The sequence below is a fragment of the Pleurodeles waltl genome, chromosome 1_2 (assembly GCF_031143425.1).
Source record: "Pleurodeles waltl isolate 20211129_DDA chromosome 1_2, aPleWal1.hap1.20221129, whole genome shotgun sequence".
In the NCBI taxonomy this organism is placed as follows: Eukaryota; Metazoa; Chordata; class Amphibia; order Caudata; family Salamandridae; genus Pleurodeles; species Pleurodeles waltl.
In genome coordinates this window covers 103,507,875-103,579,963 of record NC_090437.1, presented here as the reverse complement: position 1 = coordinate 103,579,963, position 72,089 = coordinate 103,507,875, and positions in this window count along the sequence as shown.

The window sequence follows — 72,089 nt, the reverse complement described above, 5'->3', positions numbered from 1 at the left end:
GTGGGTCCGCCCTCAACAACCTAAGTTTGTTGTTTACTTCCCTGACTAGACCTGGGGTACTGTAGAGCTTTCTACTTTCTACTATGAACAGGTTTGAGAAAAAAAATAGCTAGCTGTGGGAACCTTTTTATTGTATATTGTTTGTTTCTGTCTAAAAATGACTAATGAACCACAACTGTTTTAGGCACATGTATGGCCAAATTGTAGTTGAACCAGTGTGCATTGAAGAAGCCCCCAAACCCACCAAAATCACTTCAAGGAGATTTGAGAGACAATGCCTACCTCCATTAGGTGCCTATTCTTTCCTTTGTCCCATATCAGGACTACTCCAGATATTTGATTTACAACTTACTGGCCAATGTGTGTTTCATTTCCTGAATCGAAGTGGATCAGCAATGTGCCACTATGCTTGATTGGAACAGGTAAGTAATGCTATACATGCCTCAACCATTGATATGAGTGATACTTGTTTCAATGTTGAGAATAGAGATGATTGGTTTGACTCATCATGTCTAGTGGTGGCACATAGTGAGAGCGGGTGTTTATATTGTTTCACTATATTACGCTGGCTTGTGTTTGTGTCATGATCAATTCACAATGTTGGTGGCATATTATAAAAAATAATAATTGGTGATATTTTTTTCCTGAAGGTGATTTTTTTCCCCTTTCACACTTACCGAAATTTGTTTGCCAGCAGTTTCACACTGCTTTGTTTTCTGATGCTCTGCTTTCTTTTTCACATTTGTCAAAGAAGACCCGAACAGTTCATTTAGGTAACAAACAAAATTCTATTCCAGAAAATAAAGAATACTCAATGTTTCTCTTGTTGTTAAACAGTTACAGGTCGCTCTATCTCAATTGAGTTGTGACTGAGACTGTGACTCTTGGGAGTAGTTGGTATGGAGTAGGACAAAATCATTTTTAATCAGAGTCTGGACTGGAGAATGGAGGAAGGAATCAGAGCGTGATTTGACAACTTAAACAACTGCCGGAAGAAGAAAAATATCAACTTCATGGAAATCAACAGGGGTGATATGAGGAGGAGTCTAAGAGGCCTACTCCAATCTTTGGACTGGTGGTAAGAGGTGTGTCAATTACTTGATTTGGGAACTGCAATGCTGCTGTGTGTGTCTGCTCGCTGGCTCATACCTGAAACTATGTAGTTGTTTGGGGGGCCTGTTGTAAGAAACTGGAGGAGACAGTCATGTGATGGATGATAATGTCACATTATGCAGTGCTCTAGGCTAAATGTTATGATGAGCATGACAGTTGCGAGTTAGATCATCCCGATACATGCTGACACCTGTCTGTGAATGATTGTAAAGGTCTTTGCTCTGCCACTACTGAGTCATCTTGGTACACTACTCCTCAAAAAGCTTACCTTCCATTCCATACTTCTTTATTCTACAATATCATGATGATAATCATTTCTGTTTTACAATCTACAGGCCTTCTCGTCTTCTGCAACATAACACTCATGCTTACCTTATTGGACCGCTTCAGGCAGACACCCAAGAAGATTGATGGGACAATCCAAGAAGATTGAAGATGCACCACACAAGTTGGCAATACAGACTAGTATCGTTTTCAATATTCTTTTTTTAGAACTGTGTGTGTTACCTTCAGAATAATTATTATATTTACTATTTTGCAAATGTAGCTGACTGAATTTTTTTTGATATATACAACTTGGGTCTCACTGGGGCTGGCAGAATGTTAAGTTATTTGTGTGAAACATATTCATGTTTTTCTATTCTTCCCACAACAGGTTGCTGATCATTTCCCAGGTGAATATTGGTTTGTGTTGTGTTTATCTTTTTGTCACACCTTTCCCAAAATCCCTTTCATATCCATTCATCAAATCCCTAGCCCTCTTCCCCGCGCTGTGTGGTTGATTGAGGTGCTACTTAATAATTTACACCATTGATTACTTTCACGCTTGGTGGGGCAGATGTGGTAGGAGCAATCTCAACTCAGTGTGCAGGATCTTCATTTTAGTTCACCTAGGTGGAGTGGGACCTCACTTCCGATGCTTCCACTGTTAGTGCGCTAGCATGCTACTACTACACCACCCTGGTACCTTGAGAAACCGTGCATCCCTCGCTTCATCCATTCAGGTAAGATAATTATGGAACATTGTTGTACCTTTAGTTTAGGCAATATAATTGCAATGGCAAATCTTTCCACCCCATTCCTATAGGTAAAATTTTGAAGGATGCACTGCAGAGACTAGAAGAATACTGGGTGAACCTAACTGCATAAATAATTGTTATACACTGTCAGCAGATTTGTAAAACAGGCTGCACTAAAAGGAATACACTATCAGTAGATTTTGAAAACATGCTGCATAAAGGCAGCAGTGTGAAGTAAAACACCCCAAATAAAGATTTTGGCCATAAAGAACTTTATATAACTATTTATTTAACCCCTTCCCTAACAAATATAATTAATAAAATACCCACCCCTTCCACCCACAACTTGCCCACCCCTATCCCCAAACAACCTTCCCTTTCCCCAAACAATGTTCAAAGCAGAAAAAATATGTCCAGTAGTCCAATGTTCAAAAAAATAAAAATAATAATCCAGCAAAAACCCATTCCCACCCTCTCCACCCACAACAAGTCCCACCCACCAAAATAAAATGTTTAAAAAGGGGCAGAGGAGCCCCTCCACAAGTGCCTGATGGGCCTCTAGTTTCGCCAGCCTTCGCAGGAGGTGGCATTGGAAGACGGTCTCCGAGGAGGCGCAGCAGGGATAATTTGGCGGGTAGCTGCCCTGGCACTGCGGCACAGGTGTTGCTGGGCTGGAGGCACTGGGGTCTGGCTGGGGCTCTGAGTACCAGCAGCAGCGGCTGCTGCTGCCTCCTCCTCTTTCTCGAGGACCACCAGCCACTGGTATTCGGCTAGTATGGCCTCCACCTTCGTCTGCTCCAGCCGGGCTGCTATTTCCTGCCGTGATGGTGGAGAAGCAGTAATATCTATATCAAGAAAGAAAAAAGAGAAATTGTAAACAATGCTCTAAGCAAAGCACTTATTTAAAATCATGTAGTATAGTGGTACAGTAGCAGTACATTTGGTGGTCACCACAGGCCATTCAATTTTAAGGTGATAACTGTCACAGCCATAATATGCTCTATGGAGTACAAGTATTCTTCTCTCTACTGTTTGCTAAATTAATGGTGGCATTGCTAGCTCAGCTGGTGCCATAGTCATACTCGTTACTGTCTGCAGCTGGGGCAACTGTACTAACAAATTATTTATTCCAATGGTCCAGTCCTTCTTTGTACCTGAACTACAGGGCTGATGAATATTAAGAATGAAACATGCCACATAATATAATGAATCATGCAGACATCCTGTCTGCCATAAGTAGGAGGTGGGAGAAGTGATGCACTGCAGAACAGGGAAAGGATTAAGGAATGGGATTTAGATTTTATGTGGTCCATTCACATCCTCACAGACTATCCCATTCAGGAAAACCAAGGGACTTACTTGTGGACCACTTTACTCACTATCCTCATGCCCTTCCTCCACCACATATTGTAAAACCTACTTTTTTGCACAAAAAAACATTTGCAAGGAAAGGAATCTTCTTAACATACTCAACTGCAGTTAAGGTAGAGTGGATTAGGAAGGGTATATAGAGTACACACTTTACAGATCAATCAATTCCTCATCATCATCATCATGTGCCTAAGGTCTGGCTAGTAGTGTGACTCACTGTGGTTGCCAAATGTTGAAAGGGAAAAATTAGAACAGAAGTAAATCCATTATGGAAGCCATAATCAATTATAATTATTGCCTGGCTTGAAAAATGTGTTGCAACCAAAGATTGAATTTTTCAAATTATTCAGTCTGGGACAGAACTTAAGAAAAACTAACAGAGTGAAGTACTAGGAAGTGACTGACACAGTGAGCACTGTGAGGAAAGGGTAACACACTTTTTTAGCATTGCCATGCATTGAAAAGCGTTTGACACATTAATTTAACTTAAGCTAACAGACGCACATTGCACAGCCAACATTGCAGTGCTGATTCTGCCGAATTGAACCATGCAGCTGTTAGGTCATCATGGGTGGCACCGGTGAAAGGCCATAGCGAGTGAGGGAGGCAATGGTTAATGGATGCTTGGATACATATTACCTCCCTCACTTGAAAAATATTGTGAGTCAAGGGAATAGTTTGAATTAACTTCCAAACCTTTGCATCAAACCTTTGATAAAAAACATTACAAGCAAATAAAGTAGGTGAGAAGAATGCCCCTATCTAGAACAGCTCGCTTGTTTCTTCATTCCAAGCATTTATTTATTAATCACCATTGCAAATGTCTTCTTCTAGCACTCTTATTCTTCTTCACCCTTGGCTTTGATACACATCATTTCAGCTAAGCTTTACATTCTCTCAACCAGTCCTTTGCCATTTTCCAAATTCCAAACATGGCTCTCTACAAACCTTTCACCAACATACATTTACCCAATAACCACCCATTATCCTTTCACCCATTCACCTATCCAAGAGATCTAACCCATCCGAGGAGTCTGTTCATCCATCCAAGCATGGAATCCTTTAACCCATAGCCTTTTACCCACCTGAGCTGGCATCGTTCACCTGTATACCCTTTCATACAACCTTCACCCACACATGCATCCTATCATCATCCTCATCACCCACCTATATGATTATCATTATGCGCCCTTTCATCCACACGCCCATCCTTTCACTCATATTATATATTACCCATCCATTCAACTTCCATCCTTTTTTCAATTTTCCAAAACACATCTGAGTTCAAGTTCATTTTATAAACCTTAGTCTGCTGAGTTGCAGATAGAAGAGCCCAATACTTATTTAACTCCTGCTACATCTGCAAATGCAAGGTGTTGACAAGTGAATCAACAACACTACTACACCCTTGAAGTAATTATATATAGTAATTGTCAATAAGTAAGCATTAGGACTTACCACCACCCACCCCTGCTGCTGCAGAGACTCCCCCCTGATCCGCTCCCACAGCCGCGTCGGCGCTGCTGGGCCCGGCACTGGTGGTCAGTGGGGCTTGAAAAACAAATTATACAATTTAGACGCCACACACGCCTCCCCCTATTGTTTTTTTCTAATAATAAAATACAACTGAAAATACATCACTATATTTCAGGTACGGATTCTCTTTTATCAAAATATCAGGTGGGCATTTTGTTGTTTGGAAATTTGTTAAAAGTAGGGGTGTGCGTGGAGCTCCACTCCGCTGGCAGAGCGAAATGAGTTTTTTGAACTCCATGCTCCGGTTGGAGTGCGGAATTGTCCAACAAACCTTGCTAGCCCTGCCAGCGAAGCAGAGCTCACCCAGTGCGCGCTGCAGCCCAGTATGGGCTTCACAGCCTAAGTGTGGACAGTCTGCGCTTGCGCTGTGCAGCCCATAACTGGTATGCAGCGTGCACCGGAGCAGAGGAGGGAGGCAGCCACGCTGAGATGAGGACTCGTCGGAGAGGAGGACCCCCCAGGAAGACCCAGGTAAGTCCTCTTCTCTTTTTCTGTTGTTATGTGTGCACACTGGTGCACAAACAAGGACTGAAACGTCAGATTTTGCCGTCTATGGCCCTGGCCTGAATTCAGTGAAAGCTGCTGGTTCAGGCATTTTGTGCACAGGCCTGACACGTATGCATTGCACATGGAGCAGGCCGGTGCACAACAGGCCTGACAGCTTTCGCTGCCTACAGCCCTGGCCCAAATTCAGGCCAGGGCCCTAAGCAGTGAAAGAAAGCTGCAGTTTCAGGTCTCTTGTGCACCGGCCTGCCCCGTGTTCACTGCACATAGGACAGGCAGGTGTACAAGAGGTCCGAAATGGCAGCTTTCACTGCCTACGGCCCTCCTGAATGCGCCCATCTTAGAAGGTCTAATCAGGGTCGGGCATGGCTGACCAGGCAGGACCCTGCTTAGCGCTTCCGAGATGGGGGCATTCAGGAGGACTCCGAGGGGCACAGAACTCCAGCTTCGCCAAATTACATGGAGTTTCAATTCAACTCCGTGGAATTCCATGAAGCTGGACTCCGTTTACTCCATCCAGGCCTAGTTAAAAGCCAGGTATTCAACCCATCCATTCAACTTCCATCCTTTTTTCAATTTTCCAAAACACATCTGAGTTCAAGTTCATTTTATAAACCTTAGTCTGCTGAGTTGCAGATAGAAGAGCCCAATACTTATTTAACTCCTGCTACATCTGCAAATGCAAGGTGTTGACAAGTGAGTCAACAACACTACTACACCCTTGAAGTAATTATATATAGTAATTGTCAATAAGTAAGCATTAGGACTTACCACCACCCACCACTGCTGCTGCAGAGACTCCCCCCTGATCCGCTCCCACAGCCGCGTCGGCGCTGCTGGGCCCGGCACTGGTGGTCAGTGGGGCTTGAAAAACAAATTATACAATTTAGACGCCACACACGCCTCCCCCTATTGTTTTTTTCTAATAATAAAATACAACTGAAAATACATCACTATATTTCAGGTACGGATTCTCTTTTATCAAAATATCAGGTGGGCATTTTGTTGTTTGGAAATTTGTTAAAAGTAGGGGTGTGCGTGGAGCTCCGCTCCGCTGGCAGAGCGAAATGAGTTTTTTGAACTCCATGCTCCGGTTGGAGTGCGGAATTGTCCAACAAACCTTGCTAGCCCTGCCAGCGAAGCAGAGCTCACCCAGTGCGCGCTGCAGCCCAGTATGGGCTGCACAGCCTAAGTGTGGACAGTCTGCGCTTGCGCTGTGCAGCCCATAACTGGTATGCAGCGTGCACCGGAGCAGAGGAGGGAGGCAGCCACGCTGAGATGAGGACTCGTCGGAGAGGAGGACCCCCCAGGAAGACCCAGGTAAGTCCTCTTCTCTTTTTCTGTTGTTATGTGTGCACACTGGTGCACAAACAAGGACTGAAACGTCAGCTTTTGCCGTCTATGGCCCTGGCCTGAATTCAGTGAAAGCTGCTGGTTCAGGCATTTTGTGCACAGGCCTGACACGTATGCATTGCACATGGAGCAGGCCGGTGCACAACAGGCCTGACAGCTTTCGCTGCCTACAGCCCTGGCCCAAATTCAGGCCAGGGCCCTAAGCAGTGAAAGAAAGCTGCAGTTTCAGGTCTCTTGTGCACCGGCCTGCCCCGTGTGCACTGCACATAGGACAGGCATTTGTACAAGAGGTCCGAAATGGCAGCTTTCACTGCCTACGGCCCTCCTGAATGCGCCCATCTTAGAAGGTCTAATCAGGGTCGGGCATGGCTGACCAGGCAGGACCCTGCTTAGCGCTTCCGAGATGGGGGCATTCAGGAGGACTCCGAGGGGCACAGAACTCCAGCTTCGCCAAATTACATGGAGTTTCAATTCAACTCCGTGGAATTCCATGAAGCTGGACTCCGTTTACTCCATCCAGGCCTAGTTAAAAGCCAGGTATTCAACCCATCCATTCAACTTCCATCCTTTTTTCAATTTTCCAAAACACATCTGAGTTCAAGTTCATTTTATAAACCTTAGTCTGCTGAGTTGCAGATAGAAGAGCCCAATACTTATTTAACTCCTGCTACATCTGCAAATGCAAGGTGTTGACAAGTGAGTCAACAACACTACTACACCCTTGAAGTAATTATATATAGTAATTGTCAATAAGTAAGCATTAGGACTTACCACCACCCACCACTGCTGCTGCAGAGACTCCCCCCTGATCCGCTCCCACAGCCGCGTCGGCGCTGCTGGGCCCGGCACTGGTGGTCAGTGGGGCTTGAAAAACAAATTATACAATTTAGACGCCACACACGCCTCCCCCTATTGTTTTTTTCTAATAATAAAATACAACTGAAAATACATCACTATATTTCAGGTACGGATTCTCTTTTATCAAAATATCAGGTTGGCATTTTGTTGTTTGGAAATTTGTTAAAAGTAGGGGTGTGCGTGGAGCTCCGCTCCGCTGGCAGAGCGAAATGAGTTTTTTGAACTCCATGCTCCGGTTGGAGTGCGGAATTGTCCAACAAACCTTGCTAGCCCTGCCAGCGAAGCAGAGCTCACCCAGTGCGCGCTGCAGCCCAGTATGGGCTGCACAGCCTAAGTGTGGACAGTCTGCGCTTGCGCTGTGCAGCCCATAACTGGTATGCAGCGTGCACCGGAGCAGAGGAGGGAGGCAGCCACGCTGAGATGAGGACTCGTCGGAGAGGAGGACCCCCCAGGAAGACCCAGGTAAGTCCTCTTCTCTTTTTCTGTTGTTATGTGTGCACACTGGTGCACAAACAAGGACTGAAACGTCAGCTTTTGCCGTCTATGGCCCTGGCCTGAATTCAGTGAAAGCTGCTGGTTCAGGCATTTTGTGCACAGGCCTGACACGTATGCATTGCACATGGAGCAGGCCGGTGCACAACAGGCCTGACAGCTTTCGCTGCCTACAGCCCTGGCCCAAATTCAGGCCAGGGCCCTAAGCAGTGAAAGAAAGCTGCAGTTTCAGGTCTCTTGTGCACCGGCCTGCCCCGTGTGCACTGCACATAGGACAGGCATTTGTACAAGAGGTCCGAAATGGCAGCTTTCACTGCCTACGGCCCTCCTGAATGCGCCCATCTTAGAAGGTCTAATCAGGGTCGGGCATGGCTGACCAGGCAGGACCCTGCTTAGCGCTTCCGAGATGGGGGCATTCAGGAGGACTCCGAGGGGCACAGAACTCCAGCTTCGCCAAATTACATGGAGTTTCAATTCAACTCCGTGGAATTCCATGAAGCTGGACTCCGTTTACTCCATCCAGGCCTAGTTAAAAGCCAGGTATTCAAGTAACAACATTTTTTAATGGAGGTGTTGAACTAGCTATTGATGAATCTGAGTTTTTTGAGAGAAATAAAAAGGTGCAAGAAGTGGTCAATGAAGGACATATGGTCTTGGTTGGCTAATACAATGGGGCCATCCTCCTCATACTTCCAACTGCCAGTATACTAATGATACATACACAACATTGGAGGGTACAAACAATTACATGACCATGTTCAAAACACCCTTTTTAGTTATTTTTATGATTGCGCTGGAGCAAGAAAAAGAATGCCTTCTCACGAAACGTGTAGAATACCTTACATGTGCATGTAATCTTCAGTGCATGTGTTTTCTGAGCCTTGCCACCACGCTACAAGATAAGATACATAAGTGGAGAGAGAAAGCTCACTGACAAAGCAGAAGAAAAGAAACTACAGACAGACTATCACAGATAGAGAGTTCGAAGTAAAGAAAATCGGAGTATGGAAAATAAGTAAATAGGATAATGTAGGGATAAGAAGATTTAGTGAAAGAGATAAATCGTAGTGAAGTTGGAAAAAAATAGGAGACAGGCACAGCAAGAAGGTTGAAAATAACTCTAAGTGTGGAGTGGTAAAGGTTAGGGAAATAAATATTAATATTAACAACAACAGGAGGACTTACTGGTGCCAGCAGACCCATCTGCCTCTGCACTTGTGGAGTGGCCACCTTCAGCTGCCTTGCCCACCTCAACAACAACCCTCCTCCTGCCCCTGGATGCTGGATGATGTGAGAGAAAAATGTAGAAAAGATCAGTAAAACTATTAATAAATAATCTCTCCAAGAATATTACTTTTTTTTTTAAAGGAAAAGGCAAACACAGTAACATTTCTACATCAGAGGTTTAGGGGGCCTGTGTAATAATAATATTAGTATCAAGGGCCATCCACCTATTTCAAATGTCTTAACCCTATTCCTAATTACCTAAACTACATATTGGAATTACTAATAACTTGCAATTAATGATTTCTACAGTTCTGATCTCATTCTCAATCTCTCAATGCATTAGATTGGATGCATACAAAACTGCTACACATCACTGGGAAATTGCTTGCCAATTGGCACTGTACGAGTTACAAAAAAGAAAAGCACAGAGAAGTGAGAGAACATGCAAAATAACTAATACTAATATATTAACGATGACAGGACACAGGAGGAGTCTCTGCATTACTTCTTAATCAGCCCAAGTAAGTGCCAAAAATAAGTGCAATTAGGTAGCGCTGAGCACCTGTCTAGATGATAATCACACAATATTATATTTGTAACATAACATTAACTTACTTGCGTGTAACTGAGCAGCATACTTGCTATTTGGGAAGAAACTATTAGCAAGAGTACAACTAATAATTGATTTTTACTCACGAGCCCCACAACCTCGACACCAAGCAGGTTGAGTAGGTCTGTCTCCCGATCAAGGGTGTTGGCCCACCAGTGCCTCAGCTGTTGCTGGTAGTGCTGGACCCCAGAGCTGCGGCGCACAGTCCGGTGTACCCTCTCCCAGTGCTGCTGGAAGTCCCGGAGGCCGTACCGAGAACCATGTCTGCCTCCTGCTGCCAGGGTGGACGGAGGTGGCGCTGCACATGGAACACCAAGGCAGCCACCTCCACCTCAGAAAATAGGGTGTGGGGCTGCACCCCTTGACATTTCTGCCTTAACACAAGGAAGGCGGCTGACAAATAGGGGTCTGGCGCTGCCCTGCTGTGCCATGGCACTGGGGACTTGGAGGTGGGGGAGGAGATAAGGAAGGAAAAAATAAGGAAAAAAAGTAAAGAAAAAAAGAAAAAGTTAAAGAGTTGTATATACCAAAGAAATTAGGAGAAAAGTTAAAATACAAAAAGAGAAAGAGAAAATTTAATATCATAAAAAGAAACCAGGCAAAAATAGGTTTTAAAAGTGGGGGATGGGAAAGATACAGAGAGGATATAAACTAGGCCCCAACACCAGAACAAGCACAAAAAAAACAAGATGGCCACGCCCATGCGAACCGAATGGTGCAGTTTGCGTGAGAATTCCAACACGAGGTACAACTTTGTGTTGCCAGTAAGGCTAAACGTGAAGCCAACAGACACGGCAAGAAACTCTGCCCACTAGCGGAACTCCGCTTAGCACAACTGAGTTTTTTCTGGACTCAGCATAGCTCTGTGTACTGCTGCGACGCGAACTCCACCTACGCCTAATCATGACACCATGTTAATGCTTCTTATCTCAATTATTCTCTGGGACATATAAGGTGTGTCTATGGTACTGGTCTTAGTTATGTGTGTGATTATCTTTTCCGGCCATCCACAAGGCCATGTCTTCCTGGCTTATGCCCTGTCTAACTCTGTTTAAGAATGATTCTTGTTTGCAAAGTCCTATAGCATGTTTTGGGACTATGAAATTCAGTGGTATCTGTTCCTGAGAGTCCTGAATTGTGTAACCCCACCTAGATGGCATATCTGCCTTGTTCTGTTCTGTGTCTGGTCCATAAGTGATGATGAAATTGTATTCTCTGAAAAGCAATAACCACCTTATTTTTCTGGTGGTCAATGCTTTAAAAGACCTAAGAGTTTTGAGATTCTGATGATCAGTGTATATGGTAATGAGGTGTTGAGTGCCTAGTAAATATTGCTGCTACTCTTGGAAACATACGTGGATTGCCAATAATTGTTGTTCAGCAACTGTATAGCTCTGCTTGGCAGGCAATAATTTTTTAGAAAAAATAGGAGTCGGTGCATGTGCCCAGTTGTGCATTCATGTTGCTGTAGAATACCCCCAACTACTACCTGAGAAGCATCTGCCTCCAAAAAGTAAGGGTACGTGGGATATGGATGTCTTAGTGTGGGGCTGTCTTAAATCTTTCCTTAAGTAGATTGAAGGCATCATTGTCTTTCAGGGACCACACAAAGGGTACCTTCTTTCTTAAAAGTTTAGTAATGGGAATTACAATGTCAGAAAAATTGATGAAAAAGTTTCTGCAAAAGTTTGAAAAACCAATGAAACTTTGCACCTCCTTAACTGAGGTTGGTGCTGGCCAGTCTAATATTGCCTGAACCTTCTTTCTAGCCATGCTTACCCCTTCTGGAGAGAAGATGTAGACCAGGAATTCAACAGATTGAGTATGAAATGTATATTTTTTCCAATTTAGCAAACAGTTCTTGTTCTCTGAGTCTTTGTAGTACTTCCCTGCCATGACCTATGTGCTCTGTCATGTTTTGTGAATAAATGAGAATGTTGACCATGTATACGTCCACGTAAACGTCCAGTAGATCTTGCAGAACTTTGTGTACAAGGTACTAGAATGCTGTGGGGCATTACAAAACCAAAATTATATAACTGTGTATTTGAATAGTCCAAACTTGGTTCAGAAAACCATTTTCCACTTGTCACCCTCTTTTACGTAAATAAGATGGTATGGACTATGCAGGGCCAATTTAGTGTACAGAGTGGACTTCCACACCTGGTTAAGCAAGACCGAGATTAGAGCCAATGGATATCTATTCTTCACGCTCACTTTATTTAATGCTCTATAGTAGATGCATGGCCGCAACTTGCCATTCTTCTTTGGGATGAAGAAGAGCAAAGATGATACAGGGGAGGTGGAGTGACGAATGAACCTCAGGGCTAAAAGCTCATCTAGGTATTTCTTTAGGTGTTTTGTCTAGGGTTCAAAGGGCGTAGACACAACTACATGGGAGTGCTGAGCTCTGCATTAGGTCAATATGGCAATCATATTCCCTCTGGGGAGGTAATTGCGTAGCCTTTTGCTCATCAAAGAAGTATTGAAAATCCTGATATTATACAAAGAGTTGTGTCATAGATTCTTGTTGAGTACATGTTGTAAAGCTTCATAAGGGACTGATACGCAAATCAAATGTGCCAATCAGGTGTGGGGCAATTTTACTTTGTTTTACGGAGCAAGCATAAGCACTTTAACTGTGGTCAATGGTGATAAAGTACACAGAGTCCTAAAGCCAACACAAACTAATTTCAGCAAACAGAGGGGAGCAGGCAAAGGGCTTGGAGATCACTCTAAGGCTGACAGGTCTAATCAGCTGTTAAGCTTTATATAAATTCCATCCTCCTACCTATAGCTTACTATGCTAACTCAGGACTATAAGAAAACCTTTTTTGGGTTTCAAATGTGATTCACACTCTTATAGCTGTTTTAAACAAGGACAGTAGTGTTCAGTATAATAACAGACTATGCTATTCTCATCCATGTTGGGAGGAAGGATAAGCCCCAGTAACTGAGGGCTGAATATTCATCTCATTAATCTTCAGCAAAAGTAGGTGAAACAATGTTTCATGGCCTGTCTCATCTTGGCCTCCAATATTAAGTCCTCTCTGGTTCTTAACACTCTGTTTCTGACTTATATAAAATTATTTTCTACTTTTAATCTTTTAGAATGAACAATTAGCAGAAAATGGCCTAGCACTTTTTGACTTATTTTTTTTCTGTGAACCTGTGTCCTATGAATATGATAATAAATGAGAAATTAAGTCATTATTTTTCATGAAACCTTCTTCACAACGCCACAATAATCACTTTAGAACAGAGAATGCAATTCATATTAAATACTGTGAATATATTTGGGCTGGCTTGATTATCATGTTGCAAGAAAAAGTGAAATTACACATTAATTCTATATCTGCCATTCAATTGTAAATGATTAACCGAGGTAACCTAAAAAGGGGTATGCGTAGAAAAGAAAATGCATCATAATTATAATAATTGAAGAAATGTGGCTGAGCAATGAAGAAAAATATGTATTTTTCTTCATGTTTAACTAGTTCGGCCACTATTCTATACGTCTGTTTCAGTTTAGTATGGGTGGAGATGTAATTGGGTAGAAGAGGGACAACAATACTGGGGACTCACATACTGGTCAGAAGCCCAGTTGAGCATTAGACATTTTGGCTGAGACAGTAAATACCCCTGTGGTAGGTGGTTACATGAGGTGGACCTGGGATGCAAAGTCTAAAATTCCAGCGTATAGTTAAAATCAGTATCCTAACACAGATGCTGTTTCTGGATTGTTGTTCTGCCATAAGTGCACAGGCACATTCTTGAGGTCAGACAAAAGGACCACTTTTATTGCCTCCTTGCAGCAGGCATTCGAGGTAGCGGAGCAGAACCTTACACCTCCTGCCGTGGAACACACACTAGGTTAGGTTTGAAGGGGCAAAGGGAGAACTGTGAGAGACAAAGGCCATGGGTAGAGATCTCCCTGTGCTCGTCAACCTGCATCTGTTGGTGGGCCTTCTTCTTTAACACCACGTCTTGAAGGCCCCCTAGAGAGCACCTGATGAGCAACAATCAGCTCCCCTACGGCATCCTGAATAGCAGAAGTTTGGAATGCAAATATTTAATGTAAGATAAATAAATAACGTTCAGTTTGGTTACATTGGTTGGTTTGGAATTGATAGTTTGTTTTTAAATTTTGTCATGATATACTTGTTTAAAATTGTGTTTACATGTTTATTATTTTTATACAGTTTTTAACTAAAAAAACACAATTTTTGTAATAATGTATATAGAAATATTTTAATACATATTTACATTTTTATACCATAATTTATTTTTGAAACTCTTTTAACATATATTTACATTTTTTGTGTATTTTGTAAATTATTTGTTAGAAAACTAACAGATTGTTTGCATAAGAAATGTTAATGATGCAGAGGAAGGGGGAGTGGCCACGCAAGGTTGCCTACAGGATGAGTTCCTGAGCAGCTCCATGGCCACCCTGCTAAATCCATCATAATCCTGCAGCTGTGGTGCCTGAATTGACTGACATATTGTGGGACTGCTTACCACTCAGCCACCTTCTGGTTTTTGGCACGGTCTGGGGTGAGACGATTGGGCCAGAGGGAATGGGTCAGATGGCGATAGTTGTGTGGCGTGCCCGGCCTGTGGGTCCACAGCAGTGAGAATTGGCCCAAATGTTAGGAGTTGGTAGCTGGTGAGGGATGTATCCTGCACGGCTGCCTCAATGCAGACAGAGCAGCGGGCCGTTTGTTGGAGGAGACAGGCCTGCGAACTCCCTTCGCCCCCCTCTCTGCTGGGAGGCTATGAGGGCCTATCTAGCCATGCCGCGACTGCACCTGTAGCTTGGCAACACTCTGCTCTCTGGATCTGGCCCAGAATCCCTTAAGGCTATGAGGTGGGCACTGGCTGGGTGCTGACTAGGGAAGCAGATTGCCCTGATTTAGACATACCGGTGCTACACACCATGGGGCCCCTGTAGCTGGTGAAGGGGTCTCCGATGACAGAGTAACAGCGTTGGGTGTACCTCCATCGTGGGGAGTGCATCCAGAAGGAGGGCCACATTGGACGGTGAAGTGCCAAGGATCAATGGAGGTGGCTCTGCACCAGGAGGGGCCCCCAGGTATGGCCAGGGAGGGGGACCCTCAGTGGCTGAGAGATGGTGTGGTGTCCACCTGCATCATGGTGAAGGAGCACACTGAAGGATCCTTCTGAGAAGAACATACATTGGTGAAGTGGGGGAGAATTCAATGCAGCAAAAGAATCACCTGATGTCCCCCTCCCTTTGTCCTATTAGCCTTCTGCGAATTTCCCACAGATCTCTTGTCTCCGGACACCTAGTGAAATGTGCTGTTTGGGGTAGCTGCTGTTGCTCTGCACCTTTGTCTGGGGAGCGTCCCAGCCAGACCCTGCACTATGAAACTTTCTCTGGGGCCTAGTGTGAAGGAGGTGTCCCCCTGTCATGGTGCGTGGTGTCCAGTTGGTGCAGCAGTGGACCGGTGAAGTAGGGCAGCCACTCTTCCATGGTGAGGAATAAGCAGACTGTTGCTCCACAAGAGAGCACAGTGGAGCAGTACACCATGCAGCTGGCCTCTGCACAGTGCCCAACCTACCAGGGGGTACTCGAGGAGACGTCACTTTGAACTCACTACGGGGGAGCCATGTAAGGCGGAGCTCATGGCAGCTGTCCAGGGATCCTGCGTGGCGCCGGATGGCAAGATCGAGGCGGTGGTCTTGGAGGTGAACCTCCTCTGTGCCGTCCAACGGAAGGTGTCAGACAAGGTTCAGATGGCAGAGGGGTCTATTTGGGAACTTTAATCAGAGGTTACAGCCCTAAAAAAAGCTGACCACTGTTATTGCTAAAACTGCGACTCTGGAGGTTCAGGCAGAGGATGCAGAAGGGAGGTCACGTCATAATAACATACGCCGGCTTAGCAGGTGAAAGGACCTCAGACAAAGACATTTGTGGAAAGCTGGATCCAGGAGACCCTGCGGGCCATAGGCCTCTCACAATTCTTTGCTATTGAGCGGGCACACCGCTCATTGGTGGCCCCTCCCCTGCCAGGGCACCCCTAGGGTCCATCATAGCTCATATCCCTAATCATAGGGACAAGGACTGTGTTCTTCACACAGCCGGAGAATCTGAAAATGCCTGTTTTGAGAATCACAAGATATCTATTTATCCTGACTGTACTCACCAGGTACAAGGCAATCGGAAACGTTTTTTGGAGGTTAAGAGAAAATTGCATTCAATGGGAATTTGGTACATGCTGTTATACCCTTCCCACCTCTGAGTACTCTCTGGAGGCAAGTCACATTTTTTGACTCCTGCAGGAGGTATGGCATTGGCTGGAGATGTGGGACAAAGTCCCCTGAGATAGAGTGGACACATGGAGATCATCTGCCTTCTCGGGACTGGCGGTGCGTAGTCCAAACTGGAGGTCCCAGGTAGGATCAGTGGAGGGTGGCATTCAGAGCTTGGACACCCAAGACTCTGGGTGCGTTGTGGTGTAGCAGGATGGTACCATGTGCGCAAGCATCCCCGGAGGTGCTGGATGGGTCAGAGGCTACTGCATTGGCCCCAGTCTTGACCACAATTACAAATTAACTTGTTAAATGATGTGGGGGGCCTCCAGCGATTGATACTAGAGCTATATGTGTATGATTTTTTCTTTCCTTAGCCTCTATGTATTTTCTTTTTACAGAGGGGGAAATTGTTCCTTCTATGGGGAGGTACAGTTGTATGCTGCAAATGTTCATTGGTACTGTTGGAGAAGTGAATTGTGTGCACTCCAGCGTCTTCTATGATGCAGCGGGTGGCGTGAGTCTTCCCCATGGTAGTGGTAGGAGTTAGTTATGGAAGGTAGGGTTAGGCTGCTCCTAACAGCTTCCGGATACATGGATAGACAGTATTTTTGGTTGTTGGTATGTTGGTTGTCTGGAGTTGAGGGTCAGTTACTGTTCTTCTTTTTCCTGTTTGTTTGAGAATGATGTTTGTTCATATGCATGGGTAGGTGCGAATATAGCTGGCTCCTTAAAAGAATTAATACACCGACTGACTTACCCTGTAAGGTGGTGGGCTCAGGTTTGGACAGCGGTTGCAGATACCTAAGGCTGAGGAGTTACATATTCTCACCTGGAATGTCCGAGGTCTGTAGAATTACACAAAACGTTATAGAGTCCATTCGTACCTCAGGCGCCACAGAGTCCAAATAGCCTGTTTACAAGACATACACGTTTTAGGTGCAGAAGCGCAAAAGCTAGCAAAAAAATGGAGAGGGCAGCTGTTTTCTGCATCCTGCTCCTCGTATTCCAGAGCAGTGCCGATATGGTCATGTCTATAGTGAAGTAGATATAGAGGGCCGCTATGTCTTCCTGTAGGGCACGCTGGATGGTAGGGCCATAACTGTTAGAAGACAGTCTAGGATCCCCTATTGTGTGGGCAGATAACCTTAATTGTTTCCTAGATGAGTACTGGGATCGGAACCCACGAAAGCAGGATACTGAGCTCTGAATGACTGAATCCTTGACCTTAGTCATGCAAACCCGGGGATGCTGGATAGCTGGTGCACATAACAACCACAGATGCATGGGTATATTTGTCATTCATTAACACATTCTACATAGAGCCACCTCATCAGACTTCTTGTTACAGGACTAGACCCCGGGTGCTGTGGAGAGTTGAACATTTGGGTAGATACATGTCTGATCATACTTCGGTGTCGCTTTCCCTGGGCTTGGGGGGAGCGCAAATGCCGCTCAACTCTGGTACATGCCTCTGGACCTGCTAATGTTTGTGGCCTGTCAAGAAATGCTTGGAGAGGTGCTCTTGACATACATGAATGGCAACTGGGGATCAACCAGGTCATGGGTGACAGAGTGGGAGGCCCTTAAAGCAATTCTGCTGGGCAACTGCATCAGGTTGACATGTGGGGTCTACACAAGAAGGAAGTGGGATCAGGTGCCACTAGGGGTGAGGTGGTATGGATTCAATGAGAATTATAAGGACTATGGCCCACATTAGAACATTGGCGGTAAGTGACGCCTACTGCCGCGGCCGCCAAAAGACCGTTGCCACAGCTAACAGCCGTCCGCCATAGTACGACCACAGCCGGATTTCCGCCACAAGAAGGCCGGAAATCCGGCTGTGGCCATACTGGCGGACGCTGTTAAGGTCGCGCTTCTACCACCAGCAGCGCCACACCAGTAGACCACTGCCAGCCATATTATGACATATAATACGGCCTCGCAGTGTTATGCTGGCGGGTGCTGCTGGCAGTAGCAGCGCCCCATCCCGTCCCCTGCCGGAAGGCCCCCTGGATGCAGGTAAGTCGGGTTTCTGACAGGGGAGTGGGGTGGGGGGGTGTTGGGGTGTGTGCATGAATGTGTGAGTATGTGCATGAATGCGAATGAGTGTGTAGTGTTGTTTGCGTGTGTGTGTGCATGTGTGAGAATGAGTGAATGAATGGAAATGTGAATGCGTTTCTGCGTGTCAGTATGAATGTGTGTACGGATGTGTGCGTGAATGAATGGATGCATGCGTGTATGAATGCATGTATGCCCGTGTGAGTGAGTGTGTGAATGCTTGGTGTGTGCCTGAGAGTGTGTGTGTGGGGGGGAGGATTGGAAGGGAGGAGCATGGATGGAGGGTGTGGGGTTTGTCTGGGGAGTGCTGGGGGGTGGGTGGGCCTCCTATCAGTGAAAGGGAAGGAATTCCCTGTCACTGGTAGGGCCTACCACCATGGTTTTCGTGGCGTTATGAACGCCATGAAAACCATAGCGGTAGGCAGGGTCATAATGCCGTAGGTGGGCCCGGCATCTGCTACCGCTACGGCGGACGGTGTGGTATATTGGCAAGTTGGCTTCAGCCAACCTGCCAATTACATAATATGGCGGTATGTACCACCAGCCTGTTGGTGGTACTACCGCCACATTTACACCGGCCACCGGGGTCATAACAACCCCCTATGTGTGCCTGTGGATAGACATACCCTCATCTCATATTGATAGAGACTACACAGGGAAGGGGATAAGTCTGGTTGACTGCTCGCCTGGATACTACAGTGAAAGCAGGAGATTCCACCCATTCTACTGATCTGATATCGCAGGTACAGGTGCTGACGTAGTGACGGCCCTGGTGTTGCACTTCTGTGCTGTACCTGGGGAGAGCGAGGAGGGCTGTCCTGATAGGATGGAGAGGATTTTCGCAGTGGTGGCACTGCCTCGCTTTTCACAGATTGATGCATGAAACCTTGATGTAGACCTCACTGTGGAGAAGATGCAGACAGCGCTCTGGGTTCTGAATAGAGGTGACGGCTTCCCCGCCGAATTTCATCAGGCATACTCTGATGTCCTAGAGGAAAAATTGATGCAGGTTTTTCCAGAAATGTGAAGCCTTGGCACCCTGACCTGAACTATGAGCGAGAACATCATCAGCCTTCTTTTGACACCGGGAGAAGACCCTGAGGCCCCCTACTCCTACAGACCCATCTTTATGATCAATACTGATGTTAAAATCCTCTGCAAAGGTGTAGTGTATCCTATTTAGTTTTATAGGTAATCAGGAGATAGCTTAGCCTTCTGGCTTGCAGGCCTGTGCCCCCGTCACCCAGTGACTTTTAACCTACGTATCCTGCTCTGTTTTAATTACTTCTTCTAAGATGGCTGTTATATTTATAGTTAGGCAGATGCTTTAATTTCACGATATCAGTGTCACTCTGTGAAGGTGTCACTATCAGCGTCAAAGACAAATGAGATATGTAGGCATTCACATCATGTACTTTCCCACTTCCGTGTGACAGTAACATAATATACCTTTTTAGGGAATTGTTTATATAATTGCCGCCCCAACCATGGCTTTTTATCTATTGTTTGGGAGCATACCTGCATCAGGGTTGCTACAGAATCTGTATAAATACATTTCACGTAGACAGGGTTATCAGAGGAATTCCTACCAGATCCCAATCAACGTTCTCTATGCTACACGTCGCCTTGATGCAGACCCAGCCTTCGTGTCCCCACAGAGTCTGATCTAGAGACCTTATTCCAACGTAACAAGGGTTGGAGGGCTCTACTCATGGACATGGTACTGGCAGATTAGGTTTATCACACCTATCTCTCTTTAGTTTAGAGATTAGGTTTATCATAAAAGGGAATTAGGGAACATTGCCTGGGTGTGACTGAGACTTGTTGCTCATGTGCGAAAAGGGTAATCTCCGTTTAACCACGACTCCCCTGAGATGTCACACTCTTGAGTCAATATGTAAATGCTGCCACAAATTATCTTTTACTATTTGGATTGTTGGTGAGGTACTGTCCGTAAACCAGGAGGGTTGGGCTGACAGTTGCAACTTGTTGTAGGACTGGCCTAGTCACCTGCATACAAAAGTGCTGTCATCCCTAAGCCAGCAGTCTTGGCTAGAGCAAGAGTGCAACTATGATATGGTGCCACCAACAAACGTGTTTTGGCACTAATTTACGGATGCCTTGAGTATCTCTGTCTCACACACAGCAGGTACCCTAAGTACCATTATACAAAGATGTCCGTGGTCTTGGGGATGATCCTCCTCAGTTGAACAGGGAGCACCTAACAACGCTGTAGGTTGCTCAAGCGCGAACTCTTAAAATGACTTTCTGCCCGTTTGGTGTTCCATATCTCTGTTCCCATTTCACAATATGGCTAATGCCATAAACATTCCTGAAAATGTCAGACATGCATTAACACTCCGCCTGATAGGGAGCGGCTTAGGTGATGAGAGCAGAGATGTTACATTTATTGTAGAAGCACATGAAGCTTACCATACAGAAACATTCTATTCTTGGGTCACCTTTCCTGAGGAAGACCCTAGCACATTCACATTCCACACATACGTACCACAATGATACCAAGCATACCAGTATCTTCAAATACCGATTACATCAGAACTGGTTTAATGGGTCCTACCACACGTAGTACAACCCTTGAGATTATGGGGGTTATTCTAACTTTGGAGGAGTGTTAATCCGTCCCAAAAGTGACGGTAAAGTGACGGATATACCACCAGCCGTATTACGAGTTCCATAGGATATAATGGACTCGTAATACGGCTGGTGGTAAATCCGTCACTTTTCCGTCACTTTTGGGACGGATTAACACCTCCTCCAAAGTTAGAATAACCCCCTATGTCCCTTAGGTAATGAAGGACCAACATGGCCAATGTTTGTCACATATACACCACACCACAGAGTACAAAACATGCTGGCAGCTGATATGTGCAATCTTTACATTGAGCTAGTAACACTATACAGACAACTTGTTCAGTTCGTAATGCGAACACTGAACACAACACCAGTGCATCCAGCACCATCAGCATCCGCTGTATATCAATTGGCCACTACTGGTATTAATCCACAAACAGTTCATTCTATTGTGAGCAAAGTGCCCACGGAATGAGAGAAAATCCTGTTCTGGATAGCCAAGAAAACTAATCAGCTGGAAGCTGTGTTTCCCTATATGGGGCCACAGGAAAAACATAGAATTCTCACAAAGTGCTTGGCCTTCAGAAAGATTCCCTCAGTGGATGACTGCACCACATGGGGTACAGTCTTCGCTGTGATTTATACTACCACACATGGTACCACAACACTTGCCAATTTACCAGAAGTGTTAAAACAAATTCAGAATGAGCACGGGGCTGCTCTATCCCTAGACATGGGGATGAAACTGATGCGTAACTTTCAACGCAGTCTCCTCAATAATACTCAGTAACATTAAAGGGAAAACGGTAGCGACCTGTTTGCTGCTTTTAATTTATCCAGGGAACAATAGATAATTGCGAAAAGGGAAGCAAGTTTCACTATGCTTCATATACAGAATTTAGAAAAGTTGCCTTTTACAGTTGCAGAAAGTCCATCGAAAGTATGACTAGTGCATGGCATTATAAATCTGCCCATTTCCACCTTTTGCTTTTCAAAATGCTTGAAACATCTTGCTATGGGCAGATACAAGCAGCTAAGCAATAGTTATATTAAAGAAGAGTGGGAGTTGCCCTTTGAATATAAATGTCTGAACGGCGAAACAGAAGTCTTTCTCAGCGAAAGCAAACGTGAGACTACTGTTAGTCATTCGATGATTTGTAAACAGGTGTCCCTTCATGGCCTTTGCAATGCGCGGGTCGCAAACTTGCACTGTTTTCAGAAAGGCAATCCTGCCCCTTTGATTCGTCCAGCATTTCATGTACTTTCAAATGGAAGTTATGTGGTCCTGAACAAACAAAGCTGTTGCAGTATGAGACCAGGAACTGCCTACAAAAGTTCGGTTTCCAAGATTGTAACGTGTTGCAGACATGTTTTATTCCCACCCACTAAAGAGATAAGATAGCAGAAATGTGGCCTCACATTGATACTACTAATGTAAATTGAGACAAGCTGAGCACACTAAAGGTGCTACTGTTCCAGAAATAAGTTGCATTGACATTGGCTAGAGAGACGTATGCTCTCCAGATAGCAAGATCATCAGCTGAGATACAATCCCTTTAAAATACCAGCTTCCCCAAGCACTTTGGAGAGCTGGTATCTAGAATATTCAATGCTTCAAACACTACAGGGATTTTGTACTTCTTTAAGGCTATCGGGTCTGGATTCATGTCCATCTTCCAGACTGTCTTAGGAGTCATTCCCTTGTTGTGTAGCCATTTTAGTTATAGCTTCATACACATTATTTTAGCAAAATAGGCCTGCCGCTGTGCACTTTAACCTAGATTTATGTTATTCAGCTTCTTTTATTGTTTTAACAATAGCCACGTTTGCGGTCTTGTTTTATTTTTCTCTATCTAGCTGTTCTTTGCCTAAGATAGGTTGCCCGTAAATGTGGTAACGCTTTGTCTCTAGTGTTCATAGAAACATACACTTCCTTACGTAGGGACATACGTATGGTGTGCCTTGCTATTCTGCCAGTGCCTCCTGTGGACCAAGAACTGCTGATGTTCCCCATAAGACTGAGGCTGATTCGCGAGGCCACTTCTGACCGCCCTTGGTGGACTATCTGGCTCTTTTAGGCACTTTGGATGGTGCTGCCCTTGCGGGTGATCCTGAGGCACCTGCGCACTACTGCTCCGGGGATCTGTCTGCCAATACTGTCATCCATCTGACAATGTGGTTTCCTTCCGAATGTCCTCCCTTTCGATGGCTTTGAAGACATTCTTCAAGATCACGGCTACTGTTAAATAAATTTGACCATTAGCCTATTCTAAAGTTTCAAAGCTTGCCAGCGTTACCTTTAACTTTGGCCTGATGTGCTTGTCATGGTTGACATTTTTTTCTTTTGTATGTTTGAGCTATTTTAACAAGTTTTTGTTAGATTTTAGTTATATTTTAATGTGATTTTAGCTTGTTTTAGTCCAGAGCATTTTAGCTTGGGTTCATTCACCTTCTCTGGCGTCATCATTATGACGTCATACTTGTTCCGGCAATGGGGAGGGTGTAGTGGATCCTACTTTGTTTTATTGGGAATCGGGAGATAGCTTAGCCTTCTGGCTTGCAGGCCTGTGCCCCCATCACCTAGTAATGTTTAACCTACTTAGCCTGCTCTGTTATAGCACATTTATGTAATTATTTCTTCTAAGATGGCTGCTATGTTTATTGTTAGGAAGATGTTTTGATTTCACGTTGTCAGTGCCATTCTGTGAAGGCATCACAATCAGCGTCAAAGACAACTGAGATACGTAGGAATTCACCTCATGTACTTTCCCACTTATGTGTGATAGTAACATAATGTACCTTTTCAGGGAATTGGTAATATAATTGCTGCCCTAACCATGTCTTCTTATCTATTGTTTGGCAACATACATGTGTCAGGGGTCCTACAAGATCTGTATAAATACATCTCATGCAGACAGGGTTATCAGAGGGATTCCTACCAGATGCCATCAATGCTATCTATGCTACACGTCGCCTTGATGCAGACCCAGCCTTCATGACCCCACGGAGTTTGATCTAGAGACCTCATTCGAAGGTAAAGAGGATTGAGGGGCACTTCTCATGGACATGATACTGGCAGATTATGTTTATCGCACCTATCTCTCTTTAGGTTAGAGGTTAGGTTTATCATGCTGAGGTATTAGGGCCTATTTCACATCTCATGTTATTGTAAGATTGTGGGGGTCTTTATATTCATGTCTCTTGTTTTTACAATTCTGTTACTTGTACTGATCATTATCCTCCTAATCACAGGCCAGGCAATTTACAGTAGATTGCAGTCTTGTTAATAAAACCTATTGAAAACTTTACTGCATCTCCTTCATTGCCTGTGTGTGACTGAGACTTGTTGCTCATGTGAGAAAAGGGTAATCTCCGCTTACCACAACTCCCCTGAGATGTCGCACACTTAAGTCCATGCATAAATGCTGCCACAAATGTCCTTTTACTATTGGGTTTTTAGTGAGGTACTGCTATTGAGCTGGGAGGGCTGGGCTGACAGTTGCAACTTTTTGTAAGATTGGCCTAGTGTTAGACTTTTCATCCTTGGCATGGTCTCCCTTAACTTTTTGCCTTTGTTTCCCAGGTTGTTGATGTGTGCTGGACTCTGATTGTGCCATTGTTGTTACTCTGGGCACTTTACCACTGCTAACCAGTGCTAAAGTGCAAGTGCTCCTTTACAAAATGTGTATGCATTTGGCTTATTCATGATTGGCATATTTCATGTATTAGTAAGTCCCTAGTACAGTGCACTAGAGGTACCTAGGGCCTGTAAATCAAATGCTACTAGTGGGCCTGCAGCACTGGTTGTGCCACCCACATAAATAGCTCTGTAATCATGTCTCAGACCTGCCATGCAGTGTCTGTGTGTGCAGTTTTAACTGTAAATTCGACTTGGCAAGTGTACCCACTTGCCAGGCCTAAACCTTCCCTTTTCTTATATGTCAGACACCCCTAAGGTAGGCCCTAGGTAGGTAGCCCCAAGGGCAGGGTGCAGTGTATGGTTAAGGTATGAAATCTAGTAATGTGTTTTATATGTCCTGACAATGAAATATGGTTAAATTCGTTTTTCACTGTTGCAAGGCCTGTCCCTCTCATAGGTTAACATGGGGCTACCTTTAAATCTGATTTAAGTGTAGGTTCCCTTTGGAAGCGGATGGACATGTGGAGTTTGGGGTCTCTAAGCTCACAATTTAAAAATACATCTTTGAGTAAAGTTGGTTTTAAGATTGTGGTTTGGAAAATGCCACTTTTAAAAAGTGAGCATTTTCTTGCCTATACCATTTCTGTGGCTCTGCCTGTTTGTGGATTCCCTGTCTGGGTCAGTTTGACAGTTGGGCTGGTTGCACCTCACACTAGACAGTGATACAAAGGGAGCTGGGGTGTAGTCTGCATTTCCTGATGAGCCATCTGTGCTAGGAGGGAGGGGCGTAGTGGTCACTCACACCTGAAAGGGCTGTGCCTGCCCTCACACAATGCAGTCTCCAACCCCCTGGTGAGTGTCTGGGGCCTGGCCTGGGCAAGGCAGGATTTCACATTCAAAAGAGACCTACTTTAAAGGAGAAAATGGGTATAAGAAGGGCAACCAAAACCACAGACTTTAGAACACTTCTGGAAACCAAGAGGAACCTCTGCCTGGAGAAGAGCTGCAGAGCTGAGGAAGAAGAGCTGCCCTGCCTGTGACTGTGCTTTGTGGAGCTATCCTTCAGTTGCTGCTTCTGCCAGAGTAAGAGAGCAAAGACTGGACTTTGTGCCTTCCTGCTTGTGAAGATCTCCAAGGGCTTGATTTAGGGCTTGTCTCCCGTTGTTTGAAGTCTCAGGAACAGCAAAGACTTCTATCTGCCAGCACCTGGAGTCTCTGGAGAGACTCCTACTCTGCCAAGTAGTGCCCATCTCGTTCCTCGGGCCCTGAAAGGAGAAACTGGCAGCCTAAGAAGAAGAAATCCACTCAAAGAATGCCGTGCGGGGAAAAAATCAACAAGACAAGAACAGATCTGCGGCTGAAAAATCGAGGCGCCGCCGGCTTCGCAGGTGAAAATCAACACTCGCCTGCAACGCGACCGAAGAATCGACGCATGGAGCTGGAGAAACGATGTGCAGCACCGCTGACGGAGGCTGGGAGATCGCAACCTGCGCTGCGTGGTTTTTGGATCATCGTGCAGCTGGATTTTCAATGCAAACACTGCTGGGAGTGTAAAATCAACGCAAGGCCTGCCCGGACCTGAGAGTGCTGACTGGATTGATGCATCGCTCTCCTGGGGAGAGAAGAAGCAATGCGCCCTAACCCGACAAAAGGAGAAACAACACAAGGTCTCGCTCGTTAGTGAAATTGACGCATCGCAAGCCCTTTTTGACGCACACTCTCCTGTGCGGGGTTATTTTTGACACACCCTAGGTACATTTTCAAGCTAACAATGTTAGTGTGTGTTTAAAACTACATAAAGACTCTTTTTGCTTTTTAATTGATAAGTTGACTTGTGTATTTTGGATTTTTGTTGTTTTGGTCTTGTTTTGTTTAGATAAATATTTTCTATTTTTCTAAACCTGTGTGGTGTCATTTCATAGTGTTTTCATTAAGTTACTGTGTGTGTTGGTACAAATATTTTACCCCTACCACTCTGAAGTTAAGCCTACTGCTCGTGCCAAGCTACCAAGGGGGTAAGTGAGGGTTAGCTGGGGGTGATTCTCTTTTACCCTGACTAGAGTGAGGGTGTTTGCTTGGACAGGGGGTAACCTGACTGCCAACCAAAGACCCTATTTCTAACACCTAGTCACCAGGAAACAAAAGTGCTGTCATCCCTAAACCAGCAGTCTTGCCTAGATCAAGAGTCCAACTATGACAAAATATTGGCAACAGGGCTGCAGGGAGATGTCCATACCCTGGTCCATGAAGATCAGTGTGGTTTCATGCCCTCGAGCAGCACTGCCTTAAACCTGCGGATTTGACCCATGACTTACATGAGACAGCAGGGTGGGACCAGGACCTTGCCCCGTATTGTTAAATATTGAGAAGGCATTTGACACAGTGCGGTGGAGCTACTTCATGAGAGTGCTCCAGAAGATGGGATGGGCCCAGTCTTCAGGGAGTTGGTGCACCTGTTACACACAAGGCCCATCACCCACATCAAGTGGGGAGGATAGATTTCTGAGGCTTGGTCAATCGAGCGGGGGTGCCCTCTCCCACCGTTGTCATTTGCCTTTGCAGTCGAACCTATGGCCATTTTATTGCACAGAGATTTGAAGGCATGGTGCATACGAGTGAGTGAAGCAACCCATGTCATTTTTTGTATGCCAATGATGCACTAGTGTATGTCCACTCTTTTGCTGAGGCAGTACCTGTGCTAATGCAGCACCTAGAGTAGTTTGGACTTATGTCGGGCTTATGGGTAAATGATGAGGCAAACACTGCTGTTTCCTTTAGGGGGACTGGCCCGGGTGCCACAGGACCAATTGCCAGACCTGGGGATCCGATCGGAATAGGAGTGTTTCTGGTACCTGGGCATCATGGTTATTTGGACTTATGTCGGGCTTATGGGTAAATGATAAGGCAAACACTGCTGTTTCCTTTAGTGGGACTGGCCGGGGTGCCACAGGACCAATTGCCAGACCTGGGGATCCGATCGGAATAGGAGTGTTTCTGGTACCTGGGCATCATGGTTACCAGGATGCCGATGGATCATCAGCACATTAATGCTGACCGGGTAGTAGGGGGTCTCACTAAATCGGTTGCTTTCAGGAATACATATGTCTACTAGGAGGGGTGCAGCTACCCAGAGGACACAAGATCTCTTATAAGTTCCTACAATTGGCATTATTCCTCACAAACAATAGATTGACAATAGGATAAATGGGGCCACAGTCTCCTAGTGAGGTCTGATGAGTGAAGGTTTTATTGGAATGGGGAATCACTGGGAAACAACAGATGAGGCTCTTGCCTACTGATGATAAGGTCATGGAGGATTTAGTGGTCTGGGGGAGATGCTGGAATCTTTTAATGAGTACAGTGATAGTGATGCAGACTCAGACTCGCAGGACTCGGAGTAGCGAGGAGAAACAACCCCGCTCTATGTAAAAGAGTTGATACTGCTGAGTGAGAATTGTTTGGATTCATGGTATCTACAATTTGCTTACTGTCTCAACAGCTGTGATGATGCGTCATACCTGAAAGACTGGCAATTGCACCCCTTTGTTTTTGATTTATGATACTGGCATCTATTACCATGCACTCTATGTTGTGTTACTGAATTAAAATGCATCAATAAAGGTTTTTTTTTAAAAAGGACTCAGGTGAAGCATACCATAAAAAGCACTATTGTTCCATACTGGTCCACTTCAATACCATCATTCCATTTGGAGCAATCCCGTTTGTAAGATTCCAAAAAGATAACCAGGATAGAGACTTCTCCTCATTTATTGAATTGTAGACTTTATTGAGATATATATATATATTATTTTTTTTTCACAAAAAGCAAAAAAAACTAAAGGTTACAGAGACGTAATAGTTAGGAAACAGAATTAAAAAAACATTGAAATTCACTTAAAAAAAACAAAGGTTAAAGGGACGTTATAGTTAAGCTCACATTTTAAACATACAAAACCATAGAAATGTACCTGTTATAGTTAGAGTTATCTCAAGTAACTATAACATGTGCCCTAAGGTAACTATGATTTGCACCCTCGCCATGCACAGTTTTTTCATAAAAAAATTCTACTTCAAATATTGCACTGATATTATCAACGATGTTATCAAAGATGTCATGATTGCCGTAACTCTAACTATAGCTGCTGAATTTCACTGGTTTTGTGCGAGTAAATTCAGAACCTAACTATAATGTCCCTGTAACCTTGTTTTTTAATGGAATTAATAAGGTTTTTAAATTCTATTTTTTAGCTATAATGTCCCTGTAATCTTTGTGTGTTTCAGTGAATGTCTATGTTTTTTATTTTGTGTAAAGTAATTTTCATCAATATACATTAATCCAACCACCTTTGGCCAGGCCCTGTGGCCCTGTGGCCAAGCCTCTATAGTCAACCAACCTGCGCTGTGCAAGGCCTTTGGGCGTGCGAGGCAGCTGATGGCCATAGAGCCTGTCTCTCTGGGTGTGAGATGGTGTCTCTGGGTGTGAGAGCGGCTGTGAGAGTGTCTGTCCGGGTGTGCGTGCGAAAGGGTCTATGTAGGTGTGAGAGAGGGTGTGAGACTGTCTGATTGTGCTCTACTAGATGAAAGGTGCAGTTTTTCAATATGGAATCACAGACTAAACACACTTGCTTTGCCTTTGCCAAGCCCAGGAGTTAGGATCATTTCCTTTCCGAAAGTGGCGCTTCAACTGGGGCACCTGGTATGGTTGTATTTGTAAGTGCTTCCTGTTGAGGTTTAATTTCTGTGAGATGAGCATCATGACCAGAACGGAAGCTTATCCAACTGAAGCACTTTCTACTGGTTAGTTAGTGAGTGCTACCTTGTTGGTTAAATTGCCAGTGTGGGGGGAGGGTGGGGGGCCCTCCTCTGACTGATTTCGGCCCCAGTGACCCCATCCCACAAAGTTCACAACAATTAAATGGGAGTGCCGTGCGCCCCCCTTCCCTGGCCCTCTTGGCCCTTGGGACCTCATCCCCCGGGGGTCAGTCTTATAATATTTTTGGGGGGGCACGGGCCCACACAATCACCCTCCCCCCGCCGATCTTGACCCGGGGACCTCGGTAACATAGCAGGAGCCAGCCCTGAGGCTGGTGGTCCCCAGGGCAATGTATTGCTCCATAAGGTGGGCTGTGTTCCCCCCCTCCAATTTTTGAATTTACCTTGGGGAGGTGGTGGTCCCTGGGGCCATGGGTTAGCGATAGACTCTCTTCATTATTTCAATTCAGCCCCAGGGATGTGGCATCCCCAGGGCTGCGGAGGGCTGCGCGGACCCCACTTAATTTAAATTAATAGCCCCAGTGAAGTGGCAGTCCCTGGGGCTGTGGAGAGCCCCATTCCCCCTCGTTACTTATAGTTAATTTTCCCTGGGAGGAGGTGGGGGAGGCTAAGTGACCCCGCATACTATTGAATAAAAGACCCAGGAATGTGGCGGTCCCCAGGACATAAATAAGCCCAGGAGTGGAGCCCGTGCGCCTGCGATGTGTTCCTCCCTGGGCCTATATTAAAACAAGTGTGGGAGACTGTACTTGATTTTTTAAAAAAATTTGCCACAAATTTGCGGTCTCGTCAAATGTTTCTAAAAGTGCTTTTGTTGCCCTGGCAGGGTCCCTCTAGGACCCCAGCACCAGAGCTAAGGGGTTAGAGTGTCCCTACCCTGGCCCTTTCTCTTTTTTTAACTACTGTTTAGGCACTCAGCTGAAGCCGAGTACCAAGATGGCTGCCAACTCTTCCTGGTTGAAATGTTGGCAGCCAATCAGAGCTCTGCAGTTCTCTGTGTGAGCTCTTATAGTTCACACAGTCATCGAGGAGGATTCGTGGCCCTAGATATACAAATTTGGATTTCCTTTAATTTCTTTTAAACTTCTTACACTAAATAACAAAATGTGTAATCTGTGGACCAAAAGCTACCTTTCTGACAAATTTGGTGTAATTCCGTTGAGTGGTTATAATGGTGTTCAAAACTCCTATAGAAATTAACCTGAGAAAGGCATGTTTTTTGCCCCCCCACCTTTCCTCTGCCCCAGCTTGATGGATCACCCCAATATTTTCTGTGTGCTACAAAAATCACTGGCACACTTTTTGGGGGAAAATTTTGTGAAGATTCGTCAAACAGTGGCAAAGATATAGGCAAGACAAAAAAACACGTTTCCTATGGAAACATGGTCCTAACTATAACTACCTATTGGCAACTGACAGTAGGTAATATACCTGTGTGTGTGGGCACGAGGTATAGTTACTTAAGGTAACTCTAACTATAACTGGTGAATGTCTATGGTTTCGTACGTTTAAAATGTGAGGTTAACTATAACATCCCTGTAACATTTGGTTTTGTAAGTGAATTTATATGTTTTTTTTTTATTCTATGACCTAAATATAACGTCCCTGTAACCTTTGTTTTTTTCCGTGAAAAAAAATAATATATATATATATATATATATATATATATATATATATACATGTATATTACCTACTGTCAGTCACCAATAGGTAGTTATAGCTTGGACCATATATATCTTGATCAGCCAAACCAAAGCATTTCATTCTGCAATCAGAACTTTATCAGGGCTGTAAAACATTTATGTACAGTTTCACATATACACATGAATATTTACACACACAAACACTTATGTGTAAACACACATACACAAACATTCCACAATAATACTTACATAGACCAACACATACAATAAAAACGTATACAATATATACACTGCACCATAATATTCACAGAAACCAACACAAACAATAAACATACTGTAGTCACAATAACATTCAGACATGCATGCATTTATTCTGTTTATAAAAACATTGACTCCTATTTATGATGGAATCCTGTCCTGAATATAGACCATGGGGTAATATGTATTTATTTATTTGATGCCTTATACAACGCAAACCATGCCCAGAGGGGTATCAAAGCGCCTTACAGAGCTGAACTGAACAGTTTAGAATCAGAATAAATTAAGATCAATTAAGCATGCATTAGACGTTAGTAGTTTATAAACAGATGATTAGATTAGGAGATGTTGTAGGAGTAGGATTTTCAATTCCTTGTTGAAGGAGGTATGTGAGGGGTTAATCATGATGGCATCGTATTCATGTTAGTAGCAATCGTATTGTAAGTGAAGATCTATAAATTAGTGCAAAGGTTCTTAAAAGTCAACTCATTCCCAATACAGCCATGCTTCATTTCCTGTCAGTTTTTAATGATAATCTGTCCTATTTGTACAAATAATCTCTGCTATTACTCCCCATGATACCTGTAAAGTAATCAAACATTTTATAGATGTGTAGTCCAGTGTGATAATTAGTTCTTATGCAATTTACCTTAAAGCTTTGTGTCACCCGTTGCAATTCCTAATGTTATTTTGGACTTCTATTTGTGATTACAAAGCGAGAAACTAAATTTCCCATCAATCCAAATAAACCAACAGACAATTTACCCTCACTGAAAAGTAATACTAGATTCAACACATTAATGCATGTCCTGATCTAAATAAATCAAATCCACTCACCAATAATTCATTCTTGAAACTTCCTAAATAAATTCATTTGTGGCCCACTAAACAAGAACGCTTGAAATAGACAGACATGCCTCAAATTAGGTTTTAGCATCCTGTCCATTCCACATAAGTATCATATCTGATTCTCAGCAATAAACATCTTTTCACCTATAGCAACCGCCTTCTAAATGAAAAGCATTGTTAAAAGTCAACGTGGCAACATTGCCACTTCAAAAATCACAAGGGTGCAAATTGTGTATGATGAGCCTATAACTAGAGTGAAACCGGTCCTAGGTTGTTTGTTTTCTGGTTCAGGAAGGAGCTAGCTTGTCAGATCGGGCCCATATGGCTGGGTCCAAACTCAAGTGGCATTCGGAGGAAACAAATAATGTTTTTGAGTGCTACCTCGAGCTATTGCTAGGTTAGACTTATACACAGCCTTCCATCACCTTTTGTGTGTTTCAAGTGCAGCCCTAAGTGGCATGGATATGCCCAGACGTGGGGCCCATGCTCACTGTGTCACTGGAACCAAGCTATGCTATGAGCATAACTAGGGTGAAACTGATCCTGGGTTGCTTGTGTTCTAGTTCAGAGAGGACCTGGCTTGGCACTTCGGGCTGGACTGCTCCCATGAGGGGCAGGGTCAAGATTGATTTGCATATGGTTGGGCCCAAACTGAGGTGGCACAGTGAGCAAAAGAACAATAGCTTAGAATGGTACCCTGAGCTATAGCCAGTGGTTAGACTTATTGCAAGCAGCCTCCCATTAAATTTTGCATGTTTAATGTACTGTCATAAGTGGCATGGGTATGCCCAGATGTGAGTCCTGTGCTCACTGTGTCACTGGAACCAAGTTGTAGATGGCAGATGAGCCGATAACCAGGCCCAAACTGGCCCTAGGTTGCTTGTGTTCCAGGTCAGGGAGAACCTGATTTAGCAATTTGGGCTGGAATGTTCCTATGAGAAGCAGGGTCAAGACTGATTTGTATTTGCATATGGTTGGGTCCAAACTGAGGTGTGAGCAAAAGAACAATGGGTTGGAGTGCTACCCTGAGTTATTGCTACTTGTTAGACTTATTGCAAGCAGCCTCCCATCACCTTTTGTGTATTTCATGTGCCACCCTAAGTGACATGGGCATGCCCAAACACGGTGTCTGTGCTCACTGTGTACAAGCTTTACTTGACTGATGAGCCCATAAATACAGCAAAACTGGTTCTGGGTTGCTTGTGCTCCAGTTCAAGGAGGACCTGGATTGGCAGTTACGGCTTGACTGCTTCCATGAGGACTAGGGACAAGACTCATGTGTGTGTGGCTGGGTTCATACTGAGGTGGCATGGTGGGCAAAAGAATGATGTGTCAGAGTACTACCCTGAGCTATTACATGTTGTTAGACATATTGCAAGCAGCCTGCCATCACTTTTTGTGTGTTTCATGTACTGCCCTAAGTGGCATGGGTGTGCCCAGACGTGGGCCTCATGCTCACTGTCTCACAGGAACAAAGCTGTACCCAGCTGGTGGGCTCATAATTAGGGTGAAACTGATCCCTGGGTTGCTTGTGTTCAGGGAGGACCTGGCTTGGCAGTTTGGGCTTCTCTGTTCCCATGAGGAGCAGGGTCAAGACTGATTTGCATATGGTTGGGCCCAAACTGAGGTGACATGGCGAGCAAAAGCACTATAGGTTGGAGTACTACCCTGAGCTATTGCCAGTGGTTAGACTTATTGCAAGCAGCCTCCCATCAACTTTTGCGTGTTTCAAGTACCACCATAAGTGGCATAAATATGCCCAGTTGAGCGTCCCATGCTCACTGTGTCACTGGAACCAAGCTGTACCTGGCAGATGAGCCCATACCTAACTGGCATGGATGCGCCCAGATATGGGCCCCATGCTCACTGTGTCACTGGATCCAAGCTGTGCCCAGTTGGCGAGCTCATAACTAGGACGAAACTGGTCCTGGGTTGCTTGTGTTCTGGCTCAGGGAGAATCTGGTTTGGCAGCTCAGGCTGGACTGCTCTCGTGAGGAGGAGGGCCAAGACTGATTTGCATGTCTTTGTCCAAATGGAGGTGGCATGTTGAACCAAAGAACGAAGAGTTTGAGTGCTACCCCAAACTTTTGCCGGGGTGAGACTTAATGCAAGTAGCCTCTCATCACCTTTTGTGTGTTTAATGTACTGACCCAAGTGGAATGGGTATGCCCAGATGTGGGTCCTTTGCTTACTGTGCCACTGGAATCAAACTTAACTTGACTGATGAGCCCATAACTAGGGCAGGGATGGTCCTGGGCTGCTTGTGTTCCAGTTAAAGGAGGACCTGGGTTGGCAGGTCAAGCTGGACTGTTTCCATGAGGAGCAGAGTCAAAACTGATTTGCATATGGCTGGGTCCATACTGAGGTGGCATGGTGAGTAAAAGAATAATGCATCTGAATGCTACCCTGAGCTATTACCAGTGGTTATACATATTGCAAGCAGCCTATCATCACCTGGGAGCTATTGGCGCTAACTCTGGTCCCTAGAAAGAAAAAGGCTACCCTGCCCCTTCAGATTACAACTCTTCTGGCAATATTGAAGCAGGTATCTAAAAGGAAAGATGATATATATTTATATGCAGGACCTGATTCCATGGCACATGGGTATTAGCCCTCAGTTACTGGTATCGTTGAGGGCTGGGGAAGGGAGGAATGCACCAGAGACTATGGGAGATCTATATGAAGATGGTAGATTGGTTGGCTACACAGATTTTTGCACTAGGTGGGGGGCGGCAGCTTCCTGGCATATGTCGGTCTTGCAGCAGCTATTCGCAGTGCCTGGGTGGGATTCCCACAGGAGCCAAAGACTCACAGCCTGAACTTAACAATCACTTGGCTAGTGGAGGGTGGTAAATTTATCACTCAACTCTACACAGTGATGTTGCTGAGTACTGTTGATTGAATGGATAAGCTGAAGACTGGGAGGGTGACCTGAGGATGGAACGGGGGGAACATGAGTGGGCGACAGAGTTAAGTAATTGCAGGAAAGTGGCACGAAATGTGTGTCTGAAATTGATACACTATAAATGCATGCACAGGGACTACATCACACCACAGTGGCTACACAAGCTAGACCCATCTAAACTGGAAAATTGCCCAAAAAGCATATGTGGTGGGCATGCCCCGGGGTGGGCGACTTCTGGAAGGCAGTGATTGATACTCTGGGGGACCTGACTGAACTGCCAAGTCAGCAGACAATCTAGTTGTGTTTGTTGTGGCTGGTGCCCCCAACTCGGCAAGCCAAACGCATGGTGAAAAAATTAGATTTGGGGCTGGCAGTGGCTAAAAAATGTGTGGTTCTTTGATGGATTACCAATATCAAACCCAGCAAGAAACAACGGATGTGGGAATTTGCCAAATGGACCCAGGCGGAGTGTGGGGTCCGCCGTTGGTTAATATTAAATAGCAGTTTGCGGCAGGGAGGCCTGGCGGAATGGTGCATAATGGAGGTGCATCTGCAGGAAGAAATGGAGGATGGTGAAGAAGCACAGGGGAAGGAACTGTACTGTGATTGATTGGGTACTGAGGAAACGGTACTGTAGTGTTGTATAATGATTAGACATTGACAAATAGTGAATTTAATATTGTCCGATAGCTATGTAAAAGTAATATACGGTATGCCATGATTGTAAATGATATGGTGTACTCCTTGTTAGGGGAGTGGGAGTGGGAAATTAAATGTAGATGTACGTTTAGATGTTATGATAACTAATAAAAAAAATGCAAAAAAAATTGATGTCCAGCAATTGCTGATATCCCTAATATGATTAGTCTGCCAGAGAATAATGATCTCCTGTGCGTACTTCTGGCAAAATGTAAATAAAAGGAAATTTGACAAAGTCAACTTACTTATATTTAGGATCACTAATTAAACCCAATTTGCTCCAGTCATCCAGTCATACAATTTCTTGTATGTGATCACGTTGATTTCCATTGTGAGGTTGTTGATCAGTTTCTTATAGCACATTTCATCCTCCAGCTGTCTTAGGCCCGGATTTAAGAAAAGTGGCGCTTCACATCGTGAAGCACCAATTTTCTCGCACTAAGCCTGTACCCCTCCAATGCTACCATGTGTGCACCGTATTTAAGCTACAGTGCACCATGGTGGTATTAGGTACCATAGCATCAACATTTTTTACATAGAGCTCATTGCACCATTTTTGCAGGCCTCCTTGCACCGGAACACCTCATTTGCATACATTATGCATGGCGCATGCATAATGTGGCACAAAGGGTTGCAAAGTGACGAAATGCATGCATTGCGCCACTTTGCAGATATGGCGCACGTTTTTGCAATCTATCACCACATTAACGCCAAAATAAATGACACTAATGTGGCGTTAGATGGCGCAAGGTCATCCTTTAGTTTGGGCCTCAGTATTTTATTGTCATAATCACTTTTATTCATTATTATAATGTTTATCAGCTTCACAAATTGAAATACTCTTGTCACCCCCTCAAACCCTTTAAATTCATTCTCTTCCTTCTTGTGATCTTGCTACCTACTGTTCGCACATTTGAACCACATATACTCTGTGATCATTTCCTGACTTCCAACTTGAACAAATCCTCGGTTACTTTTTGCCCTAACAGGTCTGTTCTTGCCAAATTAGTATTTTGTGGCACAAATTTGGAATGGAGACGTAAACCACTCTCAAACAAATTAGATATTTAATGATAACAACAAATTAGGTACATTTACACATTGTTCGTCATTTAATGACATGACGGTATGTGTAACAGCTTTTCTGCAATGGATACTTCTGGGACAGGACCTTGAACTTGTTGATGGTCAGCTTCTATGTCAAACAAGGAAAAGTAACTTTTCAATGTCATTCGTCCTATACATTTAAATAGGTCCACGTGTATATTTACAAAGTCAAAAAGCGAGGTTGAGCAAAGTCCTAAGAGCTTACCTAATGCCATAACTTCAATGGCAGACAATGCTAAAATAGGTAATTTTTAAGCCTGCACCCTCAATCCAGTTTTCCAATATTTTCTCACTGAGAGTAGCACCCATGGTATCTAATTCAAATCCCTGTTGAGTTATTTCTTGGCTTCATTGCCGGTTTGTATCGCTGACCTCTCTGCTCTTATTTGATTTCCTCTCTCCTCTCCTGATTCACATCTCACTTTCTGGTTCTGGCTTACCATTTGGACCTCCCCTACAAAAAACTTTACCTCATCGTGGAGTAGAATGAATTCTTGTCTTTAGGTTCCATATCCTCAATTGAGGACAGTTCTGAGTTACTATATGAAGCTAAACTACCATCTCATGTTGCCGTTTTTAAATTAACCCTTTAATTGACGGTACATCCTTAAATTAAATATCTTGTCTTTTGTCATTAATTGCATATATTTATCCCATTAGTTTGCACAGTATAGAAGTGTTGTTTTTCCATTTTAATCACCCTGCCATGTTTTAACTGTTTGCCTAATTGTGAAGTCCATTTTTGTTTGGTGATGCTAGCTGCTCTACAGATTAGTGGTTCCTCCTTGCTGTTCTCCCATTTGTACTGGGGGTGGTATATTATTAGTTAGGTTAGTCGTTGTTTGTGTGCATTTTTTGTGGGTGGGTTGGGTGCATGCAGTAACATAAATAGATCTATTCTATATACTGGGCAGTTTGTTACATTTTAACAATTTGATTCATTTTGATTTATTGCTTGGTGTATACATAGGTTCCGCTTGTTTTAAGAGTGCGTTTTTCTGTGTTTCATATTATTTTATATAGTGTTTACTAGAAGTCGCAATTCATTTTTTCAATGCTGGATGTGTTTTTCATTTTTGTACAAAGAAATTTAAGCTGTTTTTCTTTTTTTCCCTTGTTTTTGCCATTATTCTGGAGCCTTTTTTGTCTTTTTAATATTTTCCCAATTACTTCCCTGGAGTTTATTTGGTTGTATTGGATGGATTATTTTTTTTATTTGTATTTTTGCATTTTTTAGGACTGCATTGTCAGTAAGTTTAATATGTATGTTGTAGAGTTTATTGGAGACTTCAGCTACAAATTTCTGAGTAATTCTATTTGTAAAATTAGTATATTTTCCTTCCACCTCAAAGGTGTGGTAGCTTACCTTGATGATTGTGAGACCGACACACCTAGGGTATGGGGCCTAAAGGTTCCCTTGCTTTTATTTGCAGATGACACCTTGCTGGTCTCTAAGACCCCAAGTAGCCTGCAGACCTTGGTGAATTATTTTGCTGCTTTTTGTGCTGACTGTTGGTCGATAATTAATCATGCAAAAACGAACTTTATGACCTTTAACCCCCACAGGTCACTCTTGCGGTAAGCAGCCTTGACAGAGTAATGTCCTTTGACTACCTTGGAATAAGGCTAACCCAGAATATGCTATGGCCCCTCCAAGTAAAGAAAAGCAATATGGGCTTATGCCATAATGCATCTGGAATTCTGAGGCTGTATCAGAGCTCAAAAGTGCGATGCATTTCACAGCATTAAAGGTGAATAGCAGCAAGGCAGAGGGCAGTGTCCTATTTGGTGCCACATTACGGGGCTCATCTGGACTGGCTGCGCTGGGGGTAGCAAAGAATAATTTTTTAAGGTTGAGCCTTCCCGAAAGCACCCCTCTGCATCTACTAAAGTGGGACATGGGTGTTAACACTATTTCTCATAAGGCCCAGCTACGGCCTCTTTTAAATTGCTGCAGGCTTAAGCATACCCCTACTCTTACTGATTACTATAACACGTTTACTGACCAAGTTGAAGCAGATACGAGTTGTAGAATAAAGTGTGTATGTTACATCAAGGACATGCTGTCTTAATTGGGCCTAGAGGACCACTGGATTGACAGTGACAGTTTCTCTCACCTTTCTAGGCAGGCCCTAAATGTTGTCTACTGGGCTCATGGCTGGGGTCTTGAGGTGAGCAATAAGCTCACAACTTAATTTTTAGATGTTAAACTATATTGTCAGTTTGACTGCTTTTTAGATTTTTCTTCAATTCATGCTGCTAGATCTTTGTATATTAAGTTTTGTCACAGCATTTTCCCACTCCAGATTTTTGGCTTCAGATGGAAATCCAAAATTGATGACAGCACGGTTTGCCCAGTGTGTTGTTGTGCAGAAGGGACCGTAGCCCATTTCTTTTCCTTTGGCCCAGGCTATAAATTTAAGAGGACGTGTTGGCTCCTCCCGATTTGCAGACTCCTTGCCGTTAGACAGTGCTCAGTTGCAGTTAGGCTGCTGTGCGTTGAGTCTGAAGAATCTATTGTTTGCATAGTTGCCAAATATTTACACTGGAGTTGGAGTATTAGAGACAGAGCACTGAGGTAGTAGTGGCAGGGAGGATAGTCTGGGATATAAGAAACTTCTCAACTAGGTAATGACCATGCTTGAGGGACTACCTGCCTTAAGTCTTCTGTACATTTCTAGTACAGGGACCCAAATATACTCACATTACCCCCCTATGTTTATAGGGTATTTCATACTAGTTATGGTACCATATTTCCATGGGGCTTGTGAGATCTTGTATCTTACTTTGGTGACAGCCTGATTGGCCACATACCCTTTTTTACCTACTGAGATTTTTACAATGTATTGTAGATGTTTGCACATTGTTGTGATTATTGCTTTTAACTGGATTGATTATCATAACCTTATTGTGTACATTTTGTACTTCTATACTTGCTTTGTGCACGTTTGTGTTTTTTTTAAATGAATAAAGCACTTTGATTGATTTTTTTAAATATGTTATTTGTTGGGTCTGAATGTTTAAATATATTGGTTGCTAATATTTTGGTATTTTGTAAATATGGGTAATAGTATTGTGTTTTCCTAAGTACAGTGTAGTTTATTTTATTGTAATTATTTGAGGATTTCTATAATTAATAACTAATCATTTTTACTATAAAAGTATGTTTATTTCTTTTTTATTTGTTGTTCAGAATGTTAAAAACATGTTATTTATTATTTATAACATTGTGTAAGTTTCTGTTGTTTAGTTCATGTAAGTCAGGTATTAGTTGGCTTTATTTATTGGTGATTTATAACAGTAGTGTCCTGGGTGTTCTTTCAAGGTAGGGTAAGACTTGATTGCTAGTACAAGAGTGGAAATGTTTTAATGATTTCTTTTTAATCAATAATGTACTGATAATTGATGAACTAACATGTGAAAACGGGTGACTTTTGTAAATGGTCACCATAATTCATTTTGTTCTCTGCCTAAGCAAAACTTCAGTTAAAATTACAGTTATTTTCCATTGCTCAGTGCTTACCTAAAAGAGTGTGATTAATAGCTTATAGATATGTAAACAGCTACCCCTAGTGGGTTGCTGTGTTAGGTTTTACTAGGTCAGATTTATTAAGTCATTCCACAAGTTTGACTGTTCTATTGTTTAAAATTGTCACTAACATGTGGTTTCTTCCCCAAGGATGTAAGTGGATGATACATAATAAGACGTTTCTTCCTGAGAACAGAAGCTTTGATGAGAGGGAACAATGGAGCCACAGACGAGATGGAAGAGGAGAAGAAACTGGTATAATTGTGTTTAGCTAATAATGTCGTCAGCAAACCTTTAGTTATCTTATAGTAGTTTCATTGGCTGAATTGTACAACACCCCATATACTGACCAATCGTGAGCTTTCTACAAAATTATATAATGATCTGTCACCTATTCTTCGGGATTGTTCTCGATCTTCCTTTTTCTTATTCTGAGTACTTCTGTCTGAGTTTTCGGATTGAGGGAGTTCCTAGTGGAGGTTCGAGTCATATTAGCGATGTGGGGCTAGCTGTTTATGTAGACCAGCCCCTATGAAAACTTACCTGATGGTGTCCCCTTGCTGAAGTAGACTGCATGTTGTTGATCTATGGGTAACGTATGAAATTGTATTGTTATATGTGTCTTATTTTGTTTTACAGGTACTAGCTGTAACTTATAGGTTAATTGCTGCATAATGGCAATAATTGTATATAATAACCCGAGTTAGTGTGTTTTTCTAAATTTGTGTTTCTAAATTCTTTTAGAATGAAGTCCAGCATGTTAATGCTAATTTGTGCTTAGTGAGAGAATTTATCTTTACATGCTCATGATTTATATTGACATTCTTTGATCTTTTGCCCTAATGTATAAAATAACGCTGTTGCAAATATTGGTGTTGTTAATCAGTGTTATGATACTTGAGATAATTTGCTTGCTTGCTTGCTTTGATTAAACTAGATATATAAGACGTTCTAATCAGCCATTATTGATTCTATATGCTTATCATTTATGTTTGAGAGTTATTTTTGTGACATTAGCATTGTTAATATAGGGAAATAAATGTATAAGCCTTCTTAATAAACTGGTGTGGTTATTGTTTGGTGATCAGATTATTGAATACCTTGATTATTGTTGATTACTATGGCAGTCATTATTGACATCCCCTTAAACCGATGTTGCGTTGATCCATTGGCCTAAGGCACAAAATCCACTATTTAGTAATAGGTAGGATTTCTTGGCGCTGCAGCACTAGTAAACAGTCACATTTATCTGACTAGCATGTGGTGCATTTGTTTGGTTTGTTTGGATATTTTTGGTTTAAGTTCTGTTAGGGATTGATCTATTTCTTGATAGCTTTGCTCTTTTCTGAGTATTTCTATAAATTTGTGGAGTGTAAGGTGGCTGCTTCTAAGCACTACTTAGAAAGAAATTTGCCATTCTTCCACTACGCTATTAGTTTTTGCTTTTCGAAACATGGGCTTTCATAGGTATTCCACCAGGGGAAGTGAAATTTGGATTGACATTTCTGTCCTGATTGATGCAGTTGACCAACCCAAGTGTCTTTGAAGTAGTCCATTAGAGATGGGCGTACATTTTTATTTTTATTTTTTTTATTTGGTAGCAAGGGGATACTATTCAATGTCATGGTCTTTGGTGACTTTTGATTCAAGAATGTAGGTTAATGCTATTATTTTGTGTCTTCGCAGGCCAGTTCTGCATTTGTGGCATTATCTATACTCAGTGTAGATTTCTGTAGGTACTTCCATCTAAAACACTTGAGGGGTCATTACGACCTCGGCGGTCTTTTTGCAAGACCGCCGACGGACTGCCGTGCGGAAGACGCCTGTGCAGGCGGTTTGCCGCTGGGCGTATTATGACTGTTGGCTGCTCTCCGTCGTTACTCCGACAGAGAGCCGCCAACAGCCATAGTGACGGGCGGCGGGGAAGTGGAGGTTTCGCCACCTCCACCGCCACGTCAACAGAACACCGCCCACCGAATCACGTCCTGTGGTTCGGCGCGGCGGTGTTCTGTTGGCGGTGTGGTGTCGGCGGAGCTGCCCCCATGGCTCCCGTCCCCTCCCGAAAGATCGACGGACCAGGTAAGTCGATCGTCCATTAGGGGAGGGGGTGGGGGGATGTTGGATGTTGTGTGCGTGCATGGGGGTGTGCGTGTGTGTATGTAGAGGGGGGGTGGGAGTGCGTGTATGCTTGCGGGGTTGTTGTGTGTATGGGAATGAGTGCGTGTATGTCTGTGGGTATGTCTGTATGGATGTGTGTGTGTATGTTTGAATGTGGGTGTGCATGTATGACTGTGTGTGTGGATGTAGGCATGTATGTCGGTGTGTGTGCGTGTGTGTGTTGGTGGTGCCTGCATGCGTGTTGGGTGTGTGTGAGTAATGTTATGTTGGGGGTCGGGTGGGGAGGGGGCCCTGCCACCTTTCGGGGGTGGCAGGGGTCGTGGGGGGTGTAGGGGAGGGAGTCGGGTGGGGGTGGGGGTGGGGGTGGGGGAGACCCCTATCAGTGCCAGGGAAGGAATTCCCTGGCACTGATAGTGCTTACCGCCATGGATTTCTTGGCGGTTGAAACCGCTGGAAATCCACAGCGGTAAGCCGGGTCCAAATACCGCCGGCGGTATACTGACGGCCGCCGGGCTGGAGACCCAGGTCTCCAGCCCGGCGGTCATCTCCGCCCTGGCGGGCGGGACGGAAAACCGGCGGATGTCCATGGCGGTAACCGCCATGGTCATAGTACACCAAGGTAAGACCGCCAGCCTGTTGGCGGTCTTACCGCCGGTTTTTCGCCATCCGCCAGGGTTGTAATGACCCTCTTGGTCTATTGTTGATGTACGATAACTAAATTCTGCTTGCATATTATTAACCTCTAACCATTCTTGTAATCTTGATAGAATGATTCTTTCTAAAAAGTTTCTGAGTGGTGTCGATGAGACGGATGCACCTGTAATTGGCTGGCTCCAGAGGAGACCCCTTTTTGTATGAAGGAACTGTTTCTGCCCCTGCCCAGGACTGGGGGATTGGTAGCCCACTCATGATGACATTGAAAAAACTACTGTGAGATAGGGACCCCAAACATCAGTCTCTGCTAGAAACAGGTCACCTGGGATTTTATCTAGGCTGAGGGCTATGTGTGGAGCAATCTTCCTAATGGGCAGGACCACTTCCTTACATGTGATAATCAGATATTTTTTGTAGGGGTCCTTCTGGCAGGAATTAGAAATGCACTGTTGCCTGGAGTTCGAGAGTACATATTTCAAAAGCGTACAACCCAATCATCAGCAGTGATGTTACTTTCAATGGTAGCAATCCCCTCACTATTTCCATTGGCTATTATATTCCAAAATGTGGCTTGGTCTTTCTTCTTAGAGGCCCCCAGGAGTGCTTCCTATTTCCCTTGTTCCCATTCCCTCTTGGCATTAGTAACAGCTCTCATGGCCTGAATTGCTCATCTTTCCTGAGACTTAATTGCAGTAATCAAGGTGAGTTTAGCTGACCTGCAATTGGTATTGAGCCACGCGGGCAGGTTCCTCTCACTCCTGCATGCTTAGCTTCAGAATTGAAATATTTTTTGAGGTCTAGAAAAGAAAATGTGCACTTCTCCAATCCTTGCTACAGGAGTTTCTTCACCCAAGATTGGGTCTAGGTCACACAGGACTTCAAGACTCTTCATCACTAGGTTGTAAACAGAGTTTACTGAGTCCTGTGAATCCACCACTACGTGCCAGTTTATCCTATGTCTGTTTGTTGCTAGTTGATGTCTACTATCAAAAGGTTGCAATTGCATGGTTGTGGGCCTATTGAGGGGAAGATCCAAATCTAGTGTGAGGGTATTGTGGTCACTGTCGTATCTTGTGATGACTGTTGTATCAGAAACAAATGTCCATAATCTGACACTAGTATATAATCTATCAGGCTGATACTTGGCAATCTGTTAAAGGTGTGCCTCCCATCCGTATCTGAGCAGGTTCTCCCATTTCAGGCACTCAGGCTCTGATTCAAAGTCAAAGCATTAAGTTGGAGGGCCAATCGTGACCATTTCTTTATGGGACATATTGCCAGATTCGGGATGGACCAAACTCTATCCTCCTTAATCATAAACTCACTGCTGGAAATGTCTAAGGGCTAGAACTGACAATTAAAATCACCAACAACTATTTTCAAAAGCCCTAACAAGAGGCCTGCCATATGAGCTGAAAGCTGGTGAACAGTTAAAGATTCCTGTCTGTTACTCGTGGATCTAGAGTAGATATTATAAATACAGACTGCTTGGCCTGACAAAAAAGAGAGTGACGCGCAAAATATCACCTGATATTGCCTCACACTTTTCAACTTTGCAACCCAAATGGGATCCCACCCATGTCAGCAACCCCTCAGAGGGTCTATCCCTGCCCCTAGCTTTAACTTCTGTGCCATAGGTGGTGAAGCCAGCTCGCTGTACCTTTGTGGTTAGTCAGGTTTGAAAGTCATCAAATTGGTCAATAAAAACACCCCAATTTGATCTATCTAATTTAGTGCTTATGTACATAACATTCCATGACAAGACGTTTAAGGTGTACTTGGGATCTACAACACCTTTAGCAGCTTGCTGGTGCTCCTCTTTCAGCACACTGGGCTCGACCTCAGGAACACAGTCTTACACATCCCTGGCAGTGATTGCACAAGCTCTCCCGGTCCCCGAGAGAGTCTTCTCCCAGTCAGCTCGATCTCAGTAGGTACAACCCCAATCGCCCTCTGTAACATCAGATTTATTGAAGTTGTTTCAGGGGGAAGGGCTGTGTCTGGGATCACCCTCCAGTACCCTTATGCTTGCTCATGGAAATCTTGCAGGAGGGGCACTTCAGGGACACCTCAGGTGTGGACAGACTGCTATTTTGTCATCCCCCGAACACCCCGGTACAATTCAGCTGGAGATCGACCTCCCATTTAGGTAGCACAAAATAGTGATTGCTAGTGCATGCTGAGATATAGGAGCAGGTGTAGGCAGGAAAAAGGTCAAAACTCAACACCAGTGACGGCAACAATGGCAGGACCAGTGATAATCTTTGACAGTGCAATAGCAGTGGCACAGCACCAATTGTCAGCAACAGTTGTCACTTACCTCCTCCCCTGGCCTTGTCGCCGCCTCCATTCACTCCAAACTGAGGAGAGTAGCAGATTTATAGGAGACGATGAGTGATGCTATAGGGTTACAGAAGCTAACTCGGTAGCCACCAGACTGATCCTGATCCTGTGCATGATCCAAAAGTATTTTCTAAAGTCACAGCACAGAGGGTGTGGGGGTTTGGCGTGTGTAGCAGAAACCCAATTACGGGTGTGCCAGGCCACTCCAACAAACCACTGTGCCCCACACTCAGCACCACACTGCACTCTGCAGCTCTCCCCCTGCCCTGCTGTACGCCCCTTGTCTGCCCATCTCCACGAGCAGGCCAGGCGTAGTGGAGTTGGGTGGAGGCAAAGGCGGCAGCGATGGAGGGATAAAGCCTACAAGCACAAGTGCACCAAAGCTGACTCCCTGGCAGAAGAAGTGTACCCTCAGCGAATCCTTACTAAAACAAAGCAAAGGTGACGCATGAGGCAGCTCCCCCATGGGCTGAAGAACTGGTTGAGTGCCAAATGCCACAAATGCAAAAGAAAAACCTTTGAGTGTCAGTCAGCAGCAATGATCCTTTCTCCGTCTTTCTCCCAGCGTGTGGACCTGGTATGTGGGTTGGCACGAGCCAGCGTCAGGGGACAGACTACAAAAGAATAGTAGAAATCATAACTTGTTGAAAATCAAAATTCATTTTTTGGTGAATTGTATTTACTTGTTTTTTGTTTGATTAGTGTTAAGAGTTCGTTATACGTTGCACTTTGATTGTTTGGAAACAGTGCATCTATTAGAGGGACATTTGTGTCATGATATTGGTCAAGGATAGTGTAAATGTGTTTAAATGGTGGTGGGCACAATTTATATGTGCCATCCATTTCCTATGTTTCCCACTATGTTCGAATTAGCAGGTTATTGTTAGTCGCATAGACAATGATACTTTTGTCGTTATTTTCATTGTCATGCAGTTAGAATCTTGATTAATATGTGTTATTTTACATTTTGCGGATATCTAATTCTTCATGTGTTCTGAGTGCTCCTCGGGTGATTCTAGTGATTCTCCTCATTCTACTTATTAGTCTTTTCGGTTCTTCAATTATGGTGAATTGGCCAGTTGCTTCTCCAGGAACTCGTGGAAATATACTTTTTAGTATTGTTCCTTGGTGCTCTCGTGAGCTTGTGCTCGCTTCTTTTTACTCCTGTAGGATATTCCTATTTCAAATGCCATTCGCGTATGGAGGTTCATTGTGTTCCCTTACACTTTCAACTATATGGTTTTTGGTGAAGGGTCTTGCAATGGAATAATATTTAGTGCATGTTTAATGCATCCTTTGACTAAAGCGACTTCTTTGTTGTAGTCGTGTGCCTTATAACTTAATAGTAGTTTCCCTTTTGTGAATTAATGTATCTTACAATTTCAAACAAAAATTGGTGGATTATACAATTAGTAAAATATATGTTACTTTTAGGTATACGTTATTTAATGTAATTTCTGCCCTTACATTTTATAAACGATTTGTGGCAATGTAGTTTTTAAATAATTGTTATTAATTTCTGTTTGTATTAAGATTATTAATGTATTTTGTTTATTTATGTTTTCATTTTGTTTTAATTTGATACTTACTTTGTGCACGTGTAGGCTCTATTTCTGCAGCGTTTCGCAGCCTTTCAGGTTTTGGCTTAAATCAAGTAGAGTGATGGTTTCCAGCCATCATGGCTTCTTCTGTAGCAGTTAGTTTGATGTTTTAGTTTCCTTTTTATACTATTTGTTTACTGTTTTTGCATTTACGTTTGTTGGTTGTTGGTTTTTATTTTTATATATATGGCAAATGCTAATAATCGTTTTTGTGCATTTTTGATTGTTTTTCTATTTATTTAAAAAATAACAATAAATATATTCGTAATTATTTTGCCAATATTTTGGTAGATTATATTTTAGTTTTTGTGGTTTTGGCCATGTTCCTGATGTTCTATTATTGTCATAATATTTGATTTACTATATTTGTGTTTTTATGTTTAGGAGTTTTAGATATTTTTTCTGGTGATATTTTTGTGTTTGATATTTGTGTGTTTTTGTGTTTTATGTATAGGGTGGTGATATTTGTGTTCTCTGTATTTTTATGATATTGCTGTATTTGGATATTATTTACGTAGATATTATGGCATAGAAGTTTGAGGATGCCATCAAGTTCATTAGCACATCTTCTGAACTCCATCTGTTCTAGAACCTCAGAAAAGTGATAGAAATGACTAATCTCAGTCATGCTGAACTTTATCTTGAGAGACCTACGAGTAGTCCTTCCATAGTCCCCCTTTATAACTTCCTACTATTCGTTCTCATTGTCTTTGTATGTGGTGTGGACTAGCTTCTAATTCATTCACAATCCTTATGACACAAATTTAAATTAAGCCAGGGATATTAATATCTGGCATTTCCATGAAATTGTGCCCTTATTTTTGTCGTTATACCACTTATATGTGTACCATGAAGCTGTAAATTGAAAGATTGCCCTGAAAATTTCCTACCTTTGTAGGCTCCTGTCCCAGGTTCTTTCACAGTCGCCTTTTATTTTCAATATTGTTTTTAATCTGTAAAACAATCTTTAAAAATGTCAACATGCTATTTTTGCAACAGTTTATTTAATTTTCCATATTTGTGTTTCAAATGCCTTAGATTATCTTACCTTGCCCTCCGACCACACAGTAACAGACACATATTATGGCCCAGATTTACGAATCATTCACGCAATGACGTGTAGCAAGGCATGTTGCTGAGCCCCGTTGTATGAGGGAGAGAGCTGAACTGTGCCATATTAACAAAGATGTAGCGCTACCCAGCTCTTTTCTTGCGTTGACGCACTTGTTTCGGGCTAGCGCTGATACAGGCACCTTGTCACCACGGTCTAAGGGTGCCTGCGTTGTAGGCAAGGTGCTTAGAAAATCTAAGCTTGTGTCTGCATAGAAATTGTGCAACCAAACTGCAATAATGCTTATCTGTCGCATTCACCAAGGAGTCAAGTCTTTATGCTTCTCCCACACTCCTGCGTGTACTGAATCTGAATTAAGTGCAAATCAGAAAGAAGACCTAGTTCCCACTAGCATTTATACTGTAGAAAAAATGTAAGTAAAACCAACAACTTTTTCTTCTTCTTTGCTGTCATTTTTGCGTAGGAACTACTTGGAATACTACCTGGAACAGGGACATGAATATTTCTCCCTGTAATATTTTTAGCTGGCTGCAAGTCTGATTAATATTCCAGTAAAATAAAATCAATCCCGCAGTGTCTGCCTTTCTCTCTAGTTCCGTTTTTCCCTTGTTTGCAGTTAGTGGCTTGGGCACTGTACACACTGTCTGCAATTATTATGACCTACTTCTTATGTTTCTGAACGCAGTAAGAGTTATTTCCAAACTGTGTGCATAATGTTGACTTAGTCACAGCCCAGCTCGGATGTACTGAGAATTGGAAAATTTCAGAAAAATGTTTACTGTGTACAGATATTCTCCACAAAATATTTAAATAACTAAGCTGAACGGACACAGACCCTCACAGTCGTTTCTTTTAGTTTTATTTCCCCTATCTAATTTGTTTATGTCCACTTCTCTTTATCATCATGATTTTATCAGAATATAGTTTGGGGGTGTCATCAAAAACCAAGGCCCAGATTTACAAAGAGTTTGCTTGGAATTACCCTGATGCAATATTTCTGCTAGGATTTACAAACCAAAGCAAATGACTATTTTCATTGCCTTGTAACCCACAATAACGTGTACCTCAAGGGGGTGGAGCATGGGTGTTTCCATACATACATCCACACGTAGGTTTTGATGCAAAGAATTGTAGATGGAGATTTACGCCAAAATCCAGTTGCGACTCGCGGCATACAAAAGGGGCAGAGGAGGGAGTAAGGTGGGGGGAACGGAATTAAATTAAAAATACAAAAATAACAATAAAAACACTTACCTCTGCCACCGCTCCATCCGCTCCTCTGCAGGCACAGACTCCCAGTCTACCCTGCAGCAATCCTGACACTGCTTAAAGCAGAGACAGGATTGGCTGGGAGCTCCCGGATTGAATCATGTCCGTCTTTGGATCCATCAGGATTGGCTGGGAGCCTATGTAGGCTCTCTCCAGCTGTGTTGCTGGGCTGGAGAGAGCCCACTGCCAAGGGTGTTTGGCTGGCCCAAGTTTGGCTGTGCACTCCCTCTTACTGCTTGTCACCCCCAAAGCCCCGCACTTTTCCCCAAAAAACGATAATAAACACAGTTTATTTTCGTTTTTTGGGAAAAGGTTTGCAGCTGCCGCTGCTGGCAGGGGGAAACACTCCCCCACCCTAATGGAGGAGCTGCCCCTGCCAAAATCCTGCGTCTCCCAGAGACACACCTAAGGGGGAGAAATGTTATAATTTCTCCTTGTTTTTTCCACTATGCATGTTCACTGCATTCTACAACACGCATACAAAGAAGAAAATGCCTTATAGCATAGTTTTTTTATTAGGAAGAGACCCCTGCCTGCACAAAAACAATGCTGATTACAATGCAGAAACTTTTGTCCAATGATCCAAGCCTGCCTGAGTTGGTGCATTGGCAGCCACAAGTGTGCCAGAGCATGGAGAAAGCAGAACTTCGCCACTTCGAAGAAGATATGGTACAGTTTTGCTCTCCTCCATTCATGCAACATAGCATAGACACTTTGGCCCTCATTATGACTGCCAGGTGTCCGCCAAAGCGGGCGCACTCCCGCCGCGGTCATTTTGAGATCCCCGCTGGGCGGAAACCTGGTTTCCGACCGCCGGCCCAGCGGGGATCTCGGCCGCAACACAGGAGCCGGCTCCAAATGGAACCGGCAGTGTTGAGGCCGTGAGACGGGTGCAGTTGCAGCTGTCTCGCTTTTCACTGTCTGCTATGCAGACAGTGAAAAGCTGCACGGGGCCCTATCAGGGGGCCCCTGCACTGCCCATGCACTGTCCAGGGGCCCCGCGACTCCCCGTACCGCCAGCCTTTTCCTGGCAGTTCAAACCGCCAGGAAAAGGCTGGCGGAACGGGGACTAGTAATCCCCTGGACAGCGCTGCAAGCAGCGCTGCCCTGGCGGATTATCACCACCGGGGCAAATATGGCGGGAAACCGCCGGCCCCGGTGGTGCGACGCAGCGGTTCTGCCGCGGTCGTGATGACCTTGGAAGCACCGCCAGTGTAATGACCCCCTTTACTTCCTTCACTGCCTGAAATCTTTGTAAATATGCCCGCAACTCTTTCCAATTCATTTTCAATTATTCTGAAGCTTTGCTTTGATTATTTTTGCAACTGAGTCCCTCGCTGGTCAATTAGAAGGCTATATGATGGGAAATATTTGTTCTTCTGCTTATATTCTCTCGTTTTTGCAGTTTTCCAAGATGCATGTTTGTATTTTATTGATTTTGCATAGCGCTTACCCTGTTTTTTGATTGTGATAGAAAGTTAGTATAGGGGTAAGATGTCATTACAGGGTGGAGGGTGTACTTCAATCAAAAGCTCAGTGGCATTTAGATAGGTCTGTGTCTGCAATACTTTCCAATGTCTGCCTCGAGGTGCACGAACTGTGGGCTTGTTACTAACCCAAATATTTGTACAGCTCCATGCGCACAGGTACTCTATAGGCATATGCTTGGTTCTAATGTTTAGATTACGTGTGGTAATGCTTATTGTGCATAGTCTCCTCGTCCTTATTCAGGTACTGAAACTTAAAAAACAGCGCATGCTGCTTCACTGACATCCCCAAGAAGCCTCTGGCTTCGTAACCAGAATTATTTTCTCCTTTTCTATAGCTTGCCTCCACGGCCTGTACTTTCTAACCTGTGCTCTGCTCCCTCTCAGACCCTAGACACTGGGAATAGGGGACACATTTCATGTCACATCCAAAGATGGATGTGATGCAACTTCTCCGGTAGGGAGACCTGTCAGTAATGGAATGAAGAAAGAGAGACTGGGCCTAATGAGGATTCTAGATAGTGCCAGACCAGCAGTGCCAGAGCTCCACCACATACCAAACTGTCTGATAGCCACCTCAGGGCTTTAGTCTTTTTTGGACAGGGGGAGTAGAAACAGACCATTAGTAGAAGCTCTTGTCCATGGTGAGACTGTCAACAGCCCCCCTTGGTGCCAAGCCCTAGACAGCATGCCTTCCCCAACAACTAATATAAGGATCTGTCGGCTGATAAACATCAAAACAAGAAGTACACCTCATTTCCTCAGTGGTCATACCTTGTGTGGGGTAGAGCTTATCCCCAATGGGACTGGCAAAGAAGAGAAGCTAAGGAAAAGAATAAAAAAAAAACTCTAAGTGTGTAGTCAAGGGCTTTGTAACTCTGGGCCTGATTTAAATCTTGGCCGAGGGGAGTACTTCATCAGAACCATGACAGATATCCCAGTCGCCTTATTATAACCCCATATTATCCTATGGAAATCGTAAAAAGGTAGACGGGATATTCGTTATGTTTGAGAAGGAATATTCCCTCGGCCCAGACGTAAAACAGGCCATCTGTTTTATACGGTGGCTAAAATTCCTTGTACTTCAATGTGAGTAGTGGAGCTAATAGCTCGTCATTTCACAACACCATAATACATGTGTTCTGCGGTTGTTCCTGCCCAAACTGCGTGGACTCGTCTGTATGGAATGCTTTAATAGTACCTAAAAGGAGACACCACACGAGCTACCAAAAAAGCCACTGATGATATTAATTCAGTACGTCTGGTTTCCATCATTGGCATGGTTCTGCACTGGTTGGGAGTGGGAGAGAGAACAAGGTAGAGCTCAAATAATGGTATGCCTATTTTTAGCATTTTATCATACTGGATTTTAAATTCATAACTAATACTGCAAAGGTACTGACATGGAATGAGAGATGTTAGACATTTATAGTGAGTGACTGCCTCGCCCTGCCTCTTGTTATCAGCCAGGGTGCAGTCTGATGTAAAAGACAGTTTACATGATGTCACTTTAACTGTTACAATCTTCTTAAACAATATCTCATCCCTATAGATGTCAGTGGTCACCAGATCACCCGATCTATCAAAGCAAATCTATGAAAACACGACTGTGGCAAGCCAGCACCATATGTTGTTTTCGTTGCTCTCTCCATAGTATCTGGACCAGCAGCGGTTTATCACTTCTACCAGCATAGGCCTCGTTCGTTCTCAAGATGACTCTCTGTTATAATGTTTATGTTATAATGTTAAATGCCTATTTCTTAACATTGTGCCAGGCCTGGAATTCCGGTGACTTCTTGACTCGCATTCTGGAGTCTGGGGGATGCCGGTGTTCCAGGCACGACGGTTGGGTTGGAGGAGTGGGAGCCGAGAATCAGCTCTTGCCGTTTGGGTTGTTATACGATTAAACTTCAGTTTCGGAATTCATACAGTCTCTATAACTTCGTTATAACACTGGCGACGAGGGACTAACAACCCGGAACCCACAAACTCATTTTTTTTTACATTGAGCTACATATTCTATCGGATGTTTGACAACCGGCTCCCGTTGCTAAGGAATGTGTAAAGCTTGTTGAGATCGCCATTTTCGTATGCATTGGAATTCATTTTTCTGTGAAGCTGGGCATTTCGAAGCCGTCGATGAGATCGCCATTTTCGTATGTATTGGAATTCATTTTTCTGTGAAGCTGGGCATTTCGAAGCCGCTGTTGCTCTTTACATTGAAGTGTGAGCACTCCGCGCGCGCACGCGGCTAACTTCGTTGGTGGCCTACGCATTTTTATTTCTCTGCTTCTTCTCTCAAGCTGCTGCTGTTCTATTTGTTAATTGAGCGCGCAGTTTCTGATTACGAAGGAAGTTTTCAGTCAGAGTCACGGTCAGCTGTTTTCTTTTTTCATTCCAGTTATGATATCTTGCATGAGCTTTCCATCGCATCGCTATTGGCTCAACGTTACGTGTTTTCCTGCCTCAGCTGTTGCTAGGCAGGATTTTGAACATCAACAATTAAACTAGACCACGTCTCATGATTCCCTGTTGGAGGATTTAAGTATTTTTTTTTTTCATAGCATTTTTAGAGCATTTTCAGAGCATTTTTAGAAGTAATAGTCACTCACTATTTTCTTATGTTATTTATATTTCGTTGATTGCCATGGCTACACCTTCTATGTCTCAACCACCTCCTTTTTTTACTGGACAAAGGTGATCCAATTCTTCCATGGAAGCGATGGAAAAATCTTTTTGACTCGTACCTGATAGCCATAGGTGGAGAAAAGTTCACCCCAGCCAGGAAACAAGCTGTTCTTCTACACAATCTTGGAATTGAAGGCAGGAACATATATGACAGTCTTGAACCTTTGACCATGGGTGGAGCTGATGGTGAACCCAGAGATGTATATGAGATGTCTGTAGCAATGTTGGCAATCCATTTTGAGTCCAAACTAAACGTTGTTCTTGAAAGGCATACGTTTTTTGCCAGATCTCAAGGCAATACTGAAAGTGTGGGCAATTTCATCGCTGCGTTGCGTACATTAGCACGCACCTGTGACTTTGGTGAGATTACAGACTCTCTGATACGTGATCAACTGGTGCGTTGCACTAACAACAAAAGAGTACAGGAGAAACTTTTGACTAAGAATCCCGATTTGAGAGAAGCAATTGCAATTGTCGAAGGCATGGAAAGTACTAGTAATTGGATCAAAGAAATTAACCATTCCGATGGAGACAGTCTCTCCGCTATCCTAGAGTCAAGAATTCAAAAAGATGAAGTTTTAAGAGTTGGTAGGGATAATAAGACGCAAACATTTTTTCAAGATAAAAAAAAGAGACAGTAAATCTTTACGTTGTTACCGCTGTGGTAATATGGGTCATGCAGCAAGCAGTCCCAATTGTTTTGCACGGAATTCTATGTGTAGGAAATGTGGAAAGAAAGGTCATTATGCCAGGGTGTGCAACAATGACAAAAACAGCATAGATTCTGTCACTGGAGATATTAGCAATGTTGTTTTATATGTTGGGCAAAAGGTCGATCTGGTGGAACACAACATCAGTATGGTAGACGGGGGACCAGTGATCATGCCTGAATGTACCATTGAACTTGACAATAAGGCTGTTACTGTTCTAGCGGATTCAGGTTCTCCATACACCATGGTTGGTGACAAGAACTGGCAGACAATTTTTGGTGAGACTTTAGATTCACTTATTGAACCGGACATCAACCCTGTAAGTTATGGAGGTGCCAAAATAGATGTGGTGGGGTACAAAGTTATGAAAATTCAGTTTCGAGACAGAAGTACTGTAGGAAAGGTATATGTGGCCAAACGTGGCAATAATTTACTGGGATGGCGCCACCAACGGGACATGGGTATTAAATTGGATCCTAATTCAGAGAACCAGGTTATGGTGGTGTCAGATGTAAACGAATCTTTGGAAATTTGCAAGGATTTCCCAAGTGTGTTTAGCGAGAAATTAGGTTGTTTGGCAAATTTTGAACATAGGATCATTCTCAAGAAAAATGTAACCCCGATTGTACATAAAGTCAGGAGAGTACCTAAGTTAATGATAGAGCCACTGAAAGCTGAACTTGACAGGTTATTAAAGGCAGGTGTTATCGAGGAGATAGAATCCTCGGAATGGCTAGCCCCTGTTGTTTTGGCACCGAAAGATAATGGGAAGCGGATCCGCATGTGTGTTGATCTTAGAGACCTTAATAAGTATATTTGGATAGATCGTCAACCTCTACCAAATATTACTGAAGAGTTATCATGTCTAGGTGGGTCCAAGGTGTTCAGTGTGTTGGATTTATCCTCGGCCTATCATCAGATAGTGTTGCACCCTGAGTCCAGGCACCTCACATCCTTTGTAACACCTTTGGGTGCTTATCAGTTTTTGAGGATGCCTTTTGGACTGGCCTCGGCGGCTGCGTGTTTCCAACGCATTATGAAGAAAATTTTAGGGGGGATTCCTGGCACATTATGTTTTCAAGATGACATATTGATTCATGGTGGAACAGTGAGGGAACATGACAAAATTTTAAGAGAAGTTTTGTGCAAATTAGCAGAAGCCGGTCTTACTGTTAGAAAAGAAAAGTGTACATTTAAAGTCACCTCGGTGACATACTTGGGACATACTATCTCAGGTGAGGGAATCAAACCAAAGTTGGAGTTAGTAGATTCCATAACTCGTGCTCCTGAGCCCAAGAACAAAGATGATGTGAGGTCATTCCTAGGGTTGGCAGAATATTATTTCAAATTCATTCCTAATTTTTCTAGTGTGACACAACCGTTGAGAGTATTGTTGAAAAGGGGTTGTGAATTTGTTTGGAATAAGGAGTGTGAGACTGCTGTGTCGTTTGTAAAGAGTTGTATTGGAAAGATGCCTACCTTAGGGCATTTTGATGTTTGTGCCAAAACCTACTTGTACACTGATGCGAGTGTTAGAGGATTGGGGGCTGTCCTTATACAGAAGGAGGGTAGTGAAGATAAAGTAATTGCTTTTGCTTCTCGTTCTCTTAAAGAGACAGAACAACATTATTCAGTCATAGAAAGAGAGGCACTTGTGTGTATGTGGGCAGTCAAGCACTTTAAATGTTATCTGTGGGGGTTACCCTTTGTAGTGAGGACTGACCACAGGCCCCTCGTCCAAATTTTCACCCCAAAGAAAAATGAAGTGTTGACTCCTAGAATACGAAGGTGGGCGGAGGGTTTATTGGAGTACAATTTTGTTGTTGAATATGTACTGGACCGAGGAATATTGTGGCAGACTTTTTGTCCCGTTCTTCAGTTGACAGTAACGAGGAAGTAGGGGATGAAATTACTATCAACTGGGTGAGAGAAATGGCTATCAAGGAAGAAGAATGGAAGTTGGCTGTGGTAAATGATTTGGATAGACAAAATCTTGAAGCATTTATTGTTAAGGGATGGCCTGAATATAAGGACGTTCCTGACGCTTTGAAAGGTTTTTGGAATGTGAGGAATGAACTCTCTCTTAGTGAAGGAGAATTGTTTAGAGGAAGCAAACCCATACCTCCTGAGGGTGTGAGAAACAAAATCCTTAATTTTGCTCACGAAGGGCATTTGGGTAGGAGTTTAACTAAGTCTAGACTTAGAGCCATTTATTGGTGGCCAGGGTTGGACCGTGAGGCTGAAGCAGTTGTGAAGGATTGTTTGAGTTGTGCCAGTAATGACAAAAGCAAGGTTGTGACGAGAGCACCACTGTCTCCTGTAGAAGTTCCAAAGAGAACTTGGATGAAATTAGGTCTTGATTTTATGGGTCCTTTCCATCTCTTACCAGCGAATGAACAGTATGTCATGCTTTTGGTGGATTATACGTCCAAGTGGGTAGTGACAAAATGTGTGAATTCTGTAGATACCCATACTGTAATTGACTTCCTTGAAGAGGAGTTCTCTAGGGAAGGCATACCTAGTCATTTAGTCACAGACAATGGAGTACAGTTGACTTCGCAAGAGATGAAATGTTTTTTAGATTCATTTAAAGACAGCCTTGTATTTACCACAGGCCAATGGTCTAGCAGAGCGTATGAACAGAATGGTCAAAGCTTGTGTACAAGAGGCTATTGAAACTAGAACTCCTTTAAATAATCTCCTAAGGGATTTGTGGTGGGCGTATCGCAACACACCGAACAGCATCACCAACATAGCTCCTTTTGAATATATGAGGGTTAGGTTGTTCTAAATTGTTTCCAGCGTGGTTTAATAACAATTTAGCACGGATTGATCTTAATCAGGAGAAATTTGATATGGCACCCAGTCTCAGGAAGAAATATCAATGCAATTACAAATTGCGTTTTGATGCTAAACATGGTGTTTCTAGTGCTAAGTGGAAGGTTGAGGATTTGGTGTTGGTGAAGAGCCCTTGTTTTACGACCAAAGGGAAATCTGTCTTCAAGGGCCCTTTCTGCATAAAAGGAATAAAGGGAAACGTGGTGATTCTGGACAATGGAGATACTTGGAGCATGTCCAGAATCGTGAGGTGGAGAGGAGTGGTAGAAGACTCCAACTTTCCTGTTTTGCAAGATCAAAGAAGAAATTTTAAAGGAACATCTAAGGAGTCACCACGTCCTGAAGATTCATCCAGGTTACGTTCTAAACCACTCTGGATGAAAGACTATATCACTTGACTCTATCATTACATTGTTTTGTTATTTGGATATTAGAAATTTTCATGGTAACTTCATGGTAACATCTAAGGAGTTATCACTAGAGTTTCATCCAGGTTATATTCTATATCATTCTGGGTGAAAGATTTTATCACTTAACTCTTTTGCTACATTGTTTTGTTATTAGGATATTTTGTGTGAGAGGGGGATGTGTTATAATGTTTATGTTATAATGTTAAATGCCTATTTCTTAACATTGTGCCAGGCCTGGAATTCCGGTGACTTCTTGACTCGCATTCTGGAGTCTGGGGGATGCCGGTGTTCCAGGCACGACGGTTGGGTTGGAGGAGTGGGAGCCGAGAATCAGCTCTTGCCGTTTGGGTTGTTATACGATTAAACTTCAGTTTCGGAATTCATACCATCTCTATAACTTCGTTATAACACTCTCCCAAACGTTTGCTACTATTGAGGGGTAGGTGTTAGTGTATTTTCAACAAAATGTGTTTCAGCTGACTCGGATTCTTCCAGACTTCCTGTTACCCCTTGTAATTGAGCCTGTAAATATTAGCACTCCAAATCAGCCGTCACATTTATCCGGGGTCAGACAACATTTCAACGATCTTCAAAACGTCACCGCAGCTTCTTTGTAGTTGCTTTAAATAGTATCTTTGGTTGTTCGGTACACCCCCGATGCCTAAATGTCTAAATATATCCTGCACCCATCGCATCCCTAGACTTTGCAGTTTCTGGGGAGGACACATTTGACCTCAAAGAAAATACTCCTGCGCAAGCTCTGGAGGTATCAAAATCTGCATAACAGCTGCAAATTCCTGTTGCGGCTCTGTTAAATTTATGGCATGATCATCTGCACAATGTGAAATTGTGTGCATCACGTGGTATACTGTTATTCACCTTAAATCGTAGATCTAGTCTCACCTGCTAGGACAGAGACTCCATTGCCAAAGTAAAAAGTAAGTGAAAAGAGCCCCCCTGTCAAGTCCTGCTTTCTATGGATCAGTTCTGGGAAATACTCACACCTGTCTGGACTCGAGGGGCCAGACTTATCATTATTTGACGCAGCGCAACTCAGCAAGACAACCTGCTGTGCTGCGTCAAAGGGAGAGGGCAGGTTTGTGCCATATTTACTAACATATGGTACAGTCCTGCTTCCTCTCAGTGCTGGCACATTTGTGGCTGTGAAGCACCAACGCAGGCACCCTTGCTCGATGGTGTAAGGTTGTCTGCCTTACACCCAGGATTGTTTTTGTGCAGGAAAGGACAGAGACTTTTTCTCTATAGAATGCAGCACACTTAGAAAGAGGAAAAAGCGAGGAGAAATAAAGATATTGTTACCCTTCTACCGGGAAGGCATACCATTTTGACATTCCCAAGAATACTAGATTGGTAAATGTGGGAGTGTGCCAAAATGCATGGGTGGATGAATGGAAACACCCATGCTCTGCCCATTTCCCAGGGCAAAGTAATGCAAGGCAGCAACCCAGGATTTACTAAGCCACGCGGGGCTGTGCAGGGGGGCTTTGCATGGCTTGGTAGATCTGACTTCAGGATCATGTTGCCCTTGCATCACCTTGTCTGACACAAATGCAACACAATCCTTTGATAAATCTATGATCAATGTTAGAATGTGTAAACTACTTTAAACCACCTTATAACCTGTTTTGCGAATTGCACTTGTTTCAGTGTTGCATAAATCAACCAAGCAGGCCAATTGTAATTAATGATTTATCTGTGTCGATTGAAGCCGCTACTGGTGTCTGGTCATTTTGGAACTAATCATTCATGTTATGGAATCGTCTTCTTAAACTGGAAGACATACTCTTATTGAGAACGAAGCCAGACTGATCTATATGTATCAATTTTCGTAGTACAAACAGCAATCTGGATTTTAGTATTGTGCTAAACATGGACAGGAGTCGAGATAATGTCATGTCTTATGTCTCCCAGATGTACATATAACTGGTCGCAATTTGTGACCAGTATTTTTGCAACCAGTGTGGTAGTCTGCAAAGTAACCTATGTACTAACAGGTCGCTTTGCAAATTACCCATTTGTAGTGGGTTGCATTTCAACCTGCTTCATGAATATTAAGGAGGTATGTCCCACTAGGAATCACAGTCATCATAGGGATGGTATCCTGCTAAGGTCAGCAGACCACCATCTCTGTAATTAACTTTAAATAAAGCATAAAACTATTGTTTTTGTTTAAATGCAACCCGTTTCCTCCAGAGGGAAAGGGGATGGCTTTAAACAAAAACAAAAAAAGTGTAATTTTTATTTTTTAAGAGTAGGCCTACTCGTAAAAAAAAATATTTTTAACATTCACACAGACGATGGGGGTCTCTTGAGGAAGCCACTTCATGTTTGTGAACGGGTTACTACCTCCTCTGAGGTTTCAGTAAAATATTAATGTTTGGTAACCACATTTCAGTTGCAAAACACTGATACATACCACTACAATTTGGAATTAAGAAGTGAAGCCCCAAACCCGCCCCTTTCACATCCCGAATCGGTATTTTGTTGCAAACCCAAGTTGCAATTCAGTTACAAGTCTGCAAATCGGGCTGTATGCGACCCCAAAAATGCTTTCTACATCTAGCCCTTTATCTCCTAACATGATTAGTTTACTGTTGATTATTGGTCTGGCCCCACAAGTAGTTCTAAAGCAAATACCCCTAAAAAAAAACTTTAAATGTTTCCCGGGTTCTTCTGTCATTTTTACTGCCATTTTGTTTTCCCCAAATAATATCTAAATGCATCTCTGATGATATTCTTTAAGACCTGGGCAATGGGAATATCACAGGTGGCAGTTGCGACCACACCATGTGTAGGAATTGTATGGCTGTTATATACCTACTAGAGTGATTGGCCCTCCTTTCCCCAGCATGAGCTATCTGCTTTCAGGGTGCACCCCATAATCCATACAAATAAACAGGATGCCTGATTTGATCCTAATTAACACATCCCTAGTATAAAGCCAAGTATTTTGTATAGTAGAACTATTGCCTCAAACACTTTTGGTGTTTTTGACCTTCCGACCGTGTAATGTGTATTTCTTGCTGTGTAATAGTGCAGTTGGAGCCCCTCGTTGTTTCAAATATATATGCATGTATTTGTTGGCTGTGCCAATTATTCCCCGGATACTTTGTGTGATTTTGTTGATTTCTTTATTGGTTATATAAAAAAATAATAGAATGTCTTAAAGGTCTAAAATTGGAACATTTCAGGTGCTATCTTTAGCATTGATTGAACTTTGAGCTGTTCTTCACAACTGCATTACTGCCTTGGTAGTAAGCACAGCCTACCTTGTGTGGTAAAAATACCATTTCTTGTTCTCGCCAAGACGTTGATCCAGTTACTCTAAAGCACCGTAACCACCCTGGACTGGGCATTTAACTATTCCAGCCAACGTATCCCAACTTATACCCCAATTTTCAACTGCAACTCAGCAGTTTGTGAAGACTCGAGGTAGTTGCATGCACAAAGAACAGCATCTGCACAGATTCTCTATTCTGCAAATAGGATGCAGATTAGAATTAAGTAATATTAGGAGATGAGAAGATGATGGGAGAGTCATCTTTTCATATCGGTTTCTTGGTCCTCTTGTTGTGCAGTTCCTATTATAGTGATAAGACTGCATGTTTAGGGTGGCAGCACCACCTAGTGTGGGAGACTGAGTCAACCCCACACCACTTGGAAGCTGTTGACCTAACTCCTGGCTAGGCCGTAATGCCTCACCTCCCCTATCAGTCAAGAGATGATTTGTAGCAACCTAAACCTGACATTCAGACTCCCCAGGGAAGTCATGGAAACAGAGAATACCTTTCACTCTGTTATTCGGTTACTCACACATACCAAGGCAGGACACGAGATGCAAACTGGATTTCAATGCATTTATTGAAGCAATTGCATCCTAGTGTAAAAAGCATGGGCTGCAATATCAAGGCACATGAAACATAACATAGTAATAATCATTACAACCAAAGTAAGGAGGATAAACAACTCCATAATTTTGTATGATTCTAGGAAGTCTAGAGATTCCTGACAAAACTCTATATCTACATCTGAGAGAATAGTGGTTGTAACCCTTACGCCTGTCCCGATCTAAGGGAGTAACCAGACTCCATAGCTGAATAGAATAGCATGGGTCTCCATGTTTTCTGGATGGCAAACTTCTCACAAAGTTAAAGAGTAAGCGCCAGAATCAGCAAAGCTGTCTTTGGTGTGGTACACATCCCAGGACGGTCATGCCTGAAATGCCCTTTATCCTCCCTGGGCCTGAGTGTTGTTTATATAATAAATCACGTACCACACATGGCAACATTGGACAAGGGACAGAGTGCACATTGTATAATGGCTGATAAAATGCGCAGTGTGACCTCTGTCTTCTTAGAAAATGGTAACTAATTAAAATATGAAACCAACTAGCTAAAAGCAGGGTATGCTAAAAAAAACATGAAATGTGAAAAGTAATAAAACGTATGTGAATGTTAAAGGCACAAGCTGTAGGCCTAAAGCTAAAATAAGGGTGTCAAAGCTAGCTGCTACAATACCCTCCCCTTGCCAGTAAAGGAGTGTGAAGTCTAATATCTGATTAAAACTAGCATAAAACCTATAAAATCTTTATGATATATAAAAATTATAAAAAGATAAAAATGTTTAAGTCACCAAGCAGAACAATCCAAAGGGACAAGGGCAAATTGAAAATCTTCCTGATAAACAATAATGCCAAATTAAAAGTCAGTGGAAGTTGTTGCTGAAGAGGTGGCGGGCCACTGAAAATGTAGAGCACTTGCGATTTTGTCACAGGCCTGTTGGAAAAGAGCTGTGGGTTGTAGGTTAGCTTAGAAAAACATACATTTTCTTTTATTCTCGGAAGATTCCTGCACCTTTCTTTACTTACATCCTGTGCATTTATTTCAGAGCTGGCTGCAGTTGGGGAAAATATTTTAGGGTTTTTAGTCATGGGTCACCTAAGTTTTATTTTGTGGGTCATCTGGTTCTTTCCTCTCACCATGGCAGGGGAGAGTGCTTCTATGGGGAGATGTTCGTGGGGTTTTTCCTTAGCTATCTTCTAAAACATGTGTGCCCACGTGTGTTTTACCGATACAGGTGGAGCCCGTTGACCTACACGTGTGTGGAATGATGTAAAAGTAAGGGGGCGTGCTACAATTTGGGTATAGCAGATGTTTGCAACGTGCTCCGAGGACATGTGACACCCCTCTAGTCCCTGCACGTGGTGTGCAATAAGGTTCTCCCTAATGAGTTAGGTGTTTTTGGCTCTGCTCTTTTTCTGGAAACTTTGTTTCGGGCTACTTTTTGTTGGGCGCTTTCCTAGATCTCCATGCAGTGGGTTTCATTAGAACGCCAGAGTGAGTCGGAGAGGTTCTCCGTGACCCTGCATTATTTTGCTGTGGCAATGACTAAGATCAGGTCTACTGCTTCCCCAGACAGTGTGTGTGGTAGGCTTTGTGTGATCTGACAGACAGGCCGAACATGGCGGTGAGCATATCTGTGCGCCTCGCATGGGGCTGTGATGGTCACTTACAGAGTCTCTTCTCCTCCCCGCACCCCCTTCTACTCGGATCCAAGATGTTTTAGACCAGCTGCCCCTGGGCTGTGACCAGGGACATGCTACACACGCTGTTTTGGAGGGACACGATCTGAAGAGCAGACATTTGAACATTTGGAAGCCTTTTGGGGAGAGGATGAGGCTGAGCGCTTGTTATAATGAGAGACAGGTGCCTTGACCAGGACTCATCAAAATTTGCCCGATAAAGGTAATGAGCTGGGATGCTGATTGAAATTCTCTGCAGACTGCACATGTGTACTACAGAATTTGTCAGATTTGTGTGTAGACTTTGGAATTTTGTGGGGACATTGTCATCTGCAGTGCGCGGAAAACCTGGCTCCTGACACTTGAACATCGCACCGTTTTGGAACTGAAAGACGGCCTCCATTAGTTGGAGGTCTGGTTTTGGAGACGCTGTAGTTGGGGATGCGCATTACGAAGGAACTGTGGTCCCGGGCTAAGTGCCCTTACATGGGGACCATTTGATTTGGTGACTGGAACCCATCCCATTCGGATTTGAATGGGGGGACCTGGATGTTGGCTTTTATGCCCTGCCCCCCCCTCATCAGATTGCCTTTTCCCTCGGGTGCGGCCAGCCAACCACACCCTGGGGGACTAGCAGCACAGTGCGGTCTAGGCCCCTACAAACACCCGAATGGCAGGTTCTAGTTCAGATTCTAGATCAACAAAACGTACAGCAGCCCAAGCTGTTTCTAAATCAAGTAAAGGTGTGAACTCTTTCCTAATGTTGTGTCACTTATTTTTATTGTTGAAATGAGTTTTGAAGTGGGTATGAGCAGAATGTAAACTCACTGTGTGTCTTACTTACTGCATATTTGTGTCTTGCGATTGTGCAAAGGTATTGTCTTTCCAGTCACCCCTCCCTACCATGGCTTGGCCCCGGCCCTTGTTGTGATGGGTTCCGTATCTGCTGAATGCAGGATGCATTTGGGTTGCAGATGGGAATTTTGTGGGAGCTGGCCTAGGCTTATCCCTATCTGTTCATGATATGTCTTTAAGCGGTATCGGTCGGCCATGTGGCCCATTCTGTGGCAATAGTAGCACTCTATGAGGTCTGGCAGTTGCCAACCTCTCTGACCTCTGCTGTTAGGACTGGGTGGAAACCCTTTGGGGTTCTGAGGCAGAGCTCCCTTCAAGACTGGTGCAATTTGTACATTTATGGCCAACTCTGATCCCTCAAGAGGGGTCTTCTTTAATTTATGTTGGACCAGCTTAGCGGTGTCTCTTTGGGCTTGCTCTTGCTTTTCCCTGTCCTTTTCATGTTTTTTATGTAGTAGTGTAATATGTGGGCCTGGATTTCCCGTTAAGGGTTGGTGTCTAATCCTACTATGCTGTCCAGTCTACTCTGTATTTTGGTGGGCAGCCCCATTTTGAGGATGTCGTAAGAGAATGCAGCCTGGGGACCCGTGTCGGTCCACAGCTATCCTGTCTCTTGTCCCCAATGTTCCCTCATTCGGTCTAGAAAGTCAGTCATGGCTTACCCAGGCTTCATACTCTCTGCCATCAATCCTCCAACATCTGAGCAGACAGGGTACATTTCCGTCAGGGTCATCCATATCTGGAGTCTGAATGAATGGAAATTGGCCATATCATGCTCGGTGTTAGTCCACTTGATGGTTGGGGTGTGGGCTTGGGAAAACAGAGTACTGGTCGGCACTCTCTTGATATCACCTACTGCAAGGTTTATTCCCATGGTGTTTTTCTCAAAACATGAGATCCGTTTTCCTGCCCCGTCCATCCATGCAGGTACTTTGTTGCTGAACTCTTCCTTGTCCATCTGTGCCTATGGCACATAGATGGACCCTGAAGTGCCCTTCTGTAACAAAAGGCCTAATGTGGCTCGGAACAGCTCCACAGGTTTTTCCTCAACGTAGCGCTCCAATCTTCTCATGCATTGCTGCAAGTAGGGGAAGTTCCATTTGGTATCCCCCCATTCATGCCGGAAGCAGTCTTCCAGGATGGTCATGTTCTCAAGTACGAAGGATCCCTCCATCGGCCAGGGTTTATCATACTGTCCCTCCCTTTTAGTCTAGTGGGCCAGCAGGTGGCAAAATGGTTGCACAAAGACTTTGCCCTCTTTTGTGGAATTTAATTCTCTAGGGGTCGGTCAGTCTGACCAGCGCCTTCCGAGGGATCAGGGGACATCTTCATCACTGCTCCCATCATGCGTGCGTAAAGGTGCCATTTTGCTTCTCCTATGGCTTAGTTTGGTTTGGACTAGGCTGCTTTGATCTCTAATTTCTTGGTCGGCTGACGGTCTGATGGGCTTCGAGTTTCTAAAAGGGGACTCCCTTCTGGTTCTACTTTGGACTCCTCTTCGCCTGGAGCCTGGGGCCTAGCTCCGCTCTCCTCCGGAGGAGGGCATGCTGCCCTGTTTCCCCTTTACTCTTCCCAGCTGAGAGCTTGTGGTTTCTCTTTACTGAACCGGCACCTTTCTTCTAACTCCGACCTGGTCTGCCTCCTTCGCTCGGTGCTGCACACACTTCTCCCTGGTGGGAACGTACCCTCAAGCTCACTCTTTGTCATCTCTTCTGATGCCTGGGCATAATTTGGGGTGGTGTACCCTATGGATCCCGCCCTGATGGCAGACCCTGGAAGGCTGGGAACTTTCCCCCCTGTACTGGTGGTGTCACTATCCTGAACTGCTATGGACTTTCCAGTCGTATGAGAGTGTTCCACCGGACGGGTTAGAATGCATGCTCCCTGCGCTGATGGAGTTTGAATGACAGAGAGTGGCAGACGGGGGAGTCAAGCCTGGGGAAACCCCAGCCCCAACCTGGGCATGAGCTGGGGTCCCTCCAACCCTGGATCGCTGCCCAGTGGGGTGCCCTCCAGGTCCCATAACAAGTGGATTGGTGTATGTTAGGGTAGGAACGGCTGGGATGGCAGGCATCAGAAAGAGCACCTCTGTAACTACGTATGGTGGAGGAGGTGCGGAAACCTAGCTTGTGGGTTCTGGGTGGTTGCAGGTCAGGGCCACCTTGAGGATGACCCATAGTTCTAACAGTGCTTCTCTTTTAACCTTTCTCTGCCCTACAAATTTTGTCTGAATGTGGGTCCTCATGTGTTCTAATGTCTTGGTGTTGAATGCGTGTCTTAGTATGTATGTGCCATTCACTGCAGTATTTACCTACCTTTTTAGCCTGCGTGGGGAATATAATTTTCATGTGGCTTAACATCGACTCCATGATGAGTTGGGAACATTTTTAGGTGATTGGTACATTTCTAAGTTCTTTGAGTTTCAAATGGTCCTCAATCCTATTCTAATCGTGGAGAGACATGTACACGGGATTATGCTGGCAATAGCCTCTAGCCATATGCTCAACTTCAGACAGGGATGCAGACTTTTGACATTACATAAAACAACCTGTAAGAAAGTGCAATAGTTAACTTAAACATTTTAAACCGTTTTAGCAGTGGATTAGCAGGCAAGCAATAAATCTTTGTGAGAGAAAGATAGTGTCTTCCTTATATACACATAAAAACACTTAACGAGACATAGCATTTCAACATGAAATATAGTTGCAACATGTTATCAGCACCAAAAATATGCATCAATTGAAAACCGCAATGTAAATGAGAAGAGAGGAAACCACAATGGAAATGAAAAGAAAAGAGAAGAAAAAATTACAGATAAAAAATAATGACTTTGTCGAAGAAAAAAAAAACTTAGCCCGCTCCTAGAGCATATTGTTGTAATGCCATGTGGAGGCTCTGCACTGTACATTAGAGCACGTGAGTCTGACAGTCTGTCAAGATCGGCTCGGGGACAAATATGGAAACAATTTACACGAGGAAAAGGAACAACTCAGGCCCTCTTTGGCCAAGCACAAGCTACACCTAACCTCCAAAGGCCATGTTTCCCCTAATGTCTAAATTGCACCCTTTTTCACACCCAGGGGCTTACATGCCATTCGTGTCACGCCCATTGGTTCAACTGAATAACACTCCTCACTTCTTTCAGACACCACCTGTGTTTAGGAGACCGCTAGTGCAGAGAAACCCCTTTACACTAAAAATTAAGATTGAGGTGTTGGCTCTATATCGCACCCAGAGCCTATGCGTACCATCTGTGTTATGCCCAGGGGTCCAAGTGTTGAGGCCTCGTCCCTATGTCACACTCAGGGATCAAACATACTATCGGTGTCTCGCCCAGTGGTCCAGCCAGAACCCTATCTCACACCCAGGATCATGCGTACTATCAGTGATTCACCCAGCAGTCCAAGCGTAACCCTATATCACAGCCAGGGTCATGCGTACCATCTGTGTCTTGCCCAGCAGTCCAAATGAAGCCCTACATGACACCCAGAGTCAGGTGTACCATCTGTGTCTCACCCAGCAGTCCAAGCGGAGCCCTAGTTTGCCATGGGACTAAGGATCAGATGTAGCCTCTTACCCACTGACGGCAGCTTCTGGATGGCCCTCCACCTCGCAAATTCAGCAGAACCTTCAATCAATTATGGCGCCTGCTCACCTCTCTCAGTTGCGCAAATGTGAATCTGTACAGGTGGGGTCTTCTACCTTCGGCTGCAGTCTAGGCTCAGGGGATTAATCTCTCCTGGCTGGCTTGCCAAAATGTTGTTGGAATGCAGATTTACCTTAAATAAATGAAAGACGAGGGGTTTGGCAAAGCAGAAACAGTCTGTTTAATTGAACACAAAGGCCGGGGCAGCACAGTACAGAGTTGGGGTCTCTCAAAGTTACAGAGTTTTTGGCATCTTTTATACATTGTCTTGAGGTGCAATAAAATACATAATACATTCTTTGAAAAATGGAATCCGGGTCTAGTCACAAGGCCATAAATCCGACCATCTGATAAAACGTGCAAGTGGGTCTCGACCTTGCATGGACATGGTGTAGGCCACTAGGTGACATGTTCAGATGTCTGAAATGGGAAGCGTGTGATCACTGCGTGTAGTGTGAGTGTAGTTTCTGATTGACTGTGTGTTCCTAATTTCATATGGCAACTAACTTCATGGTGTTTTGGGAGCGAGTATCATCTGGCCAAATGTGTTTTATTCGGGGCCAATTTCCTAGGACTTTTGTGGTTCTGCCTATCTGAGGAACTGATCTGGGTCTTTCCTGTTTTGCGCATCTATCTATGGGCTACGTATCACCCCACTTGTGATCTGTCAATCAGTTGCTTCAGGCCGGGATGCAAGGCTTGCTTGACCACGTTCTGGATCGGGGTTGACGGGGAGGTCATGTCAGGTGGAATCGACAATAGCAAAGCAAGTTCATTGTTATGGTGGCACATATAATGGCATACATTGACATTGTTTTTACGCACATCAACATTGTCCCATCAGTTGTCCCAGCCCGCCCCCCCATAGGAGTTTTCCCTATCGGTTTTGTTGAGGTGTATTCATGGGTTTCCCCTGAGGAGGAATACTGTGAGTTGGTGATTTTGGAGGGGGTGAGGACCTTTGGGCTTTGACTCTAAACTCAGGGGAGTGATAATAGGCACAAGCTAGCTCAGCTGTGGTATGCACTGTTAAATTAGGACGCTGTTTCATCCATGATCTTGTGTTTGGGGGCAATGCCACCAAATACCATTCTAAGTACACCTTCTGGCTAAGGTCTTCCTTGGTGACAGTAGTAGGCTGTAGCCAGGGATTGCCTAGGTCTCTTATCTGACAATAAAAGGCATGGGGCTAGTAGTGAGAGACATCCTGATATCGTAGTGAGAATTCATCGTTTTTTTTATTATATACTAGTGATGATCCCAGTCTTCCCTCTGTCCATACAGTAGATCGCCACTCCTGTTTCGGTTCATTCTCTCCTGTTCAAGGGTGTCCAGGAGGTTCCCTCAGGTCTCCCGCCCTCAGATGTCTTCTCAGGGGTAGGACTGGAAGAAATACGGCAGCCTGGAAATAATTAAAGTATAGGGGTTTTAGTCAGGCAAAGTATACCCAGAAACAGGTTCTTCTCTCTGTCTCACCACTTGTCTTGTCATAGTGCCCATGTAGAAGCCTTGTTTCTGTAACACTTGTGTCCCACTCTCTGGTACAGCCTTCAATTCAGGCCAGTGGCTTCATCCGGTGACTTTGACATGCACACGCCATGATCTTGTACAGTACGTTTTTTAGTGTCCCTAAGACCCTACCACCACCTTTGTAAATTACTGGTCCCAGCTCGTGAGACTTGCCTGAGGCTGCAACCCTCCTGGGTTGCAGTGTGAAGTGCTGCAGCGTCCACCTGCTTCCGTGTACAGCTGGACTTACGCGCAAGGCTCTGGTTGCCTCTCCGGTGACTGTGTGTTCCGTAGGTCAGCCGCCTCCTCTGTCCTCATTCTCCATCCCGTCTTCACCGCTTCTGACATCTTCTGTGGTTCGCATCTGCTTCAATGTCGATGGTGCTCCACTCCTTATGCTCTCATTGACGCTTCCTCATTGTGGCATGCCCTTTTCAACCCTGGTCCCAACTGTTGATACGTCCTGTCTGTGGGTTTTCAGAATGATGTCATTATAGTCTACTGGAGCGTTGCCAAGCTCTGTGCATATCCTCTACTTAGGTGCCATATTGGTAAGTCTGCTACATTCAGTCACCGACTACACACTCCTACTCCAAGGTCCAAGAACATATCCTCCACCAGGAATTTCATGGGAAGCATCTTCACAATTCCCTTAACTTGACTTGCTCTTGCCAGAGGCACATCTATTTTGATTTTCTTGCTCTTCTTCCTTCCCACTAGTCCAAAGCTCCCCAATTCTGCAATCTCATTCGAGGATGAGATTGCAGAAATGCACACCACACCAGACTGCAATCATCCATCCAGCTTGGGACATAATTTGCACCAACCAGGAACCCGGGTCCGTCTTCTTGGGTGCAGCACGGACTGTTGTTCTTCACCGTGGTTCTTCTTTTGCACCTTCATCCGGGTTAGCAGGGGCTCCTGTTCCCCGTGGACTCTTCTGTGCTGCTTGGACTTGGTCCCCTTCTTCCACAGGTCTTCAGGTCCAGGAATCCATCATTGGTGTCTTGCAGTCTCTTCTGGTTCTTGCATAATCTTTCTTGTGTTCTTGTGTGTTCTAGGAACGTTACTGTGACTTACTCCTGCTTTCCTGGGCTCTGGGGTGAGTTCTGTCACTTACCTTTGGAGTTTTCTAATACTCCCAGCACCCCTCTACACACTACACTTGCCTAGGTGGGAAACAGACTTTCGCATTCCACTTTCTTAGTATATGGTTTGTGTTGCCCCAGGCCCATTTCTAACTATTGTGATTTTTACTATTTCCACTTTTTTCTAACTGTTTTTACAGCTATTTTTGCATACTAGTGTATATAATTTGTGTATTCCCTATGGTATTTTTGGCATTTGTGTCACCAAAATAAAGTACCTTTACTTTTGTAACACTGAGTATTTTCTTTCATGTGTGTGAGTACTGTGTGACTACAGTGGTATTGCATGAGCTTTGCATGTCTCTTAGATAAGCCTTGGATGCTCAGCTACAGATACCCCTAGAGAGCCTGGCTTCTAAACACTCCCTACATTTCACTAATAAGGGATAATTGTACCTGGTATAAGGTGTAAGTACCTTAGGTACCCTCTACAAACCAGGCCAGCCTCCTACACCTCTCTACTCAGAAAAAGTAAGTCTCTTTTAATCAGTCTTTTCAATATATTAAAGAACTTCATTTTTCAATCAAATCAGGAAGTAATTCTGTAGCCACAATTCTCTTTTCTGTGTTCTCAACCAATAGCAGCGCTACACTCTGTGACGTAGTCCACCAATAGCATTGCAGTTTCACACCAACTGACCTATACCAGAGCAACACATGATGACGTCAGTCTTACTCCTCACAGCAGTTCACCCTACTTTACAGCTTTTCTCACACTCACTCTTCACACAAACCTAATGCAAAATATTGCAAGTAAAATAACAACAACCTGTCTGCTCACTACAGGATAGGGTAACCAAACACTTTAAAAGCAGTACGGTGCTACACTTTCCGACTACGCTTTCACAATTACTCAAAGACGAGACTCGACCAGCAAATCTCACTCTGGTTGATATAGCTCCTCCATGTGCACTCAGGATTCACTTAATACCAATCTCTCACACCCATACAAGAAAATCTATTGGCACTGTCGACGACGTCTCATGACAAGTACCTTACACTGCAGACAATACAGTAACCAAGTGTCTTCTACACTTGTGCGTAGTTACAGGACCCCTTAACCAACACAACTTCTTAGGAGAAAACACCAAAATCACAGAACTTCAAAAACTATGCAAAACACTTAATAACATCACACTTCACCGCAATCTTTAGCCAAAGCAATGCAAGCACAAACTCTATTAATACTCACACGTCCGCTGCAAAGCAACAGCACTGGAACTCCATCAATCTTCTAAACAAAGCATGGGACAAAAGTTTTTGGGTGGGAAATTTGAATGGCAAAAATCCTAGGAAGCTTATGCTCATCTATTTCTCTCCCCTTGAGGGAGAAACCCTCATACTGCTATCAAGATCTGATAAAGCACAGCACTTCTCGGTTAAGCTTTTAATGCGATCAATGAGTCTTTTTATCCAGCAAAAGGGGTAGCGAAACCTGGGTATAAAACTCATACACACCAATTTAAAATGACAGTATAGCCCATTTAGTCATACAAGGAAAATTCCAGTCGGAAGTAAAGTTAAGGGTATTACAGATTTAGGCTCCAATTTATGTAAATGATTCTCAAAGCGAAACTATAAAGATAGAGAATCGCCATGAGTTGACTAAGATGCCGGAAAAGATTCACACAAACTAACATCAAAAGAACTAAGCACCCGACAATAGCAATACAAAACATCAAAAGAACAATTTGATGGGTAAAAACAAGTGCTGTTCAGTTCTTTTAAGAACCAAAGCATTTTAAAGACATCTAGTTTCGCTAGCTAGGGCAAGGGAAATCTCT